The following is a 62,610-nucleotide window of genomic DNA, read 5'->3' as shown; positions in this document are numbered from 1 at the left end:
GATATATTCTCACTTTTGCTGTCTGAGTCTGTTGAAAGCTGAGATACTAAAGAGCGGCATTCAATTAAAACAATTTACTTATGGCATTGATTATAAGTGCAAAGTCCAGAAATAATGAAGTCTTTCTCACACTTTCTTTATTTTTCCTATTGTATTTAATACAATTAGCTGTTTTAAAGAGCTTCCTGACAAATATTTCTGTTGTGATGGGGCATTTGTTATTACAGACATTCCTCCTGCAGAAGTTGGACTGAGCATTCTCCTGGTGACCCATTTTCACCCACAGCTACTTTACTGCCATAAACTCAGCTTGAGGCTACCTAGCCTGTAGGAAGTTGTGATTAGTGCAGAATTTATATGCCATCTCAGTGAGGTGACTTCTGAGAAGCACAATTCAGGACTCCTGTATGTTCTTTGGCTTCTCTTTTACGCATTAAAACTGTTCTTCCTGGCTTTATTTCAGCACTCAAGGTCTTTTGTGGTGCTGGCATGTTGTACTTTAAACCAAGAAGCAGTCTCAGAGAAGGCCTGAGTAGGACAATTTCAGATATATCATTCTGCTCATTTCCTGAGATCTTTCCTGGAGCTAATCATTGGCTTCTCGATCAATGGGGCAAATACAATGTTGAAAGTTTAGATGGGTTTATTTTTTCACAGGAGCACAAATACTGAAAACAGCAAAATGTGGTTATGTCTAATTAAGAGTTCATGACACATCTGGTGGAGGTTCAGAATCAAATAGTTTGGTAGGTTTCATACACAGGTTATGAATACTGTGAATCATTTATTGCACTGGTCTGAGAAATTTCAGTTAGCTGGGGGATACTGTAGCTTAACCTCTGCCTATTTAAATGTAACAAAATTTTATATACTGAGTTATTGCTTGTTTAACGATTATCCTTCATCCTCCATTACATCACTCCTAATCAACATAGCATTCTTGTCAGCTTCGTTTCACTCTTGGATGCTGAAGGATTTAGTTTATTTGGGTTCATATACTTATGTGTGTCAATTATGAGCCCTGCTTTGTGTTTAGTTAAAGCAATCCAGTAGATTACATTGAAATATTATGCATAGATTTATGGCAGCTTTTTGTTCATGTTGCCTAAGTATCCAAACCCATATTAAAATGTGGGAGCATTTGATTTATTAATGCTCATTTTCTTCTCCCAAATATGTCCTTGATCTTAATGTCTTTTAGCAGCTTTGGAAACAAGGAATTTAACAGATACATCACCAAACATCAAAAAATAACTGTTTCAGTCAGATGATGAAGAGATTCAGATTTGCAAAGCTTTTATATCTTTGAGAAGCAGTCTTTTGTAGAATTATCAAAATATGTACTCAAAAGCATGGTAATCAAAATACTGTCAATATTTTAAGAGATAACTTCATCTCTTTAAAAGTTATTGCCCACATAATTTATATTACCATGCACTCTTTTTTGAAAATTATATTACTGTGACATTGATATGGATGTAATTTTTAAGAATTTGAACATTTGTGAGGGGATTGGCAAGCATTTGATTTATAGAGTTGGGAGGAGTGTATTCCAACATAAACTCCATTGAATCTAAAAGATTAAAATCTTGCAATTAAATTTACACAATTCCACTGCCAACAAATCTTACCGAAAATCTGACTCTGTCCATTTATCTCATACCTAAATGCCAGTTCAAAAGAGAATGTGGCCTTCATGACTGTTTATTTAGAAAATATCTTGTGGTTCATCATAGAAATAGGTGGTGCAAAAATGTGATTAAAATTCTTCCAACACTAACAAAAGATAGCATAATCATTTTGTCCCAGCAGGAGAGAAATGGAACCATGGGGCATGTTTATTTGTACCACAGACCACATATTTCCTTGTTTGGGAACCTTAAGAAAATCATAATCTGACACTAAAGACTATATTAAAGATCCATTTCAGTTAGAATGATAAACAAGAGGGGGTTATAAATCTTAAAATACTGTTTAAGAAGAATAAGTGTGTCTGAATGTAGTGAGGTTTTGTACTGAATTACAGCATAAAAAAATAAGGCATGTGGGGAAAAAGTTCTTTTCCCTGCCAAGAAGATGGAGTCAATCAGCTTGTGGTTGTGTACTGCTGCACTGTTTTTCCTTTGTTCTGACTGCTGAATGAGCTACACTGGCAAGCCGGACCTTGTAAGTATCTAAATATCTGTTCACTTTGTCCACAGTTCTTTGTGAGCAAATGATCAGCTTTCTGATTATCTTGTTCAGAAGATACATACTGATGTGCTCTGAGTATCTACAAATTAAAGTTTTCATCACACTGTAACCACAAGGAATCAAAATACTGAAGGTGTTGATCTGTTTGGGGCATCTTTTGGTTAATCTGATGCATCCAATAACCTTGTATCCGGAATACAGACTGCCTGACATATTTAAGGGTCACTTTAGGGGTTTGATCCTCATCTAGAGAAAAGGAGTGTGCCCTCCCTTCCGTATGTTTTTCTTCATGCTCGTTGCCACACTGGTTTATCCACAAGCCTTTTGGTCGCAATAGGAGCCAGTCTGATATTAATTGAATAATTTACTATTTACTGTATATCTAACAAGCCTCTGAATTTATTGCATATCTAACAAGGAAGTTTGAGACCCTGTTTTACATTTCAATAAAGTTCTTGTTTAATTTCAGAGATGTTACAGTGTCAGCAGTTGCAATTGAGTGTAATTTTTCCAGAAAGCCTTGACCAGGTCTAATTAGAAGTAATGTACCTCTGTAGAAATTAATGATTTACAAGTTAATGGCTTTTTTTATTATTATAAAAGGAAACATAATTTTGAATGTTTGTTGACCCACATTGACATATTATATTTATTTACAAAATTATTGGAGCTGATGTGGTTTACCAGAAAAATCTGGTTGAGGAAACGTTTTCAGATATGCATTTACATTCAACTACTAAGCACAACCAAAAAGCATGTGTCAGTTTTGCATAATTGGAGTAAATATTTTTTCAGGTTTCATTCATTTGGAATATAGGTTACAATTCTGGATAAAATAATTTAAGAGCTGTTTGAGTATTTTGGACTGGAAATCTTCTTTTTATTTGCTTAGGAAGTATTTCTGTTGTATGCACCGAATGGACGAAAGTTGCAACACTGAATTGAAGTGACTAGGTCATTCAGGTCTTGGAGGGTGGTTTATGTTTTTTTAAAAAAATGTGTTTCATAAAAGAGTTCTGATTTGCATTTACAGTGAGCTTCTAAAATGGTGCCAATCATTCACAATTAGAGTAAATATTTTTTCAGGTTTCATTCTCTTGGAACTGAGGTTAGAACATTCAGTGAAAATACTGAATGGCACTTCTTACTGAACTAGGCACATGTGTGTGGGAGGTAGTAAGAAATGCACTAGAAGCATATGTTTGTTGTTCCAGGCAACTTTTGGTTTATATGGAAAGAATGCCAAGCCCCTCAGTAAGAAGACTGAGAAAAAAACATTTGACACTTCAACGATTTGGCCTGTTAATTTATCATCTTTAAGTAGGTACAGTAATTACTTTCCATCCATCACCAAACTATTTGCCTGCTCCGCTAAATGAAGGTTTCATGACTCCGGTGCTGGGGTGCACTAACAAGAATGGCTATACCCGGCCATGGAGGTACATGACAAGAGCTGAATTGGACCTTTTGCCTCATGCTGGAGAGTGGAGTTGGTGAGTGGACCCTGTGGGAATCCCTTTGCCTGTTCTAACAGGCCTCACTGATTTAAGATGTACTTTACACTTTCACAAGCGAAGGAAAGCTGGCTGGCGGGTGCGGAAGTTCTGGGCCAGGATTCATCTGGCATTTGAAGTCACAGGAAGTTAATAGTTGTAAAGGATTTTCAAAATGGAATGACTAGCATTAGTGCTGAATTGGGTTGACCTGTGGCTTCTTAAAATATAGGAAAAAAATGGATTTGGAAAAGCACACTACCTTACTCATTCATCTCTTGCACATCTCTTCTTTGTATTATGATACCCCTGCTTTTTGTTGTATTGCCTTTCCTTCTTGCATATTTTTACCATATAAGAATGAAAGTTAGTCAGCATAAAGCATACATAAAAGTGTCAAGAATTTAGAAACACCTGGCTTGGTGCATCAAAGTTTATTCCAGCATGCTGGAATGGTCAACTTGCAGCAGGAATGGTGACAGTTCTCTGGAGAAAATAATTTTGACATTTTCTCCTCTGACAAAAAAAAAGTTAGTTTGATTTTAATAGTTGTAAAATAATATGTAATGCTGCTATCAAGTCTAGGTAGCTGTTCCAAAAATTTCATTGAACAAACACCACACTTGAATATGTTCACAATAAAACTTGTTAAAATGTAATATCATGACTTCGTTTTTGTTATTTCAACATCTCATTGATAGAACTGTTGTTTGTTCTTTAATAGCTAACCATATACATATTTACTGGGGTACTTGAAATTGGAATCAATAGATAATCAAAGCTTAAGAACTCCTGCTACACAGTACATAAAACTATTCTAGAAGCTTTCCAATCATACTGAACTTTTAGATCCTGCTAACTTAAGTCAGTATTTCCAAACTTACCTAAATTAGTCACCTGCAGTGAAATTCTGTCTCCTTTGATTTCCATTTCAGTTTTTTCATTTCATTGTACAGGATTAAGATTTTTCCTATAGTCTGTATTTAGGCACCTAAATTTGTGGTCTGTTTTTTTAAACATGTCAAACACACCCAATTCCCACTAAAGTCAACTGATGGTATATATGCTCAGCATTCCTGGCAGCTGGAATGAATTTTGGATCTAATTCTGCAGGTGTTGTATGGAGATAAATTTCTGCACCGGCCCAGAATTGGTGGTAAGGCCACGTTCAAATGCTGACCTTTGCATATTTTAACCCACTGCTCAAAGCTCAACCAATGACCATGTAGGTTGTTCTTCCCCCCCTGAACTGACCTATATCCTATTATTCCATTTTTATGTATGCCTCTTTGTTTTAAGCATTCTAGCTTGGCATCTGTGTCTCCAGCTTGTGCTAGCATATATCAAGTATATAATTGCTGCCACCAAAATCACTCCTGCATATTCAGCCTTGAATTTCATGCATGTAAACTTCATTGCAATTCTTGTAATAACAAAGATCAACATACTGACACGACAAATTGTATCTCCTTATGTTAATCTACACAGAACTCTTTTTTTTTTCTGAGGTAGACCCTTTGTTTTATAAACACCAGAATTGGCAAGTCTAGCCCTTAGTTTTCCTGTAGGAATTCTTGAAGGTCTTTCAGATTTCTATCATGAGCTCTTCTGATCTTAATGTAGGTGATCTTATGTGTTAAATGAAATTGAAATCAGAATGTGTTACCTATGCTGCCTCATCCAAGCAGACCTTGGAAGAACAGCATAAATACCATCTTGGAGTTATGTTGATTAGGTTTATATCCCCTTTCTATTCTAATACTTCATACAGCAAATGTTAAGTCAGTAAACTTACTGCATAAATAAAAGCATCTGCCTTTTCTGTCGACCTTTTCAGAGTAAAAGTTACTTTCTGATCAGCAAAACTGCAGAGAGAGAGTTGCTTTGAGAAGTTCATTAGTAGTGATAAGGGCTATTTATTTATTTATTTATTTGGTATCAGAGAAAGATTAGAAATATGGTGTCAAGTGATAAAAAATTATCCACATGATTACTGAGCCACATGAAGTCTTATCTTCTCCTTCATACTGTATAGTACCTGTCAGTTATGTTTAGGATAAAGCTTCTATTCCAGTTTTCATAACAAGGCTATATTACAGCAAAAGTAAATTTTACTTTTAAGACTTCTACAGATCTGCTTCACTTTAATCTGTCCTTTCAAAAAATATTGATTTTTCAATTAGATGCTTAAATATATTTGAAATTAGAACAACAGAAGCCAGCCTGAAGTGCCATAAAAAATTAAATGTGTGCTTTCAATGCATTTTTCCTACACAAACCCACAAGATCAAATACTAACACTGTAAGCATATTTTCATCACACACATAAAAATAATCACATAATGCATACCCACATGCTTAATGGTAAACTATGCTTTTGAACACTCTGAACAAGGGCCATGATTCCAAAAAGTGGATAGATTCAGCTCCAGTAGTTGCTCACCGAGATGTCTACCAGAAGTTACCATCCCTCTGCTGTTCCTCAGCTGCTGTGTCTGGTGAGCTAACTCACAGACTAACTCAGTAACTATTACACCTACTGAGGAGAGATGCTCCATGCAGCTCTCCAACTTTTGGCAGGGAAGCAGAGCAGTCAACTGCCACAAGGAGTCAAAAGCTCTGACAGCCAAGGCTAGTTCTATCTAGAATTGCAAATCAGAGCCCAAAGATAAAGCTCAGTCAGTTGGAATATGCCTACCTCATATTAGTGCAAACCTATGCTCTATGGCTTACAGTGACTTGAAAGGAGAAGCAAACCTCTTAACAGTAAAGTGCAGCAAAAAGGTCTATGTAGAAAGTGACATGATTTTTTAAGTCAATGAGTTCCAGATTAATAAAACATGCCGACCAAGCCAGATTGCGACCCTTGTCGTGCAGGGAAAGTCTTTCCTTTTGGAAATGTCACTCTCATACTTTTTTAGGGTTGATTTCTTTCTGGCCATGTCTTATTTTAGTGGCCTTTTTGGGGCCACTGATCAGTGGGCTGGTATTCTTGGTTGATGGTTTCAGGGCTCCAGTCTGACCACTGCGTCCTGAATTCTGGTTCTTACTGCGGGCAGTTCGCCGCTTTTGCTCTTGCAGTCTCTGCTCCCATCTCTGTAGAAATGCAGAATGCAAAGAGGATGAGTTAGGGAAGGACATAACCATAAATAATTATGAGTTAATGCTATCCCAAACCACTGATACTAGTGCTGCTTTTAACAGTTTTGTGCTCTATACTGCAAGGCCACTGACGTCAACATGTTGTGACTATTTGCAAGGGGAATGTGATGCATATTCTTGGGTGGAGGGAATTTCCATGATACCAATGGATGGAAATAACAACTGCTCGTCTTGTGTGCATGCTGCAAGTGCCTTTTCAGAAATCCATGGGAAGCGGCACCATGCCATCAAAATGCCAGGATCAGCACACTGGAACTCCTTGGCAAGTCCCTTTCTCGCTGTCTTACTGAATGTGCTACTTCACTTTTCCTCAGAAAAGTCTGCAGAAATCAAATTATCCTTTCACAATATATATCTAAGCAGACAGCTACAAGGGAAGGTGGTACTTATTTTCTGGTTCTGCTTTTCTGAGGTGGGGAGAGGACGTGGCATGAACAAGCTTATGTTACGGACAAGTATCGGAAATGACCACTGAAATCACAATGTTCAGAGCTGCAATGACATAGTTGTGAATAATGCATCTGCAGCTTTATTCAGCAGCATCCCTGAGAAATTTTGAAATCAATTAGATCAATGAGCCCACTAAAGAGAAGAGCTGTCAGATTTTCAAAACCCAATAGTGCAGTGGTTAGAAAACAGGTTTTTACGTTGGGTTTAAGTGGTTAGGTCTCCAAAATGTAGAGGGATCCACAACACCACAGCAGAGATTTCAGTCTTTCACCTCTAGGAACAGAAATACCTATTTTAAGGAAAACAAGGCAAACAATAGAAACTCCTAAGGACAGGGGGTTTACCCAAGTGATCAGAGCAAGAGAATTGCTCTCCAGCTTCCCAGTTTAGTATCTCTGCACTGACCCTGTTGCAACTCAGACTCTTGTCCTCACTAGAGAAGAGACCAGTCATGTTGTGGTTATGTTAACAGCTGTCTTCTGTGGTTCACAGACAGCTCAAAACATCCATTCAAGCAGTAACTCGAGGCAAAAGTTGGATGAAAGTCTTCACAGATGAATGATGGACATTAAAATGAAGACACTATGATACCAAGCTCCATACTCACTTTGTGTAGTCATGGTCATTTTATGCATCTTTATAAAAAAGAAGTATCAGCAGTCATTTGTTTAGTTGTGTCCCACTCAAATATGTTTAAATGAGGATTCAGTTTATGAAACTATTTATATCAGAGGAAATGACATGTGCTTTGAGAACTAATTTGTTTGGCAGTCACGCATCTATTTGACAGTCTGAAAATGAATGCCCAAAGATCTTTCAAGGCACAATTAAAAATGACAAAACAGTGTAAGGAGACAAATAAAACACACTGTGCACCAGTAACAGGGTATTAAGTAGACAGCTAAGGGATTTAAAGAGTCTGAGCCATATATCAATATTCTTCTGAATCCCACATGGTAACTTCTGCAATTGCCATGCACTTATTTTTTAAAGATTTAAAGCATGTTTTCATTTCAACACATAGGTGTCATATGAGTAAGTGAAAATGGCATGATATAAGCATCAAAAACAATTCCTTCCAAGAAGCTGGTCTGTAATCTAAAAGGTTCTACTTAAATATTCCTACATCATTTGCCAATCAACTTATAACTAAAATAAACATACACATGTGTCCTCAATGCTCTGAAACCTTTTCTGAATTCCAGAAATAACTTTCTTCCATCTCTAAAAATGGGAGGAAGAGTCAGACATTCTCTTTCCATTATAAAGATGAATTTACAAGTAAGGAGTGATATGAAGTGATATCCTGAAGCCCCAAAAAGCAGGGGCATCTCCTGCACCTGCCACCCAGGTCTCTATAGAATAGACTTTTCCTTCCAGTGTTGCCTGAAACCAGAGAGAGAGAGATAATGCCCAATACTTTCAATTGGCCTTTAGTAGGGAGTACCTGGTGAGAAGTCTCTATCTCCAGCCTGCAATCTTTAATACACCAAAGGTCATTAATCCAGTGCAGCGAATTTCAACTTCCTTTCTTACCTAATGTGGACTACATACTCATCTGCATATCACCTATCTGACAACTACCGCCTTAGCAATGATATGAAAGAAATTCCTGGAGTCATTATTGTAATAAACCAGAGTTCACATAAAGATCATCCAACCAGATAAAATAAAAAATAAAATAGAAAAAGATTTTAGATACCCTAAAATGCAAGACTAAAATTTTCAAATTTTCACTTATGTAATTATGAGGTCTGGAAATATTCAAGTGAAAATAATAATAACCAGATGTGTTATGGATATCTGAAAGTCATAAAAGTTAATCAATGCTGAAGTAAAACAAAGCTGTTTAACTTTCTATCAAGAACATTAACATTGTTTTTTTTGCTTGTATTTACCTTAAATCTTCTGTTTAGTTGATCCTTCCATTTTTCAACTAGACATCCATCAAGAAGCATTAACCTGAAAATTAAGAAATAAACACAAGTTACAGGTATTTCTGATTTTGATTCCTGAGAGGCTATTCCAGATGATTTAACACAGATTGAGGTTGAAATGCACCCACAGATACTGGTACGGAGAATTTCTATGTAGGGATGATAGGTAGAAAAAGAGTTTTCTCCATCCCTAAATGCTTTCTAATGGATTTCTACGTGTTTATACTGATATTCCCAACATTCTATTCTAAACTCCGTAAAACCAGAAAATAGTGTTCAAAATAAATCAGACTTTACAGCCAAAACTGCAGTGCACAGCTAGTACTGAGAAACATTTAGGGCCCTTTGTGCTCACCTGCAGCTATCCTGCAGGGGAAAATTGTCCTGTTGATCGCTGTTAACAGAAAGTGATGGGTTGGGTAACATCCCATGACACTACTGAAATATATATATACATATATTTTCACTTATGCCCGCTATATGTTTCTCTGTGTGTTTGTGTGAAGAGTAGATTAAACTACTGTATTTTAATTCTAAATTAAAAAAAAAAAAAAAGAGGCTGGTTCACATGCACCAGTTAATACAGCTCAGCTAAAAAATGGTAACATAATTGTCCAATCACTTACAATCATATCCATTTCTACCTACAAATACATGAGAATGGCATTATGTGTTTCCAATAGTAAATGCTTAATGAGTGCTTTAAAGAGAATTTGGAAGAGGTATGAGTAGTGATACTTGCCTACCAATGAAATCTGGCTAGCTGTTGTATGAAAACATTGAGTCTAGGTGTTATGAAATGAACAAAATACTTTCTTCTAAAGCAGCCTGATGCCATACCTTCTAAGTACCAACCTAGAAACAAGTTTTGGTTTGGCTTGGATTGGTTGTTTATTTGTTTGATATACCAGGCCTTAATATGCCCTAATATAAATTCCGTTAAAATTCTGGAAGGTTTTGCTTAGACGTCAGTGTTGGCTGGACACATCTAACTATCATTACAAATGCACACAATTCCACACAGCACTTTGCTGGCTGGAGAAGTTTACACAGTGTAGCAGGGCCTGACCTCCAGTTCCCATGAATAGTCTTGCTGCTCCTGGCAGTTCAAACACAGCACAAAATGCTGCCTCTCAGAGTCATTAGCCACGGTGCATCCACTTTGACCAAACGTAAAAGGCCTAACATGACTGCAAGCCATGGAGAATCAAAATCAACATGATATACATTTCCTTTGCTTTCCGAGGAGATATTAGAGAACTAACAGATAGGATTGAAGCCAAGGCCACATTGTAATAAATGAAACCACAACATGGTGTATATTTGATGCAGCTTCTGTTCAGGTCAGATTATTGAGTGAAACCTTAACACTATTGACAGGCGTTTTGCCATTGACTTCAGCGGAGATACAGCTTCCACCCATTTTGCTTCTGTCATTTTAAAAAACTGCTGTAACTGAAAACCTTCTGTTTGCATGACGCTGAGTTCAACAGGAAGCACATATAATAGTTTATGTTTCTTTTTCAAATCCATTTTAGTACACTATATGAAATTAAAAACCTCGGTGACCTTTAAAAACAGTCACAAGATATCTAGTAAATCGTGTGTTTTTCCATAGTAATGGAGATGCAGATTGTGATCTTTGACTTTTGAAATCTCCCTTTACTGACAGCCTCCAGAGAATCCTCTCCAACAAAGCTCTGCAGCCCAGAGCTTCTCCAGCACGGTCTAGGTCATGATCCTTCTATGTGACTCAGAGCTTGTATCCCTAAAATGGCTAGCACAAGTAAAAAGTTCTAGCCATATCTTTGTTAAATACAGCAAAGTGCTGTGCAATAATAAAATGCTGTGCTTGTTAGGTCACCAAAAAAAAAAAAAGGTTAAAGTAATAAGGTATCAGACAGCAACTTTTAGAAATACCTGGAAAATGCTTTTGAAATATCAACATAAAACTAATTAAAGATATGGATATGGCACATCATGTCCTGTGTGTAGATGTTCTGTGGTCCTTAGAAGTGTGTGTGGTCCATCAACATTAACATCACCGTATGCGAAACTAGCCTGCACATTTTGCAGCCAGCCTTGCCTCTGACCCACAGCACACAGGCCTACACAGTACCTACCACACCACAACCTGTCCTGCTTGCATCTGCTGCTACTGGTACACTTGGGGTGCTAATGGGGATGGGATGTCCCCTTCTGCCTCAAGGAACCAGAGAGAAAAAAGAGCCGTGATTCAACAGTCCTTCCCCTCCAGACTAGCAAGCTGGATTTCCTTCCATGCCTGGGGCTAGGCTGACTGCCAGATGAAAGGTCTAGTAACGTTAGTTTTGCTTTGTTTTTTATTTTAGTCATACAGCAGGACTGGCAAGCTGCTCTGAGAGTATTTGCTTTTCATCTGCCATCTGGGAGCTGGAGCTCCAATGGCTGCAGCTTTGGCTGGTCCCAGTACAGCTGTGGGATCACAGAATCACAGAACATGATGAGTTGAAAGGGACGCAAGAGGATCATCAAGTCCAGCTCCTGGCCCTGCAAAGGACCCTCCCCAAAAGTCACATCATGTGTCTGAGAGTATCATCCAAATGCTTCTTGAACTCTGTCAGACTTGGTGCTGTGACCACTGCCCTGGAGAGTCTGTTCTAGCACCCAACCACCCTGTGGGTGGTTTCTGATGGCATTGGTCCAAAGAATGGACAGGCCAGTCGAGAAGGCCTGGCTCTGACTCCCGCAGCTCTGTGGCAATCAGATGTATATCATCTCCTGCCCACTCCCTTGGGGTCGGTGAAGCAGAACTATGCCCTCCATGTGGTTCTTCCAACACAGACCATCATCTATAGCCACCATTAGGCTTGTAGCACATGAAACAGCTCATACCAATGAAAAGTGGTCCTGGAAAAACACTCCTAAAGAGCTAGAGATGCCTAAACTGCTTCATGATGCATTAAGCAAAATGCTGTCAGCACCTAATGCTACTAGATATTATGCTCCATGTGTCAGCCAAGTTTTGTAAGCACCACATTTGTGGCACAGAGCTGAAACTCATGAAGGGGAAAAATTCAATTGCGAAGGTAATCAAAACATGTACGTGTATGTATGAGTTATCCTAAGAAAAACTATCAGCAAAACATGCTTATGACGAGGAAGGAAACCTTGCTCATCCTCCTTCCAATCTCTCATAGCCAACTATAACACTTTCCTACACCACATCTCCACGGCTCACCTTGAGCGCCACTCATAGCACATGATGAGAACATCCTGCTTCGGTTGAAGAGGCGGACATTGGCAGGAGGAATTTGTAAGAAGAGGCACTTGGGACAGAGGAATTGGTGTTGAAGATTTAAGTATGTCTTTGACTTCAACCACAGTTGTTATCTCATTGCAGTTCCCTCTTTCTACACTTTTTACTTTAGCGTGAATGACTGAAAATAGAAAACAGATGCATGAGAACAATAAACAGTCTTAGAAATTCAAACACATCTCAAAATAAAATAAAACATATTAAATTGAAAGCTGTTGTTCCTGTTGTGAAACTAGAACTACTTCTTCGTGTGTGGGCATGAGCAGTGGCTTAGAATAACAGAGGCCTGATCCTGATTTAATTTTCAGTAGGACTGCTGACAACTGTGAAATTAAACATGTGCTTAAATCTTTGCCAGACCAGGCCAAGCGATCTCGCCTGGAATCACACACATGAACAGCTCCTTCAACTCAGACTTGAAAAACCCTTTGAATACATCAGACCCATTCTATAGCCACATCTGGTTATTTCTCATTAATAATGAATAATTTACCTCACAGACAGTTATCATGAATTCGGTCTTTTCAATAACAAAATCATTTCCCTGCAGATGGCAATCAGTAACCATAGTCTTTTCTTAAATGCAAGAAAGAAGGGAAGGTTTGAAACAAGTTATCAAAAAAGTAAGAGGCTTAGGATTGTGACAATTTACTCAATCTATACTTTTTTTTTCATCTTTTGCCTTTGGATTATCCATCAGTAGTGAGATCCTCATATAAACCAGATACTGAAACAGCTTCTTCTGACTCTGAATACAGAATCATTTATATTTTTACCTTTCATTGAGGAAAACTCCATGTTTGGATGGATGCAAGGTGAAACTGTGTAGATTGCTCTGAGATGATCCCTGGCAGTACCCACCATGGCAACATTTCATCCCTTCTCTCTTGTGAGAAATACCAGATTAGAAAACTGAAGTGTGATTTTTACATGAAGGACATTGTCTCCAGAAAATGTCAAAACCAAGGTCCTAATATTCAAAAATTCATCAGTGAAAGAAGCATAAGAATTGTAGGGACCACAGTGTGGTCAGCCTGCATCAATGCTGCCCCTGCCAGCCACCAGGTCAAAAGCCTTCAAATGAACTTCATAAAATTTGTAATAAACTTCACATGTAGAAAACAGGAGACCAGCATTTTTAATGTGGTCTGGGGTCTTGTGCTACTTTTATCAGGACATGTATAACACACACAAAACACATGAGAAATACCAGTTTTGGAGAGTCACAATCCCTTTTGAGGTTTTATTGGAAACCAAGTTCTGACTAGCTAGAAATACAATTTGTCAGTATGTATTATTTTAAAGGATTTCAGAAAAAAAAATGATTTTCAACTTGTTCAGTGTTGTCGTGTCTCTCAGTTAATTTTCCATATAAACAAGTCTATTTATTTCAGAGGAGGCTGAATAAAAATTTATCTCTCAAAAACAAAATCTTGATTTCACATATTCAATGGAATTATATTTTGGACCCCAATCTATAGGCTTTACTCAAGGAACACTCCCACTGAAGGCACTGAAATCAGAATGTATATGACTAACACTTGACTTTCATTTTCAAACAGTCATTTTATATCAGTGCTTTTTCATCTATTTCAGACAACTGCCGAAGTTCATTGTCCCACCTAAACATACTCCTATGTACTGAGACAGATCAAGGAATTATATAAAAAGAATATGTCATATAAATGCCCCAAAATGCTATAACAAAAAAAAACAAAACAAAACAAAACAAAAAACACTGTACAACTACCTAAGTTAGATATTTAGTTTGATTATTCCCACCAAACTGGGGTTTGGACTTTTTTTCCATGCTAACAAAGCAAATAACTACAAACTTACTTTCATTTGATATCAAACTAATAGGAATTGAATCGTTATAATAACCCTACTGCAGAAGCAAATATGCCTCGAAGAAAAAACTGCCACCTGAGGAAAAGCCCATAAAGTGCAAAATACAATACTGCATATTAAAATCATAGTTAATAGGGGTTTTCTGTTGACATTACGGGTGATTAATCTGTCATTTATCTAATCTTAAACAGAGTTCTTCCTGACTCACACTATCAGAAAACCAAAGGGGGGGGGGAGGGGAGGGAGTCAAGGGGGAAGAGGGGTGAATACTTATTTGTATGGCCAATATGTCATGCAACATATAATAAAACTATCAGTCAGCTCCTTGGTTGGATGGTGCAAATCGTCACTGAATTCACTTAATCTCTAACAATTCTGCACCAGACAGAGCTCTGGCTAGTAAGTAAAAGCATATATGAATTTTAAAAACTTTTTATTTTGCTACAGTTTTATTCATATTTTGTTCATTTATTTTACATGTTTTATTTAGGTGGCAAATATCTGTTTATTCTACCTGCTGGATGAAAACAGGAGCTGGCCAAACAGCAAGTGCTCATATTAGACGCAATTGTGCTTACTAGAGTGACCTTCACAGTAGCAAGCACTCTTTCTGCAGAGCAACCTGTTGATGTCAGTGCACATTACCAATGCTTCACTGCTTTTATCAGAAACACGCCATCACCTGCACTATTACTACTACTGCCTGCACGTGGTGTGTGCTACAGGTGGGTTTTGGAAGAGGACAGCTAGTTGTCCCCGGGCAAAAACCCACTTGAAAAGGCTGTGGAGGAGTGGTCTACTTGTGCCATGCTTGCTGGATGGGGCATGGTGTGGGTAAAGCATCCACACGGAGCTGCCTGGCTTGCAGGGGACACAAAGAGGGTGTGGGATAGGCAAAATGAAGCATTTTCCCCCATGCACTTACTGTAGCTGTAGTTCTTGGCCAGGTAGTTTGACAGCGTAGGCTTTGTCTTTTTGCACCTGCACCGCTCTTCAAAGGAAGAGAAGGGAAAATGGTTGAGGGGTGTCAGAGCGAGCCTGTCTCCGGGGAGGGGGAGGTGGGGGGATCGCCCAAGGCTCACCCTGGCCACGGCTCCTGCAGTCGGGCTCCAGGGGTCTGTCCGGCAGCATCATGCCCTGCGTGAAGTCCGTCCACTTCACATCTGCAAACAGAGGAGCGTCAGGGAATGAAAACTGGCAGGAAAGGCTCCGGGACTGAGGCGTGGGGGTCCCGCAGCCACACACACACACACACACACACACACACACACTGCGGGGGTAGAGGGGGTCTGCCCTCCCGCTGCTCCCAGGGCGCTCACCCTCCGGCAGGTCGGTGACTATGGCCTCTGGGGAGATGCAGACACCGCGGTCGTAGACGGGGAGATCGTCGCAAGCCAGGCTCTCGGGCCAGCTGTGGTTGTATCGGCGCATGATGGGCTCGCAGCCGTCGCGGGCGCGCTGGCAGACGGAGCGGCACGGCTTGATGGGGTCGTAGAGGAACTCCAGGGTGCAGATGGGGGCGTACATGGCGCAGAGGAAGAAGGGCAGGACCGGGCTGCAGCCAGTGGCCACCAGTTCCTCGTACTGTTCGATGGCGAGGACGGCGTTTTCCTGGGTGCTGTGGTGGAGGTGATTGGGCATGCGGGTGATGTTCCAGGGCATGGAGCGGCACATGGGGATGCGCACCGCCTCGCACGGCGCGCCCTGCGCCCGCGGGCTCACCCGCAGCCACAGGGACACTGCCACCAAGGCGCGCAGCATCCTTCTCCTCTTCCTCCTCCTCCTCCTCCTCCTCGTCCCTCTCCGCCGCCGTCCGCCGCCGCCCCGCGGGTCCCGGCGGCCGAAGGGCGCGGAGCGGCGCTGTCTCCCGGTGCCCGGCTGCAGTCAAGTCGCGGGAGCCGCCGCGCCGACAGCCATGGACATCGCGGGACCGCATTTATACCGGTGGCACGAGTGACGTGGGGCCGATCGCGCTCCCTTGGCAGCCCCGCTCCTCCGGTGGGGGGGGGGGGGGTGTGTGCGTGTGCGTGTGCGTTTTGCTGTGCAGGCACGGTGACATCACCTCCACCCCGTTTAATCCCCCGGCGACATCACTGCGTCTCTCGGCCGCGGCTCCAGCTCCGTTTCAGTTTTCATCTGTGTCATAAATTTCTTCAGGTGGAAGGAGGGGCGGAGGGGACGGAAACCCAAACCACACGGTTCTGCCCCGGGGCTCTGCGCTCCGGAGCGGGGAGAGGGAAAGCGACGGTAGCGACCTCAGCTCCCTCCCGCGGGGCTGAACTTTACGCCGCCTTTTCTCAAGGGAGAAGAAACTTTTTTGCGGGCTTGAGGAAGCTCGGCGGCTGTTCCCGGCGCCTCCAGGAAATTGTAGATTTCCCTCTGTGAGCTCGACACGGGCGGGGAAAGGAGTGAAGCGGACGGGCGGACAGACGGGGTAGTAGCTCCTTGCCCGGTTTGCTCGGGATAGGGGAAGAGGCGGCGGTCGAGCCGGGAGCTGGCGGCGGGGCCGGGGCACCGCGGGGCCGTCAGCCCCGCGCTCCGCTCCCCCCGCCTCTATCCCCCACCAATCGCATCTGCACTCGAGTGGAAGAAGGGGTTTCAGGCTTTTCCCAAGTGGTTTTTAAATTTTTTTTCCTTAGTACTCCACGGCCACGCGCCCCTGATGCAGCGCAGTGGCGTGCCCGCGCGGGGGCATGGGGCTACCTCCCACCCCACCCCGTGCACGGAAAGACCTACGGGCCCTTTCTTCACTTGTGGGGAAATGCTGCTACTCAGTCTTTGAGGGACCTGCCGAGAAAACAAGATTAACTCCATGCCAGATTATCGCAGTGGCCTGGGAGCGCCCCAGCACAGCTCAGAGGTAGTAGCTCCCGGGCCTGTCCCGGCCAGGTACAGTGGTGCTACCGGTGTTCCCCCTTGCAGACGCAAGAGAGCTACAGAGATGGAGCGTCTGTGGAGCACAGGCTTCCTCCTCCCTTTGGGGGCGAGGAAAGCGCATCCAGAGCGGGCAGGAAACAACAGCTGATAAACCTAAGAGGGCAGTGGGAGGTGAAGGAATGCATGTGCTTTGCGACACTGGCTGCCCGTGCGGAGCCATTGAAATTCCCCCGTTGAAGACAACATTAAAGCAGTTTGACCCAGCAGGTCCCACTTGTTCGTGTATCCCCTCCCTCCCCAAGCCCGCACAGAATGCCCGGTGCTTGGGCCTCGCAGCTGCCCCTCTGGGCACCCCCCAGTGGGCATAGCCAGGGTGCGCAGACCCTCCCGGGTGCGGGGAGGGAGGCGTGGGCGGGCGAGGGTCCGGGTAGCCCGTCTCCTGTCGCCCTGCTGCCTCCTGCGCTTGTACACGGCAGCTGGCGCAGCAGCCTCCCGTCTCCGCCGAGGTGATGCGGGTTTGGAGGCGGGCCGCCCCCGCCCCCCCGGCACAGCCTGCCCGCCCGCCTGCGCGCCGTGCGGGGCGGCCGAGTGCGGAGCGGAGCGCGGAGCATGGCGCGGGCGGCGGGCGGGCGGCAGCTGCGGCCGGGGCCGCTGCCGCTGCTGTTGCTGTTGCTGCTGCTGCTGGGCGTCCTCCTGCTGCAGGGTGGCGCGGCGGCGGCGGGGGCCAAGCCGTGCCAGGCGCCGCGGCAGTGGGAAGGGCGCACCGTGTTCTACGAGCACGGCTCGGGCCGCAACACGCGGGCCGCTGTCTCCTACGATGGCCCCAACCAGCGCCTCCGCATCCTGGAGGAGAAGAAGGCGCTCATCCCCTGCAAGAAGTAGGTAGCGGCGCCGGGACCTTGCGGCCGGGCCGGGCCGAGGCGGCCCGGCTGGGCGGGGATGGTCGGCATAGAGCCCGGAGGCGGCTCCCGGGGGTGTGGGGTGATGTGGAGCCGGGAGGGAGGGGATCTCCCTCCCCAGCGTTGCGGGCGGCACCTCCCCTGCGTGAGACGGGGGAGCGCGGGGAATGCCGGAGGGGAGGCACCTGCGTACTGGGAATAACTGGTGGTAGAAAATCTGTCATGACTTAAATCCGTCCTCTGTACATCTGTACATAAAGAGATTTATGATCAAGTGTCAGCTTTTTACCTTCAGAGATATTCCCCCCTCCCAGCTATTTTGTCTTTTAAGTGCAAAACCAAAAATGAAGCCCAAAATGTGAAGTATAACGCATATCAGGAGGTAGAATGAAGAGATTATACTCAAACGTGAATAATGTCATGGGAGGAGGGTAAAGATTCTAGCTCAGTAACTTGCTAACATTTTACAAGTTTTCTGGACACTCTTGGTCCTTGAGTGCCGAGGTGTCAGGATGCATCTGTTATCTGTGATACAGTGTATTCATTCACACCACACAGCCCTGCAGGACCTCATTGTTCTTCATTTATACAGGATGTATCTATTAAGACCACAAGTAATCCCCCCAAATCCCTGTGTCATTGTGCATTTCTTGTTTTGCTGATAAACAAGCGTAGAAAAAAGCTAACTGAAGAAGAGCCTCTTTTTTTCCTCCTCAACCTACCAAGCTCAGGTTGGGTAGAAGAAATAATCAGACCAGAGAGGCCTTCCTGAGTGATAAATTTCTGCCTACTGAGGGTCAATGACTTTCAGACAACATGTCAAGACATGCCTGCCAGTGTGAGAGTAGCCAGTCTGCCCGTACCTCCGCCTCTCCCACCTACAAATTATTCGAATAATAGTCCATAAGTTCTGGGGATGTGTAAGCCAAAGTAAAGATGGGCCTACAAATGCTGTATCATCCAAACTAAATGATCTCTGCTGTTGAAAGATCAATATTCTTTTTTGCTGCTGCCTTTTTTTCCTGACAATCAGTTTCTTACCAACATCACATAGTAATTGTTTTAGCCTTTTCAAATGTTCTTCTGTGATCCTTTCTTTACAAATCCCCGTCACTCTTAAAACTGTTTTATATGCTTCATTTTCAAGCTAATCTTTCCCTCATCAGTTTTTTTATCACTGTTTTCATATAGGAACCATATGAAGAACGTTAAAAACAACATACAGATGTTTGCTGGTGTTCTGCTAAAATATGGCGTAGAGTCTGACACTGGCCAAGGGGTGCTCATGGTCCCCTTCTTTTACAAGTCCTAGGTTGACCTTCATGTTTGACAAGCATGAAACTGAGCTACAAAGTCCAATGCAAGTCGTTTCTAGAATCTAAATTGTACTGAATTAATTTCTTCAAGCTTTTATTTGAAAATTTTATTTTAAGATTGAATAATTATTCTACGTTTTCTACTCTGGGCCAGATTTTATTTCTTGCCAAGATCTTACCTTTTTACATTTTTGATAAATATTTGGTCTGGATTCAGTTTTTTTCTGGGCTAATAGGACTAGAAAGAGGCAGAGTGCAGTAAGATGCACTTGAAGCATTCCTCTGTTGTTTTTTCCTGTATTAGTTTTTTGTTGTAGACAATTTCTGACCTCAGGGATCCCCAGTGTTTCCATGCTGACTGTGTTTTTTGCCATCCAAAACAGGAGAGGGGTTTTGTTATGTGTGCAGCTAGTGTCTGCTCGGGGCATGACCCTTCCAGGGCTTCCATTGAAGCCAACTGAAAGTCTGCCATTGATTTCAGTGTGTGTTGGATTGGGTCTGGAATTGTGATCACATCTTCGTTTCACTGTAGACACAATGAGTCATAAACTGAAGCCTTCAGAAGTTAGAGACACAGAGATGTATCCTGTCTTGAATAATAACCTCTCCCCCACTCTGCTTTGACCTTGACAAAAACAGGGGTAATTACACTGAGGTATAGACTACAAAATCAACAAGAAAAATAATCCTGGTCTCTAAGGAAATCTTGGTTTAAATTCTCACATTTTGCTCCTATCAGATGCAACTTTTGTGCAGCAATCAGGGTTGGCCAACAACCACATTTTTCTACAAAGCATTTTCTGAAGATTGTGAATGTGAGCATTAATCAGACGCAGCCCTGTTTGAGTTATTGACTGAGGTTAATCAGGGACACAAAGATTTGCCTGTGTGGAATGGCTTGTAGGCTCGTAACTGCAGGAAAATATGAAACTTTCAGTTTTTATTGTAGATATATGTTTCAAATTCATGTCATTTGCTATGTGATGTTTTCATACCTACATCAACCCAGTAAAACATACCTACATCAACCTCAGAAAAGTAGCCATAAGGTAAACATCCAAGTGTTGCTTCATTAACATCACTTCTTTGCTCGTTAGTCATTGAAGAGCACCCGAGGTGCAGTGACCACATTGGCTCCCCATTGTCCAGGTGCAGTGTGCCACCTGCCACCTGAGCACACACCTCATTTGCCAGATGACAAAGCAGAGCCAGTTCATTAAAGAGGTCTTTGATGGTAGTTTCAGCCAGTTTGTCAAGTGGGTGTTTCTTTGGATCATACAGTTGGCTGCTGATACTCTGGCTTAGAGTGTAAAAACTTCCAGTAGTGATCCTAGGCTGAGCTTTTTAGAGGAGAACCTGTTCCAGTTGGAGTAATTACTAAACTTTCTTTTTCACTTTTACAGACCTAGCCTTATCTACACTCTGCTTCTTATGTTTTCTCCAGTGTGCCTTACCCTGCTGCTTTTTTCCCCTTCAGGATCAAATTTTTGAGAATAGATAAGGAGGGCAGGGACAGTGTTATGGTTTTGTGTAGTGTTCAGCTGATAGCAGGAGAGGAGAAAAGAAAACAGACCAGTTTTCATTGAGTAGTTTGCACCATTTCCTGTTTGGAAGCGGTCGTGCCGGTAGGGTTATTGTATAACGTGAAAGGAGAACACTTGAAACAGTTCCCTAGAGCTCTTGAGAGAAAGATGCATTCATGTTATCTGTTAAACACAGGATGTGTTTTTTAATCCTTTATTGCCTATTACATGGAGTTACTTCCTTTTGTGCTCTTTGGATATTAAACCTTCTTCACTCCTGTTCAATCCTCTGTTGGCCACCAACTCAGGACACTTCACAAAATAGGTAACAGTCATCAGCATGATTTGCTGTTGGGGCAAAAGTGTTTCTTTTTAAGGTAGCTTCTAATATTTTAGATTTGAATATGACATCACTGCAAACTGGTGAAAAATCCTGGCTCAAAAAGGTCTAAACAAAAAATCCTACTGACTGCATTATGGCCAGAACTTCATGTCATCCATCACCTTTATTTTCTTGGAGAAACAGAGCAAGAGATGTGGTGAAGCCACTCAACAGGTGTTAATGCTCAGTTATAAAGAAAGAAAAACATGAAGTGAGGAGCAGAGCAGAAGTAACGTAGATGGTGTTGAGGGCTGGAGTGTTACTTATCACATGCTGTATTCACAGTTTCACACTTATCTTCCATCCTATTTTCTACAGAATGATTTTCAGGGGAGGCCTAGTAACAGATTGTCCTATGAGAAATGTGATAGTGGGAAAAAAAACATTTCCATGTGCTCAGAAAAGTCAGTAGGAGGAAGAAAATGCCTTTTTTTTTTCCTTCTATGAGTGTATTTTAACAGTAACCTCCATGGCCCATTGCAGCACATTATGATGCTTGTGTATTTGAGATTGTTATAGTTATTGTCTTAAAAAATGTAACTGCTAGTATGATAGAGGAGTGACAAAGCTGTGTTTAGAGAAATACATCTCATCCTGGCAGACTGTATGCTTGCATGTGCCAATCCCTGTCCTTGACTGAAGAGTAGCAGCTCAAGGTCAGGTGCAAATATAACAATATGCATCTGGAGAAGAGGTGACGACTTTTCAAAATAAGCAGAGTGTGGGCACGCGTATCTGACTTAACTACTTCTTAGTTGTTTTAGGGTGTGTGATTGTAAAGGAAAAAACAGTGCTGTCTGACCTATTAGAACCATATAATCCATCCGTTCTGTGGTCACTGTGGTGACTCAATAGGCTAAGTATTGAGCTGCCCTGAGCGACTGCAAATTTGTTTCCCAGACTTGGTTTTGGGAGTGGTTTCTGCAGTTTAATGTTTAGGGGAATTAACAATGGTCATGGGTAAAATTTTCAGAAATGGCCAAGTTGCTCAGGAACCCAAGCCCCATTTTTTAAGATTATGTAGAGTGTGCAGAATTCCAAGACCCTTAATTTGCAGTGAAACATAGAAGTTAATTTTCAGCAGTTTCTTTAAATCTAACATGAGTTCTTGAGCTCTAAAATTCTTCATAAGCTGCTATGTATATCTTCTGAGAATAAGAACTAAGGGAAGGTACTCATACCTTGTGCGTTTACTTTCCTTCTATAGGTGTCAAGTTCTTTCATGGACCTGCTGCTGGTAAAGACTGTGAGTTTGGAAAGGTGGCATTGGAAAGCTGTTGTGATGGATGCCGGATGGCAGTCAGATGTTAGGCAATATCCTGAAGCAAGCAGCAGTTGTCCTAGTGGGAGTTGTGTGATTTCTGGGTTTGGAGGGTTGGCTGTACAAGCATCGACTTCTGCATTTGCATCATAAGTCAATTTACGAGTCAGTTTGCTGAGTGATGCTCCCTGTGAAGGCAGCTGGTTCCTTGGAGAAGAGCACTGTACAAGGAGGGAGCTGTGGTCCCTGAGGGCTGCATGGAGGAGCATCTTATCTGGCTTCAGCCGTTCATTCTGTTTGTTTCTGCCTACAGGCAGCACCAATAATTTCCCTTTCCAAGTTCTTGATCCTGGTGGAAGTCAGGCTATACAGTTCAGGGAGGCACTGAAGTTAATTGCTTTTGTTGTTACAGGTGGGTTGGTTGGGAAGAGATTAAAACACTGCTCAGGGGAGGCAGTTGAATGTCTTCAGATGTCAAACTGCAACACTAACAAGCAATTGGAGTCTATCATCAGGGGAAGTTGAAACTGATGGCTTAGCAAAGCTTTTGCTGTCTTGTATCCTATGCTTCTTTGAACAACAGCATTTTTGTTAGTTGTGGAAGAAAAAACAAAGAAAAGAAAGAAAAAATAAATGAGTACAAATAAAGCAAATCTGTTGCTTTAAGATGCCTGTTCAGTTTAGTGTGGTGTTCTTGAAACCCTTGTTTTTGCTAAGTACTGTGGAGCCATTTCATGCAGTACCAAAACACAGCACGCATCCAAACTGAACAAAATAAACTGGCTCTTAAATTTAAAATAGCAGAATCCACAAAACCCTTTAAAGCTAGAGAGAAAATGTAGATAAACAGTATCCAGTGACCCCAAATTGATAATTTGCTAGAGCGCTGTTTGCTGTGCTTAAAAACCACTGTCAGACACTCAATGGGGTCGTTACTACCGCATGAGTTATAGATATTGTTGACTGGATGTTCTTAAAAAACAGAGAGGTTCTCATCCAGAAGTTTTGTTTGTCTAAAATACATTGTTAAATGATAGTCACTGATACCATATTGTTGTTGATACTAGTGGATATTGGCTTAAGCCTTTTATCCATTGGAACCCTTTAAATTTAGGGCAATACTTCTTTCTTACCTCTTATCCTGTCTTCCTTGTCTGTTTGCACTCTTTGAAATAATGTTTGTTTGCATTGAAACTTATGACTCATTTTCTACTATTGTTATGATAAAAACTTAAAGCAAAAACAGAACTGCACTGAAAATATAATATGCCTGTATCTCTGTAATTTAGACCAGAGCACCAGTGTTTTCATAAGATAAATCACTGTAGTTTTTATTCAAGGTTTTTTTATTCTTTTTTTTTTCTTGATAGAGACATAAAGTGAAGAAGAATAGAGAGGGATTCAATGTTCTGTGCTCACAGACAGCACACAGACAGTTGATGGTGATGTGACTGCACAGCTAAACAAACAACAAACACAGTGAAAGACATGTTTATATTCATGATCTTAATTTGGGCTCCATTCAGCATGAGACCTGATGTAATTGGGTGTCACAACCGACAACATCACACCTATTCTCACAGGACCAAAGGCCATTCACCTGAAAAAGTTCTCTTCTGAAAGATAGTCTTCTAATTTAAGGCCGTACTTGCACTTCTGTGAGGTAAAAAAAAAGAAAAAAATCTGATTGTACCTTGCTTTCAGAGAAATCTGGGGGATAAAATGATCCAAAGGAGATTTTACCAGTTGATGCATTAGTCCTTCAATTGTAATTAAGGATCCAGGTGTCCTCAGTGTAAAACTACCAGTAATTTAAAACAGTTTTAGGTATTCAAGACAGCATTTACTGAAATGCCTCCAGAAATATGTCTGTTCATGTAGTTCTCTAGAATCTTTCGTATCTCTAGGATCTCTCGTCTTCCCATCCCAGTTTTGTTCACTGCAATTACAGTGCTGGAAACAATAGGGTGTTGTAGGGCACATTCTCTTTCTAAGGATGTGTTCTAACTGGTTTTCTTTTGTGGCTGTAGCTGTCCCTGGGCTGAGTAGTGGTGTGTGCTGGAGTTCCCTTCATTGCAGGGGGAGGGAATATCCTCCAGAATTGTCCCAGCAGCTAGGGAGCAGTTGTGTCATGTTCCCAGGAGCAGGATTTAGGAGGTACTACTGCATCTTGGAATTTGGAGAGAGCTAAGACGAGAGGGCACACTGAATTATTCGAGACATGGTTTATCTTCCAAATGCAGTTGAACAGTATTTTGCTTGATGTGCCAGAAAGAGAAGGGGCTTGAATATGATGGCTGTATATTTTACAGTTGAGATCATACTGAAAAGCCGAACGGTCTGGGTTAACAAGCAAAAGATTTTTCACTTGTTGCTTACTTTTGTAACTTAGGGCTGCAAAGTTAGTGAAGTCAATGAGAATTCTGCCCTTGGCACAAGGATCTCATTCCGGGACTTTACGTTTGGTGAACATCTGTAACATACGTGGGAGGTACAAGAAATACATTTCTCCATTTCCAATTCAAATTCAGCCTCAATTCCTGAGGCTGGTTCACATTGCCAGAACTGAAACCATTGTTCTACCTCTAGCCTTATTGGTGACAGCAGTGATATAACTGAGGTGGACAGTTTTCACTATTGTGTCTTCTGAGTGGAACTGAAAGATGGAGTGATAAAACCAGTGCCTCTGAATCCAGTCCACACCCCATCTTTGCCAGAACTTCCAAGGATGAATTTTGGTAGGTGATTGCCAGTTAAAGTGTTCAGGGAAAGAGGTAGGATGTTTAAATTATAACAGAAGACTTTTTTTTTAACCTTCCTTGTACTTCATTTTGCAGTCCATTTGTTCACTAACGTACTTAATTTTCATGCTACTGGTATTCATTGGTTAGTGTTGCTATTGAGTTGTTCATGTGAAGAGAATTTACGTGTAAGTTTATTATTATGTAGTTTAGAGGTTGTTGCTCTTGTGCTTCTTCTTGTCAGAGGTCATCCTACTCTGAAAGTTTTCTTTTGCAGATAGAGACCTGATTTGTTTTGCATGTCAACAGGCTTATCCATTTATTAACTACATAGGACAGGTCTTCAACTGGATGACATTGTCCCAGACAAGAGAAGTGAGTGAAATGGTACCAAGTTATGCCTTTGTTGGTATGCCAGGTGATTAGCTGATGCAGAATTGAAAGGTATCCTTCTGTCTTCTCTATTGTGCTATGAACTGATGGCTAACCTTGACATGGCTAGATGTTTCAATCCAGGAAAGGACAGCGGCATAATAAATAACACTAAGCTATTCAGAAAAAGCATAAATATACTTCTTTGTCACATAACATGGGTGAAGGTTAAATTTAAAAGAGCTTTGGGAAAGATGAATGCTTGCCACAATGGCCAGGTATTGAGGAGACATAAAAGTGGGAATAAGAGGCATGTAAATAAATGTGTGAAGTTAGAAACTAACAGAGTCTTAGAAATGGACTGTTGAAAATTCAGGGATTAACATAGTAGAAAATAAGGCAGAGTTTTCTTCTCAAGCAAGGATTTAGGCATCAGATCTGTGCAAAGACTAGAAGAAAGGGTCTTTTCCCATGCCTGTCACACTAGGGCTGCTTTCTAAAGAAATGGACTTGAGACCAGCCAGCTGTGAATCTGTGTAGCAGCAGCAGCAATCCAACTCCTGAACCTCATGTTGGTCAACTTCATCCCTGTCTTCAGATGGCTGTCATATTGGCCTTACCTGTAGATTTGCAAGGAATTGTATGCTTAGCAACTTGAGTTCTCTCTCCTAAAGTATTTTACCTGTTCCTCTTCTTAACTCACAAGGGAAATTATTTTCTCCTCCAAAGTGTTTTCAAGGCATGGTATAGTGTCTGGTATACAGGGGAGCGGATGATGTCTGGGTAAAACAGGGCTACTTTGTGCAATATTTTGGCTCTTCTAGAATAAGGAGCATTATGCCCGGCATGACATTGCATAACATGAAGGTACCACTGGCCAGTGAAACTTCTCTTCACCTCTGCCAAACAGACCTGTTTCTTTCAGATGTTTTTGTTTACTGCCTCACTTTTATGGCCCCAGGGGAGATGTATGTATGTTGACTAGAAATCTTAGATTCCCCAGGGAAACTTAGTGTCCTCCCTAGGCTCCAGAGGATGCCTTTTTGCCTGTATCGTGGTCACTCTCCAATGCCTGAGAGTCATGAGTCAAGGACAAGATTTTCTGCCAGGAGTTTGTTCCCATGTGTGACAGCATGGATGGCTCAGCATGTGAGACAGTCCTTGTTTTGAGTAGTGTATTAATTTCTGGAGCTGGTACCTCTTATACTTTCATACCCAGGCATAAATTAGAAGTTTCCAATACCTGCCTAAATTTTCCTTGTCCAAAAACAAATTTATGATAGGTGGTAGTAAGAAAGAAGGAATCACTTGTTTTCATCTGAAGTTGTGCTTTTATAAATATAGATCCTTGACAAACATTTATTTGAGAATCAGCTTAATCATTCTTTTGGGGGTTATGTGCACACATTTGGCACACATTTAACAATCACACTTGATTGTTAAAAGATGTTTCCCTTGTATCACGAAAAGTGAAAAAAGTAAGGTAACTTTTGCAGTTCTGCTTTTTACTCTGAGAATTTTATTAGAACATTCCTGCAGTCAGTAGGGCTGTTCCCATAACTTAGTAATGAACATATTTTTGCTTTTTCAGATTTTTATTTTCATGATTTTAAAAATTTCTGGCATCAGAACGTGATTTCAGCAGGCATTTTCTTCTTATACAGTGCTCACACTGTAGTTATTACAGTTTTTCATTCTTTGGCTACTAAGAGTTCATATGTCTGGGGAGCTACTTAGCTATTCATTTAATGAAAGCCTATTTTATCCCTTTCATTCCTTATGAAATTTACCCTTCCATTCTGGCATCATCCAGACTATCCTTTGTCAGCTAAATCCAGCCCAGAGGGAACTTCCATCCAACCTTCTGCCTTTCCTCTCTGAAGAGCTCCTTGTTGATTTAATAATTGTCTGAAACGAGGATCCCTCTGTGTTGCTGCCCCTGTGTCCATGTTGGAGGAGCAGAACGGATTGGATGCATCGGCTGGAAATTACCATTCCTGTGGCTGAGGGTCAGTGGTATACACTGCTATATTGAAAAAGTAATTGAAAATTCACAGTAATATGTGTGGATGCCACACTGCATCTGCATGGCTTATTTCCTTTGCATATAAAAGTGAGTGATCTCAGGGCATTATTAATTTCTTGTGTGACAAAAATAGCCTGCAAGATTCCAGCAGTTAAGAAGATTTAGATTATCAGATATCATTGAGAGATACCAAATTATGCTGTTTCTAAAGGTCTGGCTACCTTTTTTTTTTTGTAAATAAAAAAAGAATATGTTTCAAAACTTAATGGAAATACATGTAGAACTGCATAACTGTCTGATCCAACCCAACTTTCCCGAAAGAGCCATCTAAAAGATACAAGTATAAGAGCACATAAGGTTTACGGAGTTCTGCAAAAGTAGTAAATATCTTGATTGCCACCTTCTTTTGGATTTTAGAACGCTGAAGCTTTTCCTTCTCTAGCTCCTCCCTAAATTATAAACAAAAGCAATCTCTTAATTGCAGTTTAAATTCTTTTTTAATATGAAACATCCAAGAAGTGGCTTATCCTGAAGTTCATTAAACACATTTGCCCTTCTCAAATGGAAAGTAATATTGCACACTTACTAGTTATCTTATTTTCTATATGTATTATTTTCCCAGAGGACAGTTCCTAATGGAATGTGATATTGTAACTGATAGCAAACCATGCAAAAGATGAAAATTACCACATTTATTGCAACATCTCTTATTAAGGTTACTTATGATGAACCTTGTTTCTTTACTTAATTTAAAAAATAACAGTGTAATAATACCCTGCATATTTACCTTTTGGTCAGTTGAATAGTTCATAAGTAAATCATTCCAAAAATGTCTTCACTGACCCTTAATGCTTGACTTCTTGTGCAGTAATGTGTTTTCCAGAATCTGCTCCTTTATAACTATTGCCAAATATTATTTCATATTTTAGAGTGTATGTTCAAAACATACTGTCAGATGCTTTATCAGGAAAAGTTTTATGGTGTCTGTAACTAATATTCCAGCTTGTCTATTTGGAATAAACTGTTTTCTAATGTACATTTTCTTCAGGCTTTAATGAAGTGAGAAAAAAAGCCCCCCAAAACAGCTCCGTATAATGTAATTCTTCTTACCAGTAGGATAAAGAACAAAAACCTGTGTCTTTATTCTGCTCTGTTCTTATTCAGATCTTGAGACCAATTGCCAGAAAAAAGCGGTGTAAGATAGCAATGAAGATAAATTACTTGTAAGACTTTCCACTGAGGTTTTGGTCTCTGATGTTGCCCATCAGTTACTCTGTCAGTTCTGGAACTTTCACATTTAGCAAGCTTTATCTGCTCTCCTCCTGTCAGTTCTTTGTGGAAATTCATGGTTGCTACTTCGTCTGAAAATCAGATGGCTCGGTAGATAAGAGGGTTCCTAAAAATGTAGTGTGTGTATTTGCCATTTATTTTGGTGAAACCCTGCGCAGGAAAACTGGTGTGAGATGTCTATAGCTGCTGAACAGCTGGAAACTTCGCCATAAGTAGTCTATCTGCATGGAAACCTACTGTTTGTATGGATACACGTTGTTTCAGAAATTAATGTTTCTGGCGGGAAACGGCCAGATTTTCCTCAGATTTTCCAAGGGCAGTTTTGTGCATGGCAGTGCTAAAGACCTTTAAACACTCATATGGAGCACAGAGTCCATTCAGTGAACACAGTGAAGAAAGATTACATTTTTTGTTCTTTCACTATCTCTTAATACCATTTGCAACTGTGATTTTATCATAGTCAGATACTTTTCTTGCCAGGAAACTTATGATTCCACCATACTTTTAGGCAGCCAGCACTGGAAAGTTTATTCATCCTGTGCAGTTATGGCAATTCTCAGAGGATGTTTATTATTTGGAGAGCAGAGCTCTGTACAGAATGAGGAATTCTTACTACACTTAGTTCCCAAATTAATACACGACTATTTAATCGGACCCAAATTTTTTGACTTACATCTTCTATACAAGAAATTAATTCCTTTTTTCTTATCTGTGATGGTATCTGGGGACTTTGAGCAACCTGGTCTAGTGGAAGATATCCCTGCCTTTGGCAGAGGTGGCACTAGATGATCTTTAAGGTCCCTTCTAACCCAAGCCATTTTATGATTCTATGATGACTTGGACACCTTCTTGTATCACTTTAAATACCTGTGCAGAAAAGCACACAGGATTTGCAAAGCCAGATGGGTTTGTTATTCTATCTGTGCCAAAAAACAGTGGAAGGGACAAATTTGGATAATGTGCTTGATAAAGTGTGAAGGTGAGGCACTTCCTGTGCCTTTTTAGATGGAAAAAAAGAATTAGGAAGAGTAAAAGAAGGTAGGGGCATGAAAGTAGAGACACCCTATTGCATTTTGTTTATCCCCATTACTGAAGAGTGAAAATGTAAGAGACCAAATAACTGCCTCAACATAGCAGAAGATAAGAAAATTGCTATTGTTTTAACTTATTGTCTGTTCTGCCTGTCTCTAAACCAAATGTAAGCATTTAGATATTGATTCTCAATAAATTTATTTGTGTTCTTTGTTTATTGACATATTTATATTAATTTTTTGTTACTTACATTGACTATAAGAGTAGGTTATTTCCCAACATATGTATCTCATAACCAGATTATTTTAAGTTCTTAAATTCCTAAGGTAAAGTCTTCTGAAGTAGAAAACAGTCATTAGAGATGAAGACAAAAGTATTTATAATTTAGATATGTCCAGAGTACCCGGTCTGTCACATCAGTCGTGCTAACATAGTCAAGCCAGGTCAAAGTGGTGTACAGTCAGATGATGTTTGAGGCACTGCCAAGTGTAGATACCACAACTGCTTAGCCGGAGCCTGGTAAAGGGATCCATGGTGGATCTTACCATGTTTTTCAAGTCTAACACGTCTGAAACATAGTTTGTTTCTCTGCATTTCTTTTCTCTGAAAGAATGGAAAAATTCACTTACAAAGCTTGTATTATGTCTCTGCAGAACATGTATTGTAACTGAGATGCTTATGTACTGTAGCAATAGTAACTATAAACATTGTTCAGTGAGTTCAATGGACTTTATGTTATAGGTTTTAACCATGGAAGTGTTCTTTAATTATTTAGTATTCTCTTCCACATTGCACTAATGAATTATCTGCTGTGCTGCAAGTGCTGCACCATTAATAATTAGTCTGGTCTTCATAACTCATCCCCCCAAATATCTGAATGCAGTTTCAGGCTGTAAAAATCCACAGATTATTTTTGTAGCTAATTTTTGTATTCTTTTTGAAACGTCCCTTAAAATAATATGAAAAGTAGAAGACCATCTCATCATTACAATATGTGTATGATGTTTGCTAGGAACTTCGTGCAGCGTATTAACGAGCATCAAATGTAAAGACAAAAGTCTGCTTAAATTGTTAGCACAAATTTTTTATACTGAAGCAGTGTATGTAGAAATTGAGTTTTGTTAGACCTGGTCATAGCAGCCTCCAGCTACAATGCCCTTGAGATACACCTGCAGTGTGGAGCACTGGGGCAGGCAACATGGGGCTTGGTTGGTGCAGAAATCTTTTTCACTATCTTGGCAAGAATGAGTTTCCTCTACAGTTTTTTCTCCTTGCCAGCTCCCTGTTCTCCTTTCCTGTTCCCTAAACAAGTCCAACTACAGGTTCTCCAATGCAGAGAACATAGGAGATGAAGTACACCAAGAGATACGACAGACCAGAAAAAAATGGATAAATGAATATGCTGCAAAGATTTCTCATATGCAAATTCTTTTTTTCCAGAATTTCCATACTCTCAGAGGTATAGGACTTTTGTTAAGTTAGCTTTAGCAAGTGGCTCCATAAAAAAGTCCCAAAGAGGAGTTTTTATGACAAAAAGATGTTTCATATAGTTTAAGTGTTAAGGATATCAAGATATTAATTACTTTGCCTAAGAAGAAAGCCCAAAACACTATAAAGGGGAGAACAAGAAATATCACGAAAGGCAGAATATGCCAAGTTTGGCCTACACTTGTGGAAATCCGTTTTAGGGAACTGAGATTGCATAAAATGTTATGTTTGCTTTTCACCATCTCCTCAGGTTGACCATTTGAGATAAGTTGATAGCCATGCTAGGTTTTAAACATTTTTCAGCTTTATTTTTTCTTTGAAATGGAACAGGTAATAAACACCTGATGTAGCATCTATAAAAATCAGTGAAATTTTTTGGCTGATTTCAAAAGACTTTGGGTCAGGTTAATTTTGGAGCGGGGGCTATAGAGCCAGATTAATTACATAATTGGTAGATGGAAATTGTAAATAGTAGCAGTTAGATGAGGATCTGTTGTTATGATATGGAAAGAACAATTGTCTCTTGACAATTGGAAATGAGAGATGAGAGAGAAAAATCTGATGGGCAGAAAAGTGATTTCTGCTCATGCATTTCTCTGGGAAGAGAATTCAGAAGTTTCCTATGTAGTCTTTGAATAGAAAGTGTGTAGTAACATCGGGCACCTCAATTTTGCAATGTATACTCTGTCACTGAATTTTAGAAAATACTGAATACTATCTCTGAAAATTTGTCCTTTTCAAGTACCTTCATGTTGAACATCCAAAATAGGAAGCAGTTCAAAATCACTGGTCAGTTGTGAACGTCTTGCCCATTAAATGTATAAAATAATGCCATTAGAAGCAGCAAAAAACTGTAATATGCAAATATGAGACTCTGTAATTTTAAAGTAATTATAAAATACTTTTCACTATAAAAGCAAGAGTTTCTTTCATTTCTCTTATGATTATAGGAATGATAAAGGAAAAGCCTTTCAGCATGTACAAAAGTTCCAAATTCATATAGTTAAGCAAAGGTCAAAGAAAACTATGGCAGTTTATGTAAACTGCCTACAAACCCTGTGAGTGTATGTAGGACACTGGGCTCTGTGTCAGGAAAACACCCCAAAATTAGGTAAGCATACCTGTTTGCTAAAGACTTCAGTTTGTATTTGTGTCAGATTCTAAATGGGAAAGCTATTTCTGTCATGTTTTAAGCAGCAGGGGTAGTCTAAACATGTTCAATAGGTCTAGTGACCTTTTCCTGAGTAATGGAAAACTTTCAGCTGTGCCAGTGCAGTATATTTATACCAATATTATTTACAGGTCTTGCCCTCTTTGCTACTACTTCTTAGAACTGTTCTTGAATGAAAAATAAACGTGTCAGGGTTTTAATACAATTAAAATGGTTATAAACATTCTTAAAAATAGAAATGTATGCTTAACCATGCTTCCTTTAGCTGATTGCAATGTCTTCAGCAACTGTTGTTTCTGTGATGGACTAATAGATAACCTATGAAATGGTTCTGCATCACACACACTGATGTGTGCCCTAAAGCAAGTACTCAATGGCTTGAAAGGTTTTGAAATTGATTTTCATCCATTAATTATTTATGTATTTTCAGTCCAGCTGATTTTTAAGAACGTACAGAGGTGTGACAGTTTCTTGTGATGCATCATGGGTATTGCTTACAGAGGATTCCTACAAGCATAGTTTATGTGGTGACTGCTGAAAGCTGCTTCCCGCCTCCCAGAGGTGGAAAAGTTGCTGTAATAATAAAAAGTACAAAAACTCTACAGATGACCGCAGAAAAACAGTTTTGTGAAGAGCAAGTTTAGCAGATAGTTCAACCTTTTAATTACTCCCTTTGAATGCTGAGCATGTTTCATTTGAATCCTATCTCCCCAGTCCTGATTTTAGACAGTATTTTTCTTTCATTCATTCAGGCACTGAAAACAACGTGGTGGTGTAATTAGGGTTAATTTTACAAGCAAACAGAGCTGAAGGTCATCAGTGTGCAGGAGGTGGCACTATCCCTCAAATCCCCATGTGAAATAAGATGGAGCCCTCTGCTGAGACTCCTCAGAGTGTGCCACTGTTGCTTTTGGAGGTCTCAGGAAGTGATACCCAAAAGGTTGTTCAGCATCTTTGGGCAGGGAGCTCTGTCAAGGATCCCTGTCATACAACTGATAGTATCAGAACTAATTGATTAAGCTAGTATGTTACCAGAAGGGAGGAGCAGCCATCAATATTCTCCAATCACTTATGTGTAAGGCTGGGAAGGTCTTCACCTTGCCATATAACCTGTTCCTCCATCCTGGAGAAGAAAAGCTTTATATGGGGATGTCCCTCATCCCTGATTTTCTTACTAGTTCTTGTAAAAGCTGGAATGTTAGAAGACATACAGACATTTTCAGAGCATCTCCTAAGTAAACCTTCCTTGCTTCAGGTAACATGGAGAACAGTTGGTATTAATTTTTAGCTTTTTGTACACTGGCCAGCTTATGATCATACATGTCTTGCTTTTGTAGACTAAACATGCTCACTTTCTTCACAGGTCCTATTTCTTAAACATCACACTGTTCTTGCTGTTCTCTGGACTATATCCCATCTGTTTATCTGCTCCCTTAAGTGAGGCATCCAAAACCAGGAGCAGCATCAGCACTGGCCTCGTCAGGGCTAAGCAGAGCAGAGTAAATGACCTCCTTAATTGACACAGAACTGTAAATTTCCCTTTCTGAATCATTACTGTGTACTGTACCACATCTCAATGGATATGTGTTCAAAATGCCATTTCCTTTACAACCATGGGAGCAATTAACGTCTTCCTTAATTATATGTTTTCTTTCACACAGACATGCCCTTATTTCCCGTAATTCTTCTGTTTTGCACACTTTCAGTCAGTTCCACCTGGAATTTTGCCGTACTGACACATTGTATTTGAATCCAGTCACTAATTTATGCACTAACAATATTATATATTTTGATTGATAGCTGCTGAAGGAATAAGAAAAAGACCTGCACATAGACTTCTGGTTGAAATGAAGAAGTTATTTTACATTGAAGGTGGGAAAGAAGAATGAAATTCAGTGCCAGGATTTTGCATTGCATTTTTTTCCAGTGAAGTGAATCTCCGTCTTTCACAAAGTTGATTTAAAAATAAGCTATACTCAGATCTTTGGATAGAGATATTATGAAGTTGAAGTGTACTTAGCTTTGTCTGATTGTCTGGCCTAACTTCCAAATTCTCTTGAAAACAGACGCAGTGTTTTTTATTTTTCACATTGGACAGATATCTGAAAGACCTGAATCATCCCTCTTAAGGAAATCATTGCAGATGGAAGGTGGAAATCATTACATCTTGGGGCAGCGATCTGGTACAACCGCATATCCTCACAAATTTTTCCAGGGAATATTCCATTGTGAAAGAAAAGTTTGCTCTATCAGAATAGGGACCTCCTCCCCATCTGTTCCAAAGGGCAGTCTGTTCCTTAGACTTCTTCATGATTACCTTTAATACAGGAGTACATACTGAAAAGCAACTAACTGGCCAAGTGTATGCATGATGGCATTTACAATCTCGATGAAGATCATTACAGGGCTCCTGAATTTCATGTAGTCCCTGTTCATGGTGTCTGAAGATCCTTCTCTGTTTATACACAGAAGTTGAGGTGTGTAAGAACCTACAGTACCCACTTCTGGTTGAAAAAATAATTTTTTTATATTTTTTTATTCTAAAGTATGTGTCTGGAAAAGGAGAGTATGTAAGTTTAGTTATTTGTGATTAAGGAACTTCATTCTGCTACACCTTTCTGATGTGTAAAATAGATGTTATCATATGGGGCAGATCCAATTTAATATCCTGTCTCAGACCCCGATTAAGAGAAAGACGTGAAAACTCCAGATGAATCTGACAATTAGAATCATACAATTTTTTACATTGCAAAAGACTTTTAGGATCATCGTGTCCAACAGTTAAGCTGACATTACAGAGTCCACCACTAAATCATGTCCCTAAGCTCCACATTTTCAGGTCTTTTAAATTCTTTCAGGGATGGCGACTCAATCACTTTCATGGGCAGCTTGTTCCAATGCTTAACAACCCTTCTGATGAAGACATTTTTCCAAATATCCAGTCTAAACCTCCCCTGGCACAACTTGAGGCCATTTTGTCTTGTCTTATCGCTTGTTCACTGGGAGAAGAGACTGACATCTACCTGACTACAACCTCCTTTCAGGAGGTTGAAGAGAGCAATAAGGTCTCCCCCAAGCCTCCTTCACGCTACACAACCCCAGCTCCCTCAGCCACTCCTCATCAGACTTGTACTTCAGAACTTTCACCAGCTCTCTTGCCCTTCTCAAGATGTGTTCCAGCACCTCAATGTCTTTCTTGTATTGAGGGGCCTAAAACTGAACACAGTGTTTAAAGTGTAGTCTCACCAGTGCTGGGTACAGGGGGACAATCACTGCACTAGTCCTGTTGGCCACACTATTTCTCATACAAGTCAGGATGCTCTAGGCCTTCTTGGCCACACTGCTGGCTCATGTTCAGCTGGCTGTTGACCAGCAACCTCAGGTCCTTTTCCACTAGACAGCTTTCCAACCACTCTTCCCCAAGCCTGTAGCACTGCATGGAGTTATTGTGACCCAAGTGCAGGATCCAGCACTTGCCCTTGTTGAACCTCATACCATTGGCCTCAGTCTGTTGATCCCTCTGTAGAGCCATTGTACTCTCCAACAGATCAATACTCTTGCCCAAGTTGGTGTCATCTGCAGACTTACTGAGGGTGCACTTGATCCCCTTGTCCAGCTCATGGATAAAGATATTAAACAGGACTGGCTTCAGGACCCTTCCTGCACATCCTTCCACATGGTCTGCTGCCCCACGTCTGGTTTACCTGCCCTGTCCTTTAGTGCTCCCTAAGGGCTCCATTTATACAGGGTGGGGAGGCTTGGCCACCATTGCTCCTGGGCTTTCCAGCTGCTGTGGCATGAGCTGCAGGCTCCTGGCTGGTCTCTAGAGGTAAAATTAATAACAGGAACACAGGTATGTCTTTTATGTTGGGATATGTTTGTTTTTTTTGCTTTTTGGAGATACTCTCAGTCATTGTAACCATGTTTTTTCTGGCTCTCTCTACATGTTAAAATTCTGTTTCCTATTTCTTATGTCTTTACAAGCTGACAGAGTACCTTAAAATAACTGCACTCTCAAAAGAGCATTTCCATGTAATTTCCCTCCTTATTATTCTGTCTTTTCTAAGGTCTTTAGTATATATTGAGAGGTGATTCCTGGCCTTCCTCACTCTTTTTGGTCTCCTCTAAGCCCTGCTCTGCTTTTCCAGTAACCTTTATTATTATTAACTTACTCATGGAAGTGTCACTGTACTAGACTTTTTTACAAACCCGAGAACAGGAAAATAATCTCTGACCTCAAGAGTATTTTGATATCATGTGGTTCTGCTAGTATATACCGCAGTCCCTAGGAGGTGATTCCATTGATTCATTAGAAAGCATTATGGTATGCTGGTCATATCTTCCATTCCTTTCTTTCTGAGCTGTGTTGGTGTCTGCCGAGGGCTCCAGTTCATGAATATACTATTACTTATGGAAACACACAGATGCTTCCTGTTAAGTACAGTGCATCTTCTAGCCCCTTGCAAAACACAACTCCCTTAAACACAATGCTTTATTGTTTTTCTGAATTTCAACTTCAATTACAATACATTGTTCTCAGGGGTGCGGCTTGGTCGATTATTAAAGAGTGTCAAATAGCCAAAAAGGGACAGCGAGGGAAACAGCATTCTTGCCAAAGAACTTAATTTCCTTTAGAATTTGCCAAAGTAGCTAATCTAATTTATGGGGAAACAAATAAAATAATAATAAGAAATTACATATTTTTTTAATTTAGTTTCATACTTAAAGTCACAAAAGCATGTAATCTCTTGGCTGGTGTATCTTTGACTTTGCAGTGTTTGATTGCTGTATTTAAGGTTTTCTTTCTGCATAAACTTCATAATTAACAGGATTTAAATTGCCTAATTCTCTCTGCTTCAGAAACTGGCAGTGCTGGCAAAGTTCCTCATATACCTTGCTAATTAGATACCTGATACAGTGGGCTTGATTGCCTTTAAAATTAAAAAAAAAGAAACAAAAACAAAAAAAAGCCTTTACAGTCCATGAGTGATTTAAGTCAGACTAAAAAATATTGCTTTTACACAATATCAGATTACATTTACTGTCACATGTATTTGCACAGTACTGTATTTGTACAATATACCATACTCCTGCACCACTGCCAAACATGTGAGATCAAATATGGTAAATTACTATTGTTGTTGAGGTCTGATACACCAGAAGAAAAACACAAGTCTGAAATTACCGAAAGCTTCATGGGAAAGAGGAAAGGAGTTCCCAGAAATATACTGAAAAACGAATGCCTCTCCATTTTGAAATGAGCTTGCCAGAGCAGATGAATGTTCCTGACCTGATGAGTGTTTATCAACTGTCTGCATGTCTGCTTGGCAGCTTTGCTCCCTTGAAATATTCTTAATCTAAAGACCTGAGAAGATGAGGTTATAAAGTCACACTCCTAGTAAAGGTTCTCATTCTCCCAGTACATCCTCAGTAAGAAACATGTAAAAAATGGTGATATTGTTGTGGAATATTTTGTCAAGAGGATACAAGATAAGTCAAGAATTACATATCTGGATGTATCTGTCCATGCACAATAGAACAGAGAATTTGTTTGGAATATTTTAGTGAAATTTCTTCTACTTAAATATATTTCTAGTATTTACTTCTTTCAAGTAATTTAAAAATACCTTTTTACAGACAGAACCAGCAGAGAATTAAGTAGTACCACAAAGGCAGAAAGATGCTTCAAGCTTTCAGTTAATCTCAAAAGAGAAAGAAAAGTTAGCTTGGAAGTAATTGCGGTGACCTCGTCTTGAGATCCTAAATAGCAAATACAGTTTCCTGCCGAGTAATACAGTATCTCAGATACAAATAATGCATAAAATTTTGCTTCCATTTTTCAGTTGCTTTATAATACTAGGTAATATAACTCCTGGCTATCATGAGTGAGAGTTTTAAGGTTACAATAGCTGCAGCTGGGAAAATTGAATTGACAGGTTAAAGCCATAGATACATGAAACCCCATATGTCTTTGCAGGACAGGAAAGTCTGTTTTTCAAAAGCAATTGTTCCTTTGTTTTTTGGAACAGGATTTGTGGTTTTGTTCTTTGTTAATACAATGCCTTGCACAACTGGTTTGTGATTGATGATTTGTCTCTCCAGTACTACAGCAATCAAAAAAACCCAACAAGAACAGCATTTTAAGGCTCCTGTACTGTAAGTTGTTTGTCCAAAGCCACAGAGCAAAATGATGCAGAGCCAGATTTAGCACACAAGGAAATTTCTTTTACCCAATCTCAGTCTCAGACCATTATTTTGTTTCTCTCTGGAAAGTGACCTTGTCTGATGTTCTTCAGAATATCACATAGGTCTTGCCATGCCCCTGTCACAACCTCTGCTCCTCTGAGTCACTACAATGGCAATTGGACAGCAAGTGGCTCCTTTCTTCTAGGTTTGATGCTCATGAGGAAACCTTTGGAAGTGCAGAAGAAAACTCTAGGAGACACATAGATGTGTTAGGTGATGGGCCGGCTACCATGCTTCAGGACTGGGAAAGACCCAGCACAGGACACAGGGCTCATTGCAGACTGAGCACCTGAAAAGAAGCTGGTAGCATGATCTTGAGACTAATGACTTTTTTCTGACAAATTTTGAAAAATAATTCATTGTTTTGGGTTGCATTAATAACATGCAGAGCAGTAACGCACTTGGAAGACAAGTCAATAGATAAGTTTATTGGTTCAGGCCTCTGTTGGTGTCTCTGTGTTATCTGGGCTGTCTCCTGAGAGGCACCTGTAACTATCTCCCCAAATTTCAGGAGGAATTTCAGAGGTGAGACAGTGTTTGAATGCACACCCGCTCCTTGCAGTATTCCTTCAACACAAGTGCTTCACCTCTTGCTTTCGTGGCAATGGTACTCTGGCGTTGCATTGAACACAGTTGGTCTCTTATTCAGAAAAATACTTCCTTAGCTCAGGAGAAGAAAATACTGAATGCAGCATGTATCCCACCTGTGTGACATGATTACTTCCAGCAAAGTCAATGGAATTATTTGTGCAGGATGTGGTCCAGTGTTAAGAAATTCTTTAAAGCATAGGAGCAAAAATGTGTGTATGTCTTTAAATGATGGAATTTATCCCTTTTCAGGCACGGACAAAGGGAGTATTACAGATCATGAGACTATTCAAAGCATAGTGTACAAGGGCATAGAACAGGGCAGGGTGTAATAGGATAGGAAAGGAAGGGAAATAATCTCAGTCAGGCAAATAGGTTTTTTTGTCCAAGTTAAATTCTTCAAATCTGTTCAAGGTGCATAGTTGAGGTACCTGGTTTCAGGTTGGGGCTTTCTTGAACTTACAATTAAAATAATAAAATTATTTTTAAAATAGTGTTAGAGGTGGGCACAGGCTGCAAATATGTTACTTTTTTCTGAAAAAAACCCCCAAACTAATTAAAAATAATTTCCTCTCCTGTTTCTTTGCCAAGACCTATTTTGAGGACTTTGTGTTTCCCTCAAAGAACCAGTGAAATCTCAGGCACCTAAAACAAATAGAGGGAGTATACTTAGGACTTGACTGTTAAAAAAAAATTAAAAAATTTTAAAAAATTATTATTTTAAAGTATTTTGCTTTAAAATTATAATTTTTATACTCATGCACAATTTGTTGTTCATTTTGGCTGGTTAATACTTCTCTTTATAAAGCAACAACAGAATGTTGTTAAACTCAGATCCTGTGTAATCTTAGGTTTCTGTGCTTGCTATTTCCAGAACATAGAGCAATTATCTGTAAAACTTGGATGTGAGGTACACCTGGGTTGAACAAGGACAGTGTAAATCTTGCCCCTGCTTACCCAGGGCTGCCATGCACAGTGAGCAGAGCCACACTCTCTGCAGTTCTCATCTTGTGCCTGCCACGTAGAGGCTGAGTTCATCCCAGCAGCATATCAAAGTGAGTGACTGGTGTCTGTTACCTATATGTTCGGTCTAGCTCTCCCAGAACCAAAAATGTAGGTGGTGAAGCCTCTTACTCTGCGGAATATGTGCTAGAGACATGCTTGGAGATGAGTTTGGACCCTCCTTCTGCAAGTATTCAGGCCATCTGTCGAAGTTACAGTGGCTATTCCTGTGCTGGAAGTTAAATACATGCATTTGTCAGATCAAAGTTTGAACTACTGTTTCACTTGAGTAAAGGTGGCACATGTCCCTCATGCAATGATATCAATTCACAGGTTACAAAATTTAGAACAGAAGATATTTATTCCATGAAATAATTTCTAAGGGAAAGCATAAGGAAAAAGAAAACATAACAAAATATTGTTAAAAATGAGAGTAAAATTTCTGTGTGAATTAAGTGTAAAGTAAGGATTTTAGAAGAAATATAATAGTTTAATTTTTATTCCCAGTAGTTTGCAATGCTTTTCTAATACATTGGATCTTTTGTTCGTTCACAAAATGACTATATTATCACTCAGATACCTCAAACGTTGATAGATTCCTCTGTAAGGCATTTCCCATCCCACTTTTACGGGAGCTACTGGGCAATCAGCTGTAGAGTAGTTGAGTCATTAGAGTCTGGTTGAAAACCAGATTTTTTTTTTTTAAATTGTTTTTTATTGTTCTTGTGAGTATGTTCTCTGGACTAAATGTGATAAAAAGTTACATATGTCCCTATGTGGTCACAGGTTTAGGTTTCTGTGGAAATGGTTTATAAATATACTGAATTTTTCAGCAGTGTATCATGACTGTGGAAGGCTTGTCTTTGACTAAGAACATGGGAGGTGAGTTTAGGCTGGCACAACTCATGACAGAAGTAGGAATATTTTAAGATATGGGCAGGCGAACAATTTACCATGAAGAAGCTAATATATAGTCTTGCAGTTTGTCAGCCTCTTTGTGTGAGTCTTGTTAATTTGGGGGAAGTTCCCAGTGACTGACTCCCTCAGAAAGTGGGATGAGCTACGTCACATGTTGTGCAAGGTCATTTGTAAGAGATGGGCCCCAGTTTACCTCATGTCAGCTTCCTTGTCCCCTTTTATTCTTCGTCACTGTTCAGTTTGGCTAATGCCATTTAGCCTGCCTATGTTTCGACACATGCTGGATAAAGGATCTTATCAAGAAATTATGGGAATGTTGCTTAGATGCTTTTAACCATGCTTAGGCCCTTCTCATACTGCAACCTTTAAATGCCACCGTGTCAGTGGTGGGCGAAGTGTTTCCTGTCTGATGCAATGGTGTAGTACAAAAATTAAAACCGTAAATTGTTTGGTTTCATCCCTATGTTATGTAAACTTTGCAGCCTCCCCAAAAGAATGCGAGGACTACAAAGAGAAACATGCAGGAGTTGGGAAATAGCACAGAGTAGGGTCCCATCTTGGTTTTGTGTATCATCTCTTCAATTACATGGATTATGCAATGTTCTCTACCAACTTCCCATCCTGCTGACGGCACAGGATGAATAGTGTTAGGGGCTAGCATCAGGTTCGAGATGGAGAAGATGCCTGTGTCAAAAGACATCCAAGCCATTTTGTAGGAAATGGAGGCAGAATTATGACCGAAGCAAGGAATTACAGATAGAAAGAGAGTATTACAGAGGGCAAGATGAAGCTACTCCCTTCCTTTTTTCTAGAGTCACTGCATAACAGTAGGTTGTAGCCAAATACTTGAGATGAAATATTCACAGAAAGCCTCTAATAGTGCACATTTTTGGAGGGTTTGGAAAATGACATCCGTCAGTCCTTTGCAAAAGGTGCAGAGCATGCATGAGGATGCTTTGAGATGTGCTTCAAACAACTTCTGATTGGTAATGCAAAGCACCCTGGAGAAGTTAGGCTTCCAGTGTTTCTAGCTGAGTATTCAAAATCAGCTGATACTTTTGATAATTTTGATTTCTTTTTCTCTCTGTTTCTGTCCCTATTTGGAAGGTAAGGATCATACTACGTCTTTTTCAAAGATATGGAAACAAAGCCACAGTGTTCATGGTAGACTGGACTACTATAAATAGTAACTAGACGAAAGTGTCCATGAAAACACTTATCATCTCTCCTCAGAGCATGGCCTGGGCCCTTCAGACTTGATAGAACATTGTTTTAAAGTCCTTATTAGCTATCCCTTTTGTTGACCTCACCTTCTGGCCTCTCAAGCTCGTTGAGCTCCACACTTCTCCTTATCTCCACCTTACTTTTTTGTTCCTCTGCTTTCTCTTTTCACTGATTCTTGAGTCTGGTGGCTTCCAGAGAGAAACTGTGCCATTAGGAGGGAGAGCTTTTCAGTTCTGCCCTTGGGAACATGTACTTCCCCCTTTACAGGCATGTTCCACTTAAGCTACATTGGTTGCCATGGAGGAGCATCTGTGAGGATGGCAGATACCACATCTAACCAGCACAGAAAAAGGCTCTCACATTCTTGGAGAAGTGAATCTATCCAGCCTATGCAAGCAGATTTTTTCAACGGCTTCTAACTTAGCCAAATCTGGGCAACTTTTAATAAAAACCTTTCCCCTGCCAAAATTTTAAGTCCTTTCTCCGAAACATGGAGGCACTAGAGCTTTTTAATGAAACAGTTATTAAAAAACAAAACAAAACCTAGGAATAATAACATGTTTTTTCTCTCAGTTGTTCTCAGAAAAGTTGTTCTGTTGTTCTCAGAAATGGCTGAACCAGTTCAGCCTGACTTATTTATTTTGGAAAGAGTCAGCTGAGACAAACTTTCAGCATGGGAAATTTTAGCCCAACTGGTTAGCATTTCTCCAGGTTTGGCAAAGTTTAATGCAAGTGAAAATGTTCTTATACTAAGAAGTCAAAGGCAAGCTTACGTATCAGCAAAGCTCCTGCTTAGTATAGAAAAAGGCTATGTATATTAACTTATTTTTCTTAATGTTTCAGATTCTTTGAGTATATACTGCTCTACAAAGATGGAGTGATGTTTCAGATTGAACAAGTTACAAAGCTTTGCTCAAAGATTGCTCTGACAGAGCCATGGGATCCATATGATATTCCTGCCAATTCAACTTATGAAGATCAGTACTACATTGGGGGACCTGGAGATGAAGTTATGGTACAGGAATGGTCTGACAGAAAACCAGCCAGGAAATGTATGTGCATGTTTTTGTTTTATCTTAATAATAATCAATATCACTGCTGCCCAGAGAAAAATAAAATTATTCCTGTTTCACCTCAGCTTTCCATATTTCTATAAAATTTTCTGGAAGAAATAATAAAAATGCCCTGTGCACACCATGTAATTTTATTAACAATGAATTTTATATAAGAAAATGTTCCATATCTCAGCAGGATTAATTATGTCCAAGGGACTTGATTGTATTGTAGTTCATATCATACAGATTTTGACATGGAACAGCACCATTTTGTGTCTGAATCTGGCAGTCTATATCCAAAATTTACCTTGAGAAGAATTGGTACTCTAATTAGGGACACACACACTCAAACTAGAGTCTGCATAATAGAAACAAAGTAGATGTCAGTCACATGGTTCTGCTACCATTGACATCCTTAATATGTGCCCAAATTTTCTTTTCCACTATACTAGTAAGAAATATCTGCTCTCAAGGCTTAGTTCTGCACTTGGCAGCTGAACACCTGCATCATAAAAAAAAGTAAGCTGAATTTTCCAGGGTATGGTATGTTAGGTTTTGAACCCATAGCAATTTGTTAGCACATTGGTTTCAATTCATCTATGGTTTATTGATGACCCAGACAACTATAAAAATAATTTTAAAACCCCCGTGAAAAATATATTCCGCTATTCAACTAATGCAATACTTATGGTTATAGATGTCTAATATATAGGCTAGTTACGAAGCTGAGCATTTAGCCAGAGGAAAATATTTCTTTCTTGAATAAAAGTAGAAAAAATGAAGTAGAGAATGAAGGATAAGATCGTTAGACCTCTGTAACTCAGTCGACATATTCTCTGGTATTCCACAAGAGGCGAATTATCACTTACTCCAAGAGTTTTTATTTTTCAGATCTGGTATTTTTGGAACTTTTATGGAACTTAGTATGTGGATACATTCAGTAATTAGGTGTGATTTTTTTATCCTGTATTATTTTGTATCTCCAGTGCTTTTCTGTATGATAATTCATCAAAATAATGTCTTGAAGTTGTCTATCCACCTTTTAGCTAATATTGGCTTGGATTTTATATTTCTGTTTAAATTATAAAGGTTTCAGGGGAGATATAGGCTGCCTTGGTAGCATCATATTTTACCATGATTTTTTTACTCAAAATTTTGATAGAAGACTTGTTGAATAAAAGATTAATCCATTTTTGTACACTCAAAACCAGATTCATTGAGGTCAGAAAGTTTTTTGGTATATTAACATGCTCCAGAGAGGTATGTTCAAATTTTGCTCAGCTTGCCACCCTTTCTTTAGATACTCTATGTGTGTTTCATGTCCCAACTTTTCTATTTCTAGTAATGTGATTGTGGTACAGCATATGACACAATACTGGAAGGACAGAAAATAAGTGTGTCATTGCTGCTGAGTGAGAGAAAATAAGCTTCCTCGGGACTAGAAAAATTTGTTCCATGCATCCCTCAGAGGAGCTGATTTATGATCATAGTAGGTAATTTTAACATCATCAGTTTCTAATAAGGGATCTGAAATGCATAAAACAACAAGATGAAGTGAAGTATGATGGAAGGGCTGAAGAGTGATCACAGATAATGTGGGTGGGATTAATAAAAGAGATATAAAAGTGAAGGGTACTTGAAGGAAGCCACCTCAACAATATTGCTGCCACTACCAAAATAACGTAGTGGTGAAAGTAGAGGTGATGGCAGAGAACAAGGGGGAAAGATAACAAGGGAACACCTCTGAGATTAACACTTCATGAAATTCAACTGAAGTCAAAAAAGGGACAGACTTGCTACATCACACACCTGGAGGAGATCAGCATTGAGTGCAGTCTTGAAATAACTATTGCACCATAGAGTGTTTGAAAAGAATAGGAATTTAAAAAAATAACACAATAATGACAATCTCAATAGACAATGTTAAACCACAGGAGTGAGTTAAAAGAAGAGATTGAGGCACTGGAGTTGTATTTGGAAATGTTCCTCTTCTAATGAGACAAACCCTCTATGCTTGAGACAGATGGAAAAAACTGAAACAAAGTCTAATTTATTCAGATTAAAATTGTGCTGAGTATCATCAATGTGAGATTATAGGGGACCAACAATTGTAGAAGCAGGCTGTCAGTTCTGGTGCAGAGAAGTCCCCAGCACAGCAGAGGACAAATGCTTCCTTAGGTAGGTGAGTGCAGAACTTCCTGTGCATGGGAAGGAATCAGATGTCCTACACAGTTGGGGGAACTAAGTGTTTTAGAGTGTCAAAGGCTGTGTTGAAAGCCACTGTGAAATAGACCATGGGTTTTCAATAATCACACTTTTCAGCTTGTCAGAAGAAGAGTATAAGGTGAAAGGTTGCAGTGCTACCCAACCTGATGGCACTAAAATTTGCTTCCTGGATAAAGAAAGCATTTCGTTGCTTCACTAGTGAAGCAAGTAACTGCTGACATGAAAGGGGCATGAGAAGTGAGAGAAATTAGACTTGCACAGAACATAACTAAATTTGGAACTAAACAAAGTATACTAAACTAAACCTCAGTAGAGGTATACTTGAAAGTTGACATACTGGTGCCATGATGTTTTCATGATTTGAAATGTGCTTGGCACCAACGTGTTCAGGTTTGAGATCATTGCAGTGTCCAAATTACACCAGTTTTGTAGCCTTTCTTGGTGTTACCATGCATAGGGATGGAACTATGGGCAGTTCCAGCCTGTAGGCCTGGCTTCAGGAGTGGCCTTTTTTTTTGATTGACATCATCATGACACATGAGCTCATTCCTGTCACCTAAAGCAGTCACATTTCTGTTTTATTGCAGTGGAATCGTGGGTCGGCGTTTACACCGTCAAAGACTGTTACCCAGTACAGGAAACCTACACGAAGAAATACAAGGTGACATCCTCCACTCGCTTCTTTGATATACACCCGGGCATTGCTGACCCCTCGGTGTTTACCCCACCGAGCACTTGCCAGACAGCCCAGCTGACAAGGATGAAAGATGAATGCTGATTATGGACACTGGCTGACCTGGGCAAACACATATTAGCTGAGCTAATAGCTGACTATTAGCTAATAGTCAGCTGCCAATGTCTAACCTGATTGTTCAAGCTAATTGTTGTTATTTTGGGAATTTGTAAGTTTTCACTTGAAAGAGAATATAAACATACAACTAAGTGAAATATATAACTCAAAAAATCTCTTTCGATCACATTAATCTGTTCAGTGATGCACTTGCAGTATTATATAGCTACCACTAAGATAATATTTCTGGGTACTATTTATTTAAGCTGTAGTTGATTTTCCTTTTGCAAAGGTTTTGTTATTTATTTTTTCAAGAGAACAAAGCATAAGCAGACTGCAATACAGATAATGTCTAGAAGGAAAAGTTGGATGTTGTTGTCACTTCTGGGGACTTGGGGGGAAACATGAGCTGAGTTAAACCTCATCCCTAAGTGAAAAATACTGTTTTAAACAATATACATCAAAATTGTGGAAATTTATTCTTTTGGTTTTAGTTTGCTTTGTGTTCTGTTTGTTTGGTTTGTTTTTTTTCTTTCTACTCTTCAGGAATCTGGTAGTCTAATTTTCAAGCTTATTTTTGTTCTTTCTAAAAAGAAACTGGAGTAGCTTTATTCATGTAATTCTAGCTGACATGCAAAAAATACTTTTCTGTTTCTTGGGACAATGGTGTGAAAGGAAGGGAAGGAGGGAGGGGTACGCCTCCAAAACCAGTAAGCCAAAGTTTTCATTCATTTACTACATTTTTGGGGAAGGGTTCCAGTAGGATGCGATGAGATATTTTTCAGTCATATTTTGCTTCAGCACTCACTTTTCAAGGCAATACTAGCTTTAACATATGCAAAGAGATTAAAAGGTATTGTACTCTAAACGACTTAAATATTTAGTAGCTGTTTTCAAAAGTCTTCAGTCTTTCACATCTACCTTTATAATTCCAGGTAGATGTGAAAAAAAGGCCGTTCTCAGTGCATAGTTAGTAAAGGAAAAATCATATTTCACACAGTGCCTGGTGGTCCAGATGGAGTGAAAGACAGATATGTGTGACCTGCGTAGGGAGGTGGGAGAGAGGAATGGGAGGGAGAGGTTTTAGATGACCTCTGTGCAGTGCGGCAGCAAGGCACTGCAATCTAAATGGACATGACAATCTTGCTTTCTTTTGCATCCACTACATTGATACCTGCTTTGTTTGCTGTTCCATCGGCATCTAAAATCTTATTATCTCCACATCCTTTTCTGGTGGAAAGAGTGAAAGTTTCATTAAGCGCAACTAACCAAAAAAGTACAGGAGGCACACGTATTTTGCATTAGAAAATTCAAACCAAACCTTCATGCCCCTTCAGGCTCCCAGAAGTGTGGAATAGTGATGGGTTTTGCACTTTTACCGAATGAAATTAATTGGTTTATTCTGTAAGGCATGCATTTTATTTATTATTTGCAAATAAGTTTAAAGACAGATTCTTGTCCTCTTATACATTTGGGGTCTTTGTTTGCTCCAGAAGTTCTCTGGCTGTAGACAGTGCAACACTGGGAAGTTCAATATCTCTGAAAGAGAGATGCTGGGCTGGCTTTTGGTGCTTCATACGGTCATAGCTTTTTGTGCGTAAGCAAGTGGGACAGTGGTTATTTTACTTTCAGAGCTGTGGTCAGAATGGCATTTTACTTTGCCCTGTGCCTAATGAAAGCACATATACATATCGGTTGAAATTTAGCTAGTTCATTAAAAAATTTCTCTTGTACAAGGCCAGTTCACTGAAACACGCTTGTGGAAAGAAGGATTGGATTTCCTTGAATTTAGAGTGCATTTATTCTGTACTCGCCTTCTGTATTTTTTGTGTCAACCTAAACGCTAACTGCATATTGTTCTCATTAGGACAATGATTAACATGCATTTCTTAATATGTGTCTTGTTAGAATCTGGAAAATATAATAAATCCAGCTAGCAAACATGAAGTTGTGGTACTGTATCCTTTTGGATGGCTTTGTTGCGGTTGAGCAGATAGCTGGGTAATCCGAGTGTTTGTATTATGTTTTGCTGACAGTGATGTAATTTCTAGCAATAACATTAAATGTTCCTTTAAATATAAATTTGCAAAATTCTGGTACTCGAAAGTGCTTTAAAAATTTTGCTGTGACATGCAGGGCACTTTTATATGCCTAAATATGTACCTCTAAAACAATGCTGTTTTCTTCGTGTTTATGCTCTACGCATTCAATAAAGAGAGTTGTCAAAGAGATGTCAAACAACAAAATTTAGGATTACGTATTTTAAATTAGCCACGGACTGAATATGAAGGACAGCATGCGTATGCCTGGTTTGTTATCTTTGTTATGATTTGCTTTGGTTTGTTGTCATATACCACAAGAGACGTTTTGTCTTTATGCGACTATGCCAATGACTCAATAGGAATGAGGATAAAAGGAATTTAAGGTAGCTGTATAGTATGCTGCCATAATTGAGTAAAAATGGGGGTTTCATATGTCTGATAGTCTGGGAAATTTGTTTATCATAGTTATTTGGTGGAAAATTAATAATACATTGGTATGTACATGAGTTAGATTGTATTCTGCGGGATAACAGTGACAGAAACTGGGAGCTGGATAGCCTCTGAGACAAAGCTGATTTTGTGAGATTTCCAGTGTTTCCTGGTTTCAGCTGGGCCAGAAATAGTGCAAACAGAGATCTGTCTGCCATATTTTTATGTTTCTGCTTGGAGGCTTTGCTGAAAGCAGGATGTGTAGAAACACAGCATTGTTTTATTTAGAGTTAACCAAACATTCCTGAACCTCAAAGAAGAGTTTAGTTTGAGTTTGGGGAGGAGATCTAGGCATTTGGTTCTATTCCTATTTTAACAGTTTGCTTAAACTCAAGTATTAGGACATATTTTGCTGCTTGAAGCCATGCTGTACACCATGGAAGTGTTCCCATTTACTAGGGCATGCCAACTTTTATGAAGAATGCAGGAAGAAACAAGATAATCCATAGTCAAAGTAAATTTTAGTCAAGAAATCTCCAAACAATACAGTATTCTCATTTTGGGACACTAACACAATTAGTCTGTTTCTCACCTCGAAGTTCATTTCATTCTAGTGTTCACACTTACTCCTTGTAATCTCGCATGTCTTTTCCCACCACCTCTTACTTCCTAATGTCAGTGAAGTCCACTTCCAAAACAGTGTTTACCACCCTCACTTGCATGTTTTTCAGCAGGAGTTCAGCACCTAAATACCTGATGGATCTGAGCTGGACTTGATCTCTTTAATTTTGCCAGCTGTCCCATGTCAAGTTCAAGAGCAGTGCCATCCATAACCAAATGTGAGCAAGATATGCTGACCTACATGTAGGTGTCCAACAGAAAGACCAGCGTTGGCTCAGGTGCAATTTCTGGTGTCCCAAAATACCAATTGATGAGAAGTTTCCACAAGGCTGTTGCATCACATCCTGTATTTCCTGTATCCTTGGCCACAAACTGGTGCTGGAGGCAAACTGCAGGACATTCCCACATGACAGAAAGGCACATCAGGAGATCATCAGCTAGTTGCTTTCTCCTTAGCCATGAGGAGTAAAGATTTCAAAAGAGCACCCACACAAATAGACAGAGGTCCCTGACTGTAAAGAGGTCTCCATCAGCTACCTTTCCAGGAGGCTGAATGTCCAGCATGGACTCAGGCACATACAGATTCAATCTCCACATCTGCACTCAGGCGTAGGAACAAATGAAGCAAGCTTGGAAGGCTTTTTAAACACTTCTGAGCATTTACTATTTGGTAAGGGGAGAGGAAGAAAAGCTTATGATCCAATTGGCAATCCCAGAAAACTGTCAGAAATGTGGGATAAGAATGATGAGATGCTGCTAAGAAGATGTTAGAGTAAATTTCCAAACACTAATTTGAGAGCTTACTGGTTTAACACTCTCCAGGGTAAAGATCCATGTGCTTTGATATGGCTGTTTCAGCAAAGAGCCTGAAACTGCATACTGAATTAAATGATGCACATAGTTACAGTATGATATTTTGTTTGAAAAAAGACAAATAGCCCAGCAGTGCACATTTTGCAGGCATGAGTGTGTGACTGATGACCTGCCTGTTTACCTACAGGAGTATACGTACCTTTAAAAGGATGCTGCCTGCTGCTTCTGAACACTGAAAAATTACTCTTCTTACACAGGAACCTGCTTCAGACTTCTTTCTTTCCTGCTCTGCAAAGTGGGAACAGTGGGAACAGTAATTCTGCTTTCCACCTGCTCTTGCCTTCCTGACTGTGTTAGCTCTGGGCCAACATCACTGCCTCGGCCAGTGGAGCCCACAGAGGCCTGGAGGCATTGGTGCAGTAGCACAGATGTCATGGAGGGTTCCCAGCCTTTGCCTTACCAATGTGTAATAAAATTACATCTGAGTGTTACACGTCTGGGATTGCTCTTTGCACCCCTGCATGCTCACTCCGTGCGTGGGGGCGTTGCTCATGCACTCAGCACCTGCCTGTCACCATTTACTGGGCTCAGCTCGGGCTTTGTTGACGCCAGGCAAAGGGACTCGTGAGCAAAAGGAAAGGAGAAGAAATGAAAGGAAAGCTTGCTGAGCTCACCCCGCTCCCCGCTAAGGTTTTTCCCACGCTTGGCCAGCACTGATAAACAGCTTTGACGTTCCTAAAACAGCAGCAGCTGAGTTGCCAGCTCTACACCACAGCCCGTGTCATGCTGAAGGAGAGGGTAGGGTTTCACCCTCTGCACTAAAATTATCCTTCAGGCCAGGCCACCACCTTAGTTTTGGTTTTGGTGGAGAACACATGCTTGCTCCCATCACCCCTGCCACTGCCATCCCAGCCTGGCTGGCAGGGGTTTGTGCTCATGCCACCTGTCCCAGTCCATCAGTCTGTGACAGCCCCCCCGGTGGTCAGACAATGCTCTTTAGCCTGTCCCCACTGTCCTGTCTTCATTCCCCACTTCCCAGTTCAAGCAAGGGTCTGTCAGGGACCTCACTGTACCCACACACAGGCCTGACAGGTCTTTTTCCTGTAGGGCTTTCAAAGAGATGGGAAAAGCTCTTCCTATCTTCCCACTGCTGTGCTATTTTGAAATTAATTTTTTAAGTGGTTTTTTTTCAACTGTTTCCTTTCTTCTTTATATGAAAGCTGCCTCTGTTAATTTTAGGGGAAGGGGGGGCAATTTATCATATGGATGCTGAACTTGGGGGGTTTTTTACCACCCTATTGGCACCAGGTAGCAGCCCTTGCTTATTGTTGCAATATCTCGGTGACTTGTATAATGAAGGACATTATTGATGCTCATAGAAGCTTGCACTGGTAAGAGCACAGGAGGTGGAAATGCTGAGAGTAATGATGAGTGACAACACAGATACTCTTACTGGTGGCCCAAGTGACTACCAAATATGATGACAGTGTTAAAACTCTGGGCTCTGGAGAGGCTGTAGACACTTCATCATCATCACCCAAGAAATACACCACACCTCTCCAAAGGAAATGGGGAGATATGCTGGGCAGCCCACACTGCTGTTACTTTATTAAAGTAAAATCCTGTAATAAATCCTGTATGCATGACCATAGCTCATTCTCAAGCAGTTGCTTTATAGAAGGGTGGAAAAACGGATGTTTTCACCCAGCATTCTTCTACAGACATTCTGTAAAACTTAGTTATTTTCAGAAAATCTTTTGGATTAAAGAAATAGTACTGATGCCTAAAATGAAAGAAAAGAACTTTCTAGGCAATATTAATATAGATAAAATAAAGAGCAGGTCTTTAATTAAAGAGCTTTAGGCATACTAAATACGTAAGTGCACCACACAGCATAAGGCTCCTACAATTTTATAACACTAATTGATTATCATATCTAGTAGATACATCCCACCCAAGAATTGTCTTGCCCCAGAACCCCTCAGGTCTGCCCCTTGGCACGCCTCCCTGGAATTGAGTCGGAGGTCTCAAGATCCCTTCCTTCACCATTATCATCTTCAGCATCACATGCCTTCTTTGGAGCTTCTCCAAGGTTTCCAGGCCTTCTAGATTGCTTTGACTACAATGATGTCTTATTTTGTCCTTCTAGGTATATGTCCCAGACAAGATGTACTCATTAAAATCTTTTTCCTTGAAAATGACATTAAACGAAATTTGAAGAATTTCAAGAATTTGACACAAAGTATGAGGAAAGGGGATTTAGTAACTGTTAACTGCTATTTTAAAATGTTAGAAACTATGTGGCTATATTAAAAATATATATGCTACAAATCTTAAGAATCAGTATGTAGAAAGTTCCAAAGATTTGTAGTGAAACAAAATCTGTATCTATAAAGCAATCTGTAGCTTTAATGTAAAGTTTTTCAGCCTTCGAACTTCTACTTTAAAGTAATAAATAATGCAGCCTTTCAGAAGGACTGAACTCTGAATAATTACATTGATTGGTATTAAGCTTTGAAAGAAGATGCTTCTGTTGAAGACTTCAATGGGAGTTCTTGCCTAAAGCTGGCTACTTTTCCAATCATACCAATTGAGCTAATGAAAGATATTGCCTCTTCCTTCAACCTCTGTCCTGTCAAAGGCATGGTGTTTCTTTACCAGTGCATAGGCTCAATACTCTGCAGATTTCCGAAGAAAAATGATGTTTTATGCCAGCACAGGATCTTTCTTTTTTGTAGTCAAAAGTGGTTACTTGAACACAGAGCAGGCTATGAGCAACAGGTAGTATTCCTTACCGTGGGACAAATCTTACCCAGATTGAAGACATTTTTTCCTGTTTCCAGCCTGCTGGGACATCCTAGACTGGAAATCTCATTCAAAAATGTGTAAGGTTCATGCTCCATGCAGGTGAGAATGGAAGAAAAACAGCAGTGAAAGAACAAGGTGAAAAAAGAATGGAGACAAAGCAAAATTAAAGTATGCCATCAGACTGGTAGCCCCAAAACCAGTCAACCACACCCCAAAGAAAAGAAGGGGGTAGGGGAAAGAAAGTAAGAAGATGGAAAACCATCTTTGCATGCCCCTTCTCAACATGTTTCATGGATTTATAGAAAAGACATGGCAGACAAATCCAAATTAAAAGGTTTCTAAACATCAGCATTTCTTTTCAGGCAATACACATCCCTGAAAGACCTGGCCAGTCTGACAGAGCACCCATGGGGTTTGTTCACAGGACACTGTTCACTCAGTGCCTAATGGCCCCGTGCACGGTTTTTGGGTGCCCTGCAGAAGGAAGGAGGCCTTGGGTGGACTTGACCTTTCAGGCTTAACGCAAGGAAGTACCAAACATTTGCACCTCCCACTGGAGTGGATAGATTAAGCATGAAATAATCTCTAGCTGGTGGAAAGAAACAGTCGGCACTTATGACCCTGTTCTTTTATTTCCAAGAAAAGTTTTCCTAACTGAGCTGCTGAATTTGGACATTGGAAGCACCCAGCTCCCTTCCATTTAATTTCTACGTTTTGCTAGCTCACACTGCCAAAATGATATTGCCCTTAGTATTATTTTTCCATCAGTCTTACTCTTACAGATGTGGATGGAAAAGACTGATGGTGCCTCTGGGAAACATTAGGAGAAGTAATCAGAAGGAGAAGTCCAGAACAAAGAAAGGCAGGACATGTTCCTATCCACCTGTTGTCTTTCCCATCACCAAGCCACCTGAGCTGGACTTGTGAAATCGACAGTCACAAAAATTAAGCCACAGGAAGCAAAGCACTGTGCTTCAAAGACTGGGACTAATTTTGCCTATATTAGAGCAGTGCTAGCATGATGTCAGACATGTTGTTCACTAACAAAATCTCTCTCTCCAGAGGATCTTTTTAAACAGCAGAAGGAAATGTTGTATATTACCTCCACAGTGAAACATGTCCCTCCCAGCCAAAAGCACCAGGCAAGGGCAGCCAAGCACAATATATCTTTAAAGCTTCCTCCTTTATTTCTACAGCAGCTGCCTGAAACATGGCTGGGACAGAGCTGTAGAGGAGGGAGACATAGGTGGTATGTGTTTGGTCAGGTGTCTTGAGTGCTGAACTTTGGGCTGCCTGAACCTGAGGGTGTGAGCAGAATCACTGCACTTGAGTGCTGTAAACAGCGCTTGCTTTGTACCAAAAATTTTGGCATTAAAGTGCCCTGCTAGGTAACAGCAGGTCATAGGAAAATGTTTAGGATAAGATATAAGCCTCAGATCAGTCCATTGATAGCCAGAGTTAAAAACAAAAATAAAAGAAAAAAGCCAAGTGACACCTGCACTTCCAAAAAAACTTCCATCCATAGTGGTTAAAGGATGTGACTATTTTTTTATATTAATGTGGCACTCAGTGCTAATTATATAGAAGTTGTTACTTCCAGTCTGGATTGTTGCTAGATACAGCACAGTATGGGAATGCATTTTGTACAGCCAAAGTTAATTGTTTCAGGATGTGCTAGTTCGGCATCCATTTGCATGTGGCCACTGTCAGAAGGCCCTGAGATGGCTCCAGGCTGAGGGAGAATAGAGATTAGACACCTCCTGAGAGGCATGACCAACCTGTGGAACGAGGAGGCAGGTCTCACTCACATGCTCAGCAGATAGCCTGTCATCAGTTTTGGGATCAGGAAGGAATTTTCCCCTGAGACAGACTGGCACAGTTTCACAGGAGCTTTGCCTTCCTCTGCAGCATCCAGCATGACCACTGGTCAGGTCTCCTCCAGTCCCTTTTGGCTAGATTGCTGCCTGCTATTCATCCACCACGATGGTAGCCCTCATGCCCCACATCTGGGGAAAGGCAACTTTCTAGGCTCCCAGGGTTGGCCCTATGGGTGGCCCCCAGGGATTGCTTCTTGTTCTCTGTGGCGCTGAGCACAGCCCCCCGTCAGCTTGGTTCTTGCATGCTGCACTTGTACCTCCAAGGCACCACTCATGCCCTGGCTCTCTCTGGCTCTCTGGCCCATTGCAAACACGGAGCAGGAATGAGCTCTGCTCTTCTCCTGGCTCCGTTTCCCCTGGGGTTCTTGCTTCGGCAAAACAGCCTGTGCTTGGAAGGGCTCCAGGCTTCCAGCCCCATGAGAAGCTGCCACTTTTCAGCTATCCCTGTGGGCAATACAAGCTCCAGGCAGGCATGAGAATGCGTTTCATGCATCACTACTCAAGAAGCACAGTAAGTTTTGGAAGGCAAAAATTGTGCCTCATAAGTATGTCGTCGAGATGTGTCATAATTTGGAAAATACCACGCGTCTCTCTTTCTTTTGTGTTTGACTGTTACTGACCCTCATTCTTGTCTTCAGGAAACAGGGACTGCTTGACCCGCATTCCTGCTGCCATATTATCTGAGATTTTGCATCCAAAGTGTTATATGACATTGGTTGCTGTTCTTTCTCCTCAGAGGCTAAAACCCAAAATAATTTAAAAACAGGGAAAAAAAGAATTATAAACTAGGGGGGGGAACGTTTGGGGTTTGGGTTTTTTGCATGCCAAAATAAAAATTCATACATAAAAAATGCATCATCAAATAAGGAGAGAAAATCACATTCTTAAAACTTCTGAGATTTTTTTTCTAGAAAGCCTTCTTTGTGCATGAGTCAGCTATCTGCTTTCCTGTTTCTGGTAAAGCTTAATATTTTATAGATAATTTTTTGGGTTTTTTTTTTTAGTATCAGTAACGTATTTTCAGGATTATTGCATAACCTGTAGGTTAACCCAGTGTCTGTCTCTGATTTAAAGGATACTGGGTTCACCTGGCACCCCTTCTTTCGGCTCCAGGCAATCCCATTGTTTGGGTTATTCTGTATGTCGGGCTTCAGGAAGGATATGTGGTCAAAATAAATATGTCCTATGAAGAAATGGTGTTTACAGACCAGCATGTTCATTCTCTGCAGAGCCTGGGTGAAGGACTCTTACCAGGAAGATGAACATAATTAGAGATTAGACTAACAGGTCTGTAGTTTCCTGAGTGTTGCGTCATGCCCTTCTTGTAAATTGAAATAATGCTGTCTTTTTGCAGTCAGTGGGAACCTCTATTGCATGAAAACACCTGGTTCCATCACCATGCTCGCTGAAGTAGCATAATGGCCTAACTGGACTGCAAAAAGGGAACTTGCAAATGCCTACAGTTCTTGTTCATTGGTTGTATTGGCGATATACTTGTAATACAGCCTTCTGTGAAGAGCATCTGCACTACTGCATTATCTAATTTGTTTAGAAAACTAACAGCCAAAACTTTCTGTCAGTTTATGCAAGTATGGAGACAAGGACAGTGGGAGATTATACCCAGAGAGTCTATTTTTTTATTTTGTTGACAGACAGTGAGAGATTAGTCTCATCCTTTGCATAGCATCAGATAACAGAAATAAAGTATTCAGCTTCAGACAGACTTTCAGCTGCTTTTTTTTTGCAAGTATGACAGGAAAGTAGACAGCCCAGTAAACAATTTTCAAGATTGACACAGCAATGCTCAATAACAGGAGCATCAAAGGCTCTGTAATCTGCAGCTGGGCATGAAGGAGCATCATGACAGAGTCTATCAAATATCTTTGATTCCGGGTTCAGTATGGCAATGATCTAGGCTCCTTTCTTGTTCATTGTTTAATGCATGTTTTTTAATTTCCTTTGTGAAATCTCTATATGGAAGACTGGAAAAATCTAAGAAAACCTAGCATTAGAAATTTCTGCAGTTCTCAGAAGAGCACAGGCTTGTTGGCTCTATAGTCCTTAGTATTTTAAGTTATCTGTAGTAGCTGCAGAGCTTGGCTGCCACCCATTGAAGTTTAAGCTTATACTTTCCTGCCAAAAGTCCTTCCTTCTCTACCTACCCTATGGCTGGTGTCTGCTCCAAGCTCTCACATATCACTTTGTTTTTCCAGTTACTCCATCCTGCTGCTTCCATTTTTTGAGTATTGTAAAACACTCACAAGCATATTGTAAACATTCCTGCTATGGTACTAAAATGCTTGATCCCTTTTCAGATGGCAATTAATCACCCCTCACTCTTAGTGGCATATTATATTCAGGTGCATGTTATGCACATATGTGTAATAGAAGAATAACGTACCTAATTGCCACGTCATAAAAGCAGTAATCATTATGAATGTTGTTATTTACTGTTCATCTTACATGCAATTATTATAACACCAAATTTGGAAGTTTCCATCACTCCTATAATCACTATATTAAGTTTTTTCAGTCTTATTCATCTTTTCCTGTTCCTGTAAAGCTTTATTTCAGTCTAACACTAAAAAGGGGTTGACATCTGCTCATGAAACTCGTTTTTATTTTGATGTTCCTTTGTAGCAAATCCTGACAAAGTTATCAGTGAGTGTGATGTTCTATATCATTGTATATACCCTTAAAATACATTTATTGAAGAAAACTTTTCATTTGAACTCCTACTACCCTGGTAGGGGTCTTCCTAATTTAAACATGGTCTCTCCAAGGAAGAAGTCTTTTTAGATGGTGTAAGCTCGTTCTTATTCTGTGTTCAGCTTTAGCATTGTTTCCACAGTATCTAAAGATGGACTGAATTTAAAAAGCAAGTGGAAGGCTAAATCACCAGGGAGATGGAAAAGAGTGTTTTCATGAGATGTTCGAAAATTACAGATATCTGCCTTAGCCAGGTTTGGTGCTAGCAGTCAAGAAACTAAGCACTAATTTTATATTTTTAAACTATATTAAAATGGGTTTATTTTTCAGTTGGAATCTGAATTACTCACGGCAATCAGGAGGTCCAAAAGACCTTGTGACAGATCTTTGTGCGTTGTAAACAGGTGTCAGTCCACAGCATCCAGTGGAGCTACTCTGGCTGGCGCCGAGCAAGCTGCTGACTCTTATATACCATTTGCTGTCTATGAAATCTAGGAAAACAACCCTTTTGGAGATGGGGAGCTCCAAGGGCAATATCAGAGAGCTCCATGGCTCAGCCTGGCTCAATTTTGTCTCCATTTCCACTGACCTCAACAGTGGCATGATGGTCAACCACCTCTGGAACAGAATTTGAATCCACTCAACTTTACTGGTCTGTCTAGACAAGTACCTGAGGGAACATGTGACATGATACTGGTGAAGTGACCTCACAATGCCGAGTGCTGACATTGGCCCCTCTCTGGCATGATGAAAGCAGGATGTTTTCACGTAAGCGGCAAACGAGCATTCCCTCGAATTTACTGTCGTTTCCTTGTCACCCTGCAAAGCACAGCAGACGCCAGCGCTCTCTGCAGTTGCATAAACACACACCGTCAAAGACCTGGAAGCCTCATGCTGGCACAGCACACGGGTGGCGCTTCTGTTCTTGTAATTAATGAACTCCTGGCAGAAGTCTGCTAGGATCTCAGCATCCCGTAAAGAGCACATGCCAGACCACGCAGAGGTGGCACTCACTGAGATTAAAGACTCGGCTGCAGTGAAAAAGAAAGCGGAAGCAAACAGCAGACTTCTGCCAATAAGTGCATTTCCTAAGGCCAAGGTTTGGTGCTGGTGCAAACTTAGGCCACAGGGATGTTTACAGGGATGCCAGGGGAAGATGTGAACAGAACTGGGAAGAACTGAGATAATCTACTGAAAAATCCACAGTGTAATGCTGTGCTGACACCAGGACATTGTGATCCTGAGTTCTGCATCTGTTCTGCAAATGGGCACCCTCAAAGTCAAGCCCAAATGTTAACCCAAGGCCATCAAGGTAACTCCAGATCAAACTTTACCTTTTTTTTCCATTGTGGCACTCAGTATCTAATGTCTCAGTCTGAACTGGAGGTCTGAAACACAGTATGTTTGCTCTTTGTCAATGCTCAGCACTAGACTACATGGGGTGAGCAGGAAAATGTCCCGCTGTGATGCCTTGCCTTTGTGAAAGCTGCTGGAACGCAGGCAAGGTACAGTGGATTTCATGGAATGTTTTGTTCAAAGGAGAATTTCTCTGGCAAGAACTCAGTGAGTCTTGCTCCCAACCCTTACTTCTTCAGAGCCAGCACAGCTTTGGCCTGCTTTCTACCCCCATTTCTAATTTGATATTCGTAACCCTTAATAATCCTTGACTTTCCATCATTGGAGACTCCTTACCACTCATTTTAAAGTCATGGCAAACACTAAGAAACAAAATCACCTTGCCATTTATGGCTTGAATGGGTTTATAGTGTTAGAAATTATGCTTAACTTCTTTTTTTCTGACCTCCTTTGCTTATATTTTCAATTTAGGAAGAAACTTTTGGTAGGAGTTATTTCTATTTCAATGAGAGAAACGCAGCACAGATGTACCTATGAAAGACAGAGAAAAGCAGCCCCTGGTAGTGAACATACATAACCAAGTAGAAATTATTTTTATATTTAATTTTGAAGGTAGCCCATATGTTGAAAAATAACCTAAAGCAAAATAATGTTTAATTCTCTCTGTTAGAGAAAACATACGCAAGCAAACAGGCATTTAGGTCAAAGACTTTGTGACTCATTTCATATCTCTGTAATGAAAATAAAAAAAATATTTCAGTTTATCAGGAGTTTTTAAGATCAGTGTCTGTAAAACAAAAACAAAAAACAAAGTCATAGATTCAGGTTTCTCAATTTTTATTTTTTTTTGTGTGCAAGAATTATTGTCTTATACTGCAAATTTTAACAAAAATTGCTATAATTTTTACTTCTGATAGACACATAAATATTGTGTGGTGATTAATTTCCTAGATTTTTTTTATCCTCCTTTATCATACAACTGATTTCTTGGGGTATTATTATTATTATCGGCTGATCTGAAACCTTTAAGTCTATAGTCACACTTTTCATGTACTTAAATATGAAGCAAATAGTCCTACACCTAATGATGAAATGGGACTTCTTTGACTTCAATGAGAAAACAAAACATGTTTTCTCTTCTACCAAAATCTGAGGAGGCAAATGACACGTTATTTGCTAATCTCTGCAGTCTTTAAGTGACAGGGAAAAATACTTCCGTTTGTTCAAATCACTTTCTGAAATTAAACCTTGTCAGTGTATAGGTATAGGTCTTAATATTAATTTACAGGCAACAATTTTTTAAAATTATTAAATGAAACCAAAGGCATGACACTCAACTTTCACAATTCAGTTTCTTAAACTCATATTTAAGCACATCAAAGATATTATCGAAGACTGGTTTGTTAAATGTTCACCCCTGAATAAAACCCAAAACATTTCAATTGCCAGTAAATTCACTTGAAATACAACTTCTGACATTTACTTTCAAAAATTAGGGTCAAAACTTTGATAACATTAAAATAGGAAGTCCAGTCCTTTCTACAGAGGATCCTGGGAGATCCAGCTTCAATGCTCTAATTATATAAGTAAAACTTATTTTAGAGCATGTTTTAGATATTTTAAACTTCCTTTATATTATCCTGCAGAAAGGTATACAGATAATATTGAGAAAAAAATTCTGTAATTTCTGCTTACAAAAAATTATAATTTCTTTATTAAATTATATAATTGCTAAAGTTAATCATAGACTCATAGAATTGTCTAGGTCAGAAAAAAACTTGCAGGTAATTGAGTCCAGCCATTAATATAGCACTGCCAGTGGTTCTGTCTACCGAAATATATGTTGACAATAGAACTCTCACTTCTTTGCTTGTGTCTTGTAAGCCTTTATTTCATGCTACAATACTATATATTTTAACTTGCAAGGCACTGAAAAGAGCTGCAAAGCTAAAAAAAATGGAGAGAGGTCAAATTTGAGTTGCCTTAAAACCAAGGAACTCACCTTGGAGTCCATATTCTACATGCTGAGCATTGGCTCACTGAAGTGAAGACTGTAGGGTAAATCAAAGAAAGGGGGGGCTGGACAGGCTAAGGAACAAGGAAAAGAAAGAAGAAAAAGAAGGGGCTCTTGGAAGCAACACCTTTTGCACTGCAGGTCCCAGCTTATATCTCTTTGAAATGTTCAGTTCTAGGGAGTCTTCCAAAAGTCCATACCTCCCAGTGTTGCCAAAGTGTTAGTACGCAATGTATCAACTCCCAAATATGAGTTAAATCTCTCCCACACTGAAACTTACTGCTTATTAAAGGTGATCTGCCTAATAATGATACTCGTTTGTTCTACTGCTGTCAGGGTATGCGCTGAAACCTAATGACAGCACTGGAAAGATGCCCATTGACTTTAAAGAGATTTGGATCCGGTCCTGAAGTGCTAAAGAAGAAGAAGCTATTTCTCCTTTCCTCTCTCTATTCTAAAATACCTTGTGAATGTGATTGCATGGTCATGCTGGAAGACAGATATTGTGGTAACAGAACAACAGATAACAGACATCCTTATGCCTCAGTGCTCTTTGTGTGTGTGTCATAGCCTAGCAAAGACACACACGCCCACACACAGAGCAGTATTCTTGCTCATTTAAAAGATTTAATTATTCCTGTGTCTCTCATGGCTGTCTCATGGTCCTCTTGTGTTAGGATAAGGGTAGATTTGGATCACATATTGGGAAGGCATTCTTTACTGTGAGGGTGGTGAGACACTGGAACAGATTGCCCAGAGAAGCTGTAGTTGCCCCATCCCTGGCAGTGTTCAAGGCCAGGCTGGATGGGGCTTTGAGCAACCTGGTCTAGTGGAAGGTGTCCCTGCCCATGGCAGGGGAGTTGGAACTGATGAATGATATTTAAGATCCCCTCCAACACAAACCATTCTATGACTCTATGATTACTTGGCATCAGCATCCTGCTGCATCTCTACCTGGCAGGTGTGCAGTGTCATCTTATGAGGGTGGCCTGTGGGGTGAAGGGAGTCTGTGACAGCCTCTTTAACAACATCCCACTGACAACATAGCAGAAATAGACTTTACCACAGAAGGGTATGTGTTGCTCTTTGCCATTTGTCTGAAACAAGTGAGTTCCTAGAGGTATAACTGA

General features: G+C 40.3%; 2 protein-coding genes across 3 annotated transcripts; one reads left to right on the top strand and one right to left on the bottom strand.

Moving 5' to 3' along the window:
• Positions 1–5,582: 5,582 nt before the first annotated feature.
• SFRP4 (secreted frizzled related protein 4) lies at positions 5,583–16,266 on the bottom strand. Its single transcript, XM_064670056.1, has 6 exons — positions 15,704–16,266; positions 15,467–15,547; positions 15,310–15,375; positions 12,456–12,654; positions 9,197–9,260; positions 5,583–6,782 (listed from the first exon to the last, which is right to left on the bottom strand). Exons 1-6 carry the CDS (start codon positions 16,143–16,145, stop codon positions 6,594–6,596), a joined length of 1,041 nt encoding a protein of 346 aa, XP_064526126.1. The 5' UTR covers positions 16,146–16,266; the 3' UTR covers positions 5,583–6,593.
• Positions 16,267–17,035: 769 nt separating this feature from the next.
• On the top strand, positions 17,036–48,758 carry EPDR1 (ependymin related 1). Of its 2 annotated transcripts, none has more exons than XM_064670043.1 (3): positions 17,036–17,244; positions 43,584–43,792; positions 46,609–48,758. In XM_064670043.1, exons 1-3 carry the CDS (start codon positions 17,078–17,080, stop codon positions 46,797–46,799), a joined length of 567 nt encoding a protein of 188 aa, XP_064526113.1. In that variant the 5' UTR covers positions 17,036–17,077; the 3' UTR covers positions 46,800–48,758. The 2 variants fall into 2 exon arrangements, with proteins under 2 accessions (XP_064526113.1, XP_064526102.1); XM_064670032.1 differs by lacking the exon at positions 17,036–17,244 and adding an exon at positions 17,840–18,139.
• The last annotated feature ends 13,852 nt before the right edge of the window (positions 48,759–62,610 follow it).

Source organism: Pseudopipra pipra, chromosome 1, assembly GCF_036250125.1.
Source record: "Pseudopipra pipra isolate bDixPip1 chromosome 1, bDixPip1.hap1, whole genome shotgun sequence".
In the NCBI taxonomy this organism is placed as follows: domain Eukaryota; kingdom Metazoa; phylum Chordata; class Aves; order Passeriformes; family Pipridae; genus Pseudopipra; species Pseudopipra pipra.
The sequence above is the reverse complement of the archived record's forward strand: the minus strand, read 5'-3'. Positions and strand labels throughout refer to the sequence as shown.

Excerpts from the sequence above, each read along its gene's own strand:
- SFRP4 (XM_064670056.1), bottom strand. The coding sequence starts at position 16,145 with ATGCTGCGCGCCTTGGTGGCAGTGTCCCTGTGGCTGCGGGTGAGCCCG. Across the intron at positions 12,655-15,309 it reads GGCCAAGAACTACAGCTACA|TCATTCACGCTAAAGTAAAA; the intron begins GTAAGTGCATGG and ends TTCTATTTTCAG. Across the intron at positions 9,261-12,455 it reads TGCTATGAGTGGCGCTCAAG|GTTAATGCTTCTTGATGGAT; the intron begins GTGAGCCGTGGA and ends CTTAATTTTCAG.
- EPDR1 (XM_064670032.1), top strand. The coding sequence starts at position 17,871 with ATGGCGCGGGCGGCGGGCGGGCGGCAGCTGCGGCCGGGGCCGCTGCCG. Across the intron at positions 18,140-43,583 it reads GCGCTCATCCCCTGCAAGAA|ATTCTTTGAGTATATACTGC; the intron begins GTAGGTAGCGGC and ends TTAATGTTTCAG. Across the intron at positions 43,793-46,608 it reads CAGAAAACCAGCCAGGAAAT|TGGAATCGTGGGTCGGCGTT; the intron begins GTATGTGCATGT and ends GTTTTATTGCAG.